We start from the raw sequence: 72,089 nt of genomic DNA, 5'->3' as shown, positions 1-72,089 counted from the left end.
ATTGTCACCCTTGACTAATAATTCAAGGCTTTAATAAGACACTCAGATAACCAGACAAAAATATACAAATATAGATATGCATACTCCACACAATACAAGTATGCATACATATAAACCATGGTATCTTAACCAATCAAACACAAACACGGTAATAACCATGTTCCTTAACTGAGTGGAGCCCTACCTATGCAAACAAGGCAAGCATTCATTAAACAATTATCCAGACACAGAGCATTCAAGCATAACCTAAATCACGTTCATTCTTAGGGTTCGAGCTCTATTCATAGTTATAATCAACAACTGGGCCAAGCCCTAATCACATATATAACGTATTGGGTGCAGTTTTCTTACCTAAGGTCGAGTGCAAAGTATATTAAGAACGACCCTCAACCACGATCCTGGTTCCAAGCCCCTAGCGATAACCTAGTCACAATCAATAGAGCATATCGTCAAAACTAGAAATTAAAGGCTTCTGGAGTGAGTCCTAGCCTCCGAGACGTCGAATTATACAAAATTGTGTAGCAGGATCGATCCCGAGCCCTTAGGTTTGAGTTATCACACTCAAAACCCTCCCGAGACTCAAAATACTTCAAGCGTCGTGGCTCAAAACAAAGGAGTCACGACCCACCCCAAGTTAGAGAGCCCTAGGCTCTCCTCTATTTTGACACATGCCGTGGCGCGCTCGTACTGGCGTCATGGCTCAAATGGAGGTTCAGCACCTCCTTCTCCTTCCTGTTCATGAGAGTCGCGACACCCCAAGAATAGGACCATGGCTTGCCATGAAAACTAAAAAATTTCCCCGTTTTCTTCAAGCAAAAACCCACCAAAAACCTATCAAAACATAGCTAATTCCCAAAAGTAATGTCCTCAATCGATTCAGCATTCCAATATCATCAAAACCCAAGCAAAAGCTTGGCCAAAACCCCATCAAATTCCCAACTCAGAATTGAGTTTCTAGTGCTAGAACTCATTACCTCTGTTGTCCCAATCGATGGTAATTCTTTCCCTAAGAAATCTTGAGACTAATAAGCTAGCCTCGATTCTCCTTAAACATCAAGTTCCCAAGGAATTTGAGAGAGAAAGTGTGTAACCTAGAGAGAGAGAGAGAGAGAGAGAGAGAGAGAGAGAGAGAGAGAGGGAGAATGTGCTTTTCTTCTATTTGGTGTTTGTGATGTTTACTTAGACTCTAAGTATCCTTAAGAAAATCCCGAGGCTCGGGGTACCAAAAACGTCCCCGAGGGCAAAATGGTCAAAATCCCTAAAATACCCTCCTAATTTTGCTAACTCTGAATATATCTTTGAATATTTATTCTTGTTACCCGATAACCGGGTAATGTACTAGATATCAAAAATACCCCTTGACTCACCCCGAGTTAGGAATTAGGTCCCGCTGTGACTTTCCTGCTAACTTGCTCCCTAGGATCGCCTCATGTCGAGTGGACCAAATATATCCACATAATAATGTGGTCTCACACATATATCACATATAGGTATGCACATATATTCCAAATATACCCATAACGGGTCAAAATACAAAAATTTCCCTTCTAATATGAAACGGACCCACGTGCATATTTAATGCACCTAAACATCCATATCTAGTCACATTATCATATAACTCACGTAATCATATAAGACACACATATATATCACATAAACACATAAATCATAATTAAATCACATATATGCAAATAATTTCCATAAATTGTCATCATGGCCCCCTAATCAATGCCCTAAGCCTTATTAGATAATTTGAGATGTTACATTAAGTGACTCTTTTTAAAAATGTCAAGTGCCACAAAATTATGTTTTGTGAGATTTTCCATTAAAAAAATTGTAACAAAATTATATTTATAGTATTTGAGAAATAAGTAGTTGAGAACCTAATTAATTATATTGTAAAACACTTATAAGATCGATAAGTATGATATGCCAAATGATTTTTTCTTGACTAGCAAAATTGAATAAGTAATCAACATATAGGAAAAAACAAATGAACTCTCTCTCTCATTATGGAGTCTCTATGTTGGATTCTCTCAACTTCCTACATCTCAGTCGACCTCCCATTATCCTCATTGTTTCATCTCCGTCAGTCTCCAGCTCCCTGTCGCCATCCATCTTTACTTAAGATCAGTTTCTTCAAAGTTTTTATATAATGTAACTACATTGGTCTTAATCTAGTTGGGTTTGAATTTCTGGGTTGTTACCTAGAGTTTGTTCCTAGAGATATAGCCTTCAAATACATCTCAATGTAAAAGAATATAGGGTTTAGGCAAGATTCAAATTTTTTTTCAGTTTTTAATAGGTTTTGATGGAATGCTTGTAGGTTGCAAATTCGATTCGATAGGTAGTCAATGAAGTTCAATGGCCATCAAGGATTCTCATGTAATTTATGTATATTTTTGTTCAGATCTTTCATGATTTATATTAAGTTTACTAACAAAACTAACAAAATATCATATAAATTTCTAATGATAAACAAAAATGCATAGATTAAAAACACAATAATCATACTTAGATTTTCATCACTAATCTGATTTTATAACAAAAAAATTATAAAAACTTAAAATTTCACTTATCAATATTGAAAATAAACAAAAGTCCATTCTCAGATTTTCTTTATTGACACATTTCAGATTTAAATCAAATAAATAAAACATAAAATATCATATTATCACCACATTTCAATTTACAAAGCAGAAAAAAAATACATACTTACATACATGAAATTTTCTTGCCAATTTGTGACTTCTCCAACTCCAAATCATAGATTTTTGTCACTAATACTCCCTAAATCAGATTTCTTACAAAAGAAAAATACAATACAAAAAAAAAACAAATGTATTTTTAAGAAAATATATACAATGAAAATAATAAAGCATACTTTTGGTGGTTGGAGTGCTCGGAGATGCGGCGACGCCGGAGTCGGACTGCTCGGAGCTAGCGGAGCTCGGAGGTGCAACAACGCCAGGGTCAGGGTGCTTGGATGAGACTAGTTCGTAGAGAGAGAGAGAGAGAGAGAGAGAGGGAGAAAGAGGGAGAGAGAGAATGAAACTAAAAAAAAAAAATCAGGAAGAATGGGGATGTCCGGCTGACTTATTATCATGTGATTTTTCCCGATGCGTTTCAAAGTACTGGTAAAAGTCATCCAAAAAACCCTAGTTTAAAACGACATCATTTCATTCAATGATACTTTTGTCGGCGCGTTTTAGACTTTTGCAGGTGCAGTCAAACACGCCACTAAAAGTAATAATATCGATCAATAAACTTGAGGAGGGAATTTTTCCGCTCAGAATTTACAAAAATTTCAAGCACTTTTGTCGACGCATTTCACAAAATATGCCGCTAAAAGTGTTTTTCCCGGCGCTTTTCATGAAATGCACCGCTAAAAGTCTATTAATGTAATTTGTTTGATTAGTGTAATTGTTAATCTTAAGTCACATCGGCCATAATGAAACCATTAATTAAGTTTGAAATACCCCATAATTAGCCAAGGTTGAAAGAAACTACTACCCCGGGGTGAGATCGACTATGATTCACACCGATAGCAAAACTTTGTCCACTAACAATCAACAAGAACAGTCTTGATTAGTGAAATTGTTAATCTTTGAACATCTCGCGGGCAATCAAACTGTTGATTAGGTTTGAAATACACCATAATTAGCCAAGGTTGCAAGAAGCTCATACCTTGGGGTAAGATCAACTATGATTCACACGCATAGCAGAACTTTGACCACTAACATTCAACAAGAAGAATCTTGATGAGTGAAAATGATTATTTAGGACCATCCCATGGGCAACTAGATTGTTGATTAGGTTTGAAATACCCCCATAATTTTTGCTTTGGTTCCAAGAAACTAATGCCCGGGGAGTGAGATCGACTATGATTCACATCGATAGCAGAACTTTGATCATCAACAACCAACTTGAATTGTTTTTATTAGTAAAATTGTGTATCTTGGAACATCCCAAGCATAAACAAACCGTTGATTAGATCTGAAATATCTCATAATTAGCCAAGGTCTTCAGAAACTACTACCTCGAGATAAGATAGGTGATGATTGACATCGAGTTTATAAATTTTTTAGGCACTTTTTCCAATGCATTTCGCGAAATGCATCGCTAAAGGTGTTTTTCCCGGCACATTTCCCGAAATGTGCCACTAAAAGTCACTTTTGCCAGCACTTTTCACGAAATGCGCGGCTAAAAGTCTAAACACATATCTCATCACGAAAGGTGAGATCTTCTGCCGGTGCATTACAAAAAAGTGTCAAAAAAAGTGACTTTTACTAGCAAGTTACCAAAAATCACCAACAAAAGTTGATTTTTGCCGACGTAAAACGGCACCGGAAATTATTCTGGCTTTTGCTGGTACACTTCATGAATAATGCTGAGAAAAGTCACTTTTGTCAGTGCTTTTTCAAAACGCGCCAACAAAAGTCATCTTTCTTGTAGTGCATCGACATATTCGATGCTCGTTGATGGCTATTGATTATTTTTATTGTTTAGGCTTGTTTGATGGTCATCAAATTAATTTGATGATTTATTTATAGATTTTGATGGCCATCAAAATTTATTGCGATTTCTTTCTTGGTTCAAATTCTGTTGATATTTCTTCCGTTTGTAAGTGTATTTTAGCAACTCATTGAAATGTCATCGATTTGGTATTGAAATGCATTGAAAAATCATCAAGAACGGTTGTATTTCATTGGAAAAAAAAAGATTGATGACCCAAAATTTAGATTTCAATTCAAGTAATATATATACCCATTAATCACTAATAAATGAATTACTCACCCATAATTTCAATTTTGTTGGATAAATAAAACTACTTATAATGGTTCTTCTTTCCAAGAACTAGCATTCTTTCTAGTTTAGAAGGTAAAATTTCTATTTGTAGACTTGAACGAATTCGAGAAATGTTATAATAAAATTTTTAAGTGTGAGAGATAGATTACATTATGAATGTTATTATTTGTCACCTTAAAGTGTCTTAAACCACATGAGGTAGTACCTTATGGTTGGTTAGCGATACTCTATACTATTTATTAAATTAAAATATGTGGGATCTGATATCGGATTACACCAATAGTGATATGTCACCTCCTTGTGGTGTTGGGCACCATTGGTACCCCTTGGAAATACTTTTAAATTACACGGAGAATATTTAGGGAAGAGTGAAGAGAGAATAAGTGTGAAAGGAATGAGAGGAATAGTTTTTTTTATTAATAACAATGTACTTTTGTCCATATTAGGGTTAGAGTTTGAGGGATAATTTTTCATATTTTATAAAAAGAATGCATAAAAATCTTATTAAGCATATTTTTTCAAACATTCCATTATATATATATCTATGTAAACTAAAAGGCTTAATTAAAATGATTAAGAAACAAAAATAGCTCTTTTTGGTAAGAAGGATGGAAATAGATATGAATAGATTGAGTATAAGGTATAAAAAAGTAGAAGGGAGTGAGATTTGATTATTCCTTAGAGTTGTTTGGTATAATAAGAATGAAAGAAAGAAGTAGCATTTTCTATTATTTAAAATAAATAACGAAGTTAAAAAATCTAGCCATTTTAATTATTTAAAAAAAAATTCTTATTATTTTGTCACCAATCCACCCATATATAGACTGAATGTATTTGGTGGGCCATATGGATTCACAATCCATGGTTATTTTCTTCCTTTGTTTACTAGGGATGGATTGCATCATTCCACATCCCTTAATCCATCCGTCCTTCAATCCACCATACCAAACAAACTTTGTGCGTGGCACTCATAATCCAGCTTGGTAAAATGAAAAATGTCTGTCTCGACCCGTTGGTGAATGGGCTGACAATGCAACCTTGGACTCTAACACTTCGAACAAATCAACATGCCATTGCTTTTATTTTTGTTTAGCAATCACCCATTCTAATTCTCATGTCACTCGCCCTAATTACAACTTAAGAGATGGCCAAATCACAAATTTCCACGTTGTATTCTCCCGTCACCACAACTCTCTCAAAAAATGTAATATAAATCTATTCACTGTTATATTATTCTATAAATAATATAATATTTTGATTGAATAAACTATGTGACAAATATTTTTTGTCAAATGTAACATATATTGTGGAGTTACAATTTGAGAAATGATGATCATACACTACTACAAAAACACCCTTTTAGGACAATTTTTTAGGGCACTCACCTAGATGCGAGCCAAAAAAGCAACTCCTAAACTTTTTAAGGCTCTCGTTGCGAGACCTTAAAGAATTTACTTTAGGACTTGCAACGCGGGCTCTAAAAACTAATGCGTGTCTAAAATTTTGAATTTTTTTAACAAAAGTTCCTCGACTTTTTAGGACACTCATTGAGAGTCCTTAAAGAATTTCATTTAGGACACACAAAGCAAGCCCCAAAAACTTATGTGTGTCCTAAAAGTTTGAATTTTTTTTTTAACAAAACTTCCTAGACTTTTTAGGACACACATTGAGAGTCCTTAAAGAATTTCTTTTAGGACACGCAAAGTGAGCCCTAAAAACTTATGTGTGTCCTAAAAGTTTAAATAATTTTTTTTAACTAAAGTTTTATTATATATTAAATCACAAAGAGAAAAAAATAACAACTCATTCTCTCTCTCTCTTACAAAACCCCACTGCCCAGCTAGGAAGGACAGCGCTCCGGCCACCCTCGCCTACACGTGCTGGCCTATGGCGTTCCCTGGCCCCCGAAACCCCCAGCCCCGCGAGCCCATGGCCTCATTCGTTGCGTAGCCTAGTCGATGCAGCCTTTAAAGTTCGGCGACCATGTGGGTTTCCAAAACGGTTTGGGCATTTTGCGACCACCTCGAGCAAGCCCGAGCCAAATGACCACCACCACTGCATTCCTTGTGCTTTGTGCTTCAAAACCCACTAAAGGATCTGACCAAACCACCACCGTGGGGTGGTGGCACCGCCATCATTGTCAGAGCTCCAGTGAGAGCTTTGGCTACCATTTTATTTTTTTAAAATTAAAAATAAAAATTTTTAGAACTCGCAATGCGAGCCCTAAAATCATTCTTCGTTGCGAGTCCAAAAAGAACTCAATTTTTAAGGCTCTCGAAAAACTTTTTTAGGGCTCGCTAAAAAGCCTTTTTTGTAATAATTAGTTTGTAACATATAGAGTGGAATTCCAATTCTTAAGAAATGATGATCAAGTTTTGTAACTCTCACAAATATTCACCAATTGATGTGTAATAGTAGTTACACATATTGGATTTGATTTCCATTAGCTATATATTTTATAGTTGTTGTGTGCATGTTATTGACTCCCAAATATGTGAATGGAGGATACAAAACATATGGGAAAAATTTGGAACGAAATGCAAAAACTATGACTAGCTAGTCACCTAGATGTGTTGCCAGCAAACAACAAGTCTTTGCATTTTTTAACATTGCAAATATTTCAGTAACTCCCAATTTCTCCTTTTAATTCAATAAACACCCAATTTAACTTTGGTAACAACCAAGGGGGTTGGTGGAGTTTAAAAATCAAGTGGTCGATGAGAACTCTATAAATAGACATCATTTTGCTCACTTGGATGGAATTAATGTGTAATGTGAAAAAAACACACTACATAGACTAGAACATTTGTGATGACATGCTCATTTTTTGAACATGATGTTGAGTATGAGAGAAGTCTTGATAAATTCTCAGAAACATTTCTAGAGAGTATTCCCAAGGTGTTCTTATGAGGGAGGAAATAGCTTTTAGGACAAAGGTTTTGAATCTTGTCTAAGTCTTGTATTGGTCTTGAGATCTTCATCTTATACCTCCTATTCTTATGTTGATTTACATAAGTTATGTAATCTATTTTCACATTTTCATTCACTTATGTAATAGCATTTGATAATATTATATATATTTTGTGTCATTTTGATTGTGTTGTTATATATTTCTAACATGATTAATGATTGATGCACATTCGAATTGTACATACTTTTTATATACTATGATATGTAATTAATCTCAATCACAAAATTAAAAGTTATGTGGTCCACACTTAAAAACATATATGGCTAAAATTAAATACACATCATTGTATGTAAAAAATTTGTACAATTTAAGTGTGTATCTAGAATTACTCTTCTAATATTCACTAGGGCTGACCTCATCAATGTATCTCATTAATTAAACAAGTATTGCTTTTGGGATACAAATTTCACCATTTCGCTTTACTCTATAGGGCTACTATATGCATGTGGTTTATGCTATTTTACACTTATTATTTGTATGAGAAAAATACCAATATACAAGTTTCTTCTTTTTTGAAATAAAAAAAAAGTATTTGATGTTCTTGATCTTCGCTTAGCTAATTAGTTAATTTAAAATTGATAACGCATTCTAATTTGCTTTCTCATTTGGTTGGAATTACTTTTGAAATTAAATGTCTCCCCTACATTTATAACATATTTTAGATTTGGCAAAATGATTTGATGTGAATTGTCCACCCAATAATTCAAAGAGTATTATTATTGTATGTATCTATTTGTGTGGAAACACAATGGAAAGGATCCCCTCATATATGTAGAACATGGACCCCACCAAATGCATAATTTCAAACAAGTAGGCTGCCACGAGGTTGACTATGTATATGTTTATTTTTGGGTTTTTACTCTTTGGCCATGATAAGAACTATTCACAGAATAATTATGCTATATATATATACATATAAAAAAAATCGTTTCAGTGCATATTAGATATAATATGCAATAAAAATGGATGTTTATATATAATCAGAAGTAGTATTTTTTTTTCGGTATTAAAAGAAAAGAAAAGATTCTTGATAACAGAAAGTCTACTAATTTCTGGAGAAAAATAATTACTAGATTTAATATTACTTGTCTAAGGTTTTGTTGGATAGCAATGAGTAGAATTATTATTAGATATTTGGACGAAAAATGAAGGGAAATGAGATTGGATAGGATGGAGTTATGTTGACGAAGAAATTCATGAAATTGATGAAAACGACATGTCCAAACAGAGATAATAATGGGCTTCTTGTGAAGTCGTTAATTTGTTGGCTTTGGCTGGCTAGTTGTACAGCTTTATTTTGCTAGACAGCCAGGGAATTGGGTAAATGATTGATTGAGATATATAAAATATATATAATAGATAAATGGGTTTGTCAAAAGAAATAATAATATTAGTCCAAAAGTAAGATAAAAACGACAGGTTTTATCGAATTCTATCTCCATGATTGATGAGGATATTTACTCCTCAAATATCCAAACCAAAAACAATTAAACACTTATTGTGTTTTGCTTTGGCCATAATTGATTCTATATATTTTGTAAAGATGTCCTTTTGCGGATAAAGATGTTATTTATGGATATTATAAATTAATGTACTAATACTACCGATCATGCAATTTATATTTTACAAATAATGATTTAAAGATATGCAAATATAGAACTTACAAATAATGATTTAAGATGGGCAAATATAGAACAAGTTCAATGTCATTGCCATTAACATATCTTGCAATTAGTTTTATTTTTAAAAAAGTATTAATTTTTTATAATTGACATATATATTTTAAATAAATAAACAATATTATATAAGAAAGAATAACATAAATATTTAAAAGAATTAACTAAGACATTATTTATGATAATAATAATAATAATAATAATAATAATAATAATAATAATATGATAACTTTTTAGATCACAAACTACTCTATTTAATGTACAATATATTTATGAAATTATTCAAATCACACATTAATAATTGGAGAAGAAACTTCTTTATTCTTCATAAAAGATAAATATTATTCTAATTTCTTATGTAGTTGTACAGTCATATTATTTTTACATACACGACACTCACATATAATGTATTTATAATGTTTATTGTTATTTAATATAAATATATATTTACATAAGTTAGATTAAGTAACATATTTTCTTTTTATATATAAATGATAAAAAGTTTAATAAAAATTAAGATTATGTATTATATATTATATGTTATAACATATATGTAATAACATTTCAATTTCAATTTATATAATTATAAAATAACTAGTTTTGTATTAAATATTATTATAATAATATTTTATAATATTTGAATTTATATTAATATAATTAATAATATTTATTCTACCAAAATTTTATAAAAATTAGGATTATATATTATTATTGTTATACCCAGATTTCGAGATAAGAAGTTATGACCTTGAAAACTGGGCTCGTCAGGTGTGAGCTCGAAACATATGCAGACATCATTTGATCCAACCGTCGGACCTCTTTGAAGTAAACAACGACCTCGAGGATGTGTAGCCTCGAATGTTCTCTGAGCTCGCAAAATCCATGGAATGACACTTGTATATATTTTTCCCTGATTGCCTTCAGCCGAGATGGCTCGAGTTCGGGAAGTGCAAGCTCTGATGTGACAGCATCTTCAGCATCTGCTTGTTCTGAGCATAAGCGAAGCTGGACGACGAGCTCGTGATCGATTGATAGCCTCGGCAACTTCAATGAAAATTGCTGATCTCGAAGATTTGATGGATCATCTGGGTTAATCAGTTACGTGTGAATATGTTTATTGTTGTACAATCCCAATATTTAAGGGATATCATTTAACCTGTTATCTGTTTCCGATCTTCATGGGACGTTTCCATGTATGTAGAAAATAATGCATTAAATAGCATTATTTTACTTGATTTACAAAATATCTTCCCGAGATATGTGGGAATGAATTCTGCAACCTTCTCTATAAATAGATAAGGAAGCACCATTTTTATAGGACCACTTTTTGATTTCTTGAGAGAAAACTCTGGGCAACTCTTCTCTGAAAAGTTTCCAGAAAACTCTCAAGTCTTAATAACACAGACTCGTGGATTAGGCAGAGTTAACTGTTGAACCACGTAAAAATCCCCTGGTTTTCCTCTTTATTCATTTACACTAATATTTTATTGTTTATTTGCTCTACTATTTATGTTGTCGAAAAACGGCGTCAACAGTTTGGTGCTTTCATTGAGAGCAATTAAACAGTACGTGCATTAGTCTGTTTAGTCAGGAAGCCTCTCAGATTAGCAATGGCTGGAAATGATCCCAATATTCCTGAGGAGGAGATTTTAGATAAAGCTGAGTACCCCTGACGCCCTGGAAAGCAGCCTATGGTGAATTCTAACCCTAGTGAGAGGAGTGGATCATCCGAATCTCGGGGACCACCTTCCCCTAGGGACGACGAGGACATGTACTACAGTCCTGAACGATATGCCCCAATAATGGAACTTGGAAATCGTCAACTGCGAAAGCAGTTGGCGGAAGCTAAGAAACGCAACGAAGAGCTAGCCAGGTCTCACCTCCGCAAGAGGCCCAGGATCCGCCTCTGCGGGACGTCCACATCCCACCGCGTAGGCCTCGGGGGCGGCCGCGCAAAATTGCTACCACCCAAAGAGCAGAGCAGCCTCCGCCACCAGCAGAATAGCCTGCTCCGCCGAGGCCCCGAAGAAGTAACTAGGTTTGAGGTCTTGCCAATCCAATTGCAGAGGTACCAGCCGGAGTAGGGAATAACCGAGCCCCCTCGGAGACTCGGACCCGAAATCCTGGTACCGCACAAAACGTTGCAGAACCTAATTGAGAAAACTCACGGCCTTCTAGGCCCCGTAATGCATGGCATCCACCATCGCCAATAAGGCATCCCTCACCAACTCGGAGAGACGCCCAACCGACCCATGGTGATAAGGAAAGGCTCGTTGGGCGAAGGCGTGGAAATGGGGAAACTGCTAGGGAGCATAGGGGTCCCCATCCCACGAGAAGCCAAATGTCTCGATCTCACACTATTGAGACGAGACAACCAGCAAGAAACCCATCTCGAAATAGTCATGCAATGAGCCATGTCAGTGAAGGCTCGGGTGACACCAGGTCTGTAAGTATATACGACCAGGAACGTAGAAACACTGGAAATCGAGGTGATCACCCAGATTTACGGTAGCATTTGAACCATAATTGGGGGCATGAAAATCCCCCAAATTCAGACCTGAGAGACCATATCAACGGGCACAAGCACCCGGCGCCGAGACGAGGAACTGGAGTTGTAATCAACGATGATCAGTTCCCGCTGCTTCAAGTCAGACCCCCTGTAGATCAAGTCCAGGAAATGATTGAGCAGTAGGAAAGAGCATTCAGGTTCTTACAAAATGAACGAGGTCGAGAACGGGACGAAGAGTTCGATGAAAAACTCGAGCCCTTCGCCCCGCATATTTCAAGCACCCCGTTTCCTCAAGGGTTAAGAATTCTTCATGTCCCACCCTTTGATGGGAATTCGGATCTGTACAACCATTTAAGTATGTTAAACACAATCATGCGAGCCAGTATTGTGGGCTACTCATGATTGTGTTTAAGCAGGTACTTTTCAAACACAATCATGCTGTTCCCAGCCTCACTCACGGGACCAGCGAAGAACTTGTTTGAAAAGTATTAGAGACATTCGATTGCTTCTTGGGAAAAATTATCAAGAAATTTCAAGTAGCAATTCAAGGCCATGGTCGGCATTAGGCCCGAGTCGTCTGCCTTGACCAATGTCCGATAGTAGCCAAATGAGACACTGAAAAGCTATCTCACAAGGTTTAACTTGGAAGTCGCTCGAGCCCGTGACGTCGATGACAATGGCCATTTAATGGCTGTCCAAGCTGGAGTAATGCCTGGAAGTCCTCTCTGGGAGGACATGCAAAGGAAGCCCGTAAGGTCCTTAACCGAGTTCAATCGATGAGCTCAGAGGTTTGTTAATGTAGAAGAGGCAAGGTCGACATTGAATATGACCTCTCAGCCCATAACTACAACAACAAACCCAAAATCTGCCTTGACCACGGCGGATCCTACGACCTCAAAACCTTCTGGGGACAACCGTTCTAAAAGAAAGAAAAATGAAGGGAATAATCTCGAGGCGGAAGGGGGAAAGAAGAAGAAAGGGGAAAGATATTTCTCCGAATACAAGGTGTATATCGAGCTCAATGAGTCTCGAGAGAATATCTACTTGGCTAATGAAAACCATGTCCCTTTCAGACGACCTGACCCCATGAGAAACCAAAAGGCTAAAAGAGATTCCAACAAGTACTGCAGATTCCATAGGGATATCGGACATACAACCTATAAATGCAGGCAATTAAAAGATGAGATCAAAGGTCTGATCTCGAGAGGATTTTTCAGGCAATATGTGAGAAATCAAAACCCCAATTAGGCTTCCACTAGCCAAATGGCAGCAGCTGCACCACCTGCCCAGAACAGCAACTCCCGAGCACGGGAAGATAAACGACCCCCTCTGATTTATTTCATAAACATCTCGGGGGGACCCCATATTGTAGGATCGGGCAGGAATTCCCAGAAAAGATATGTGAATGAGCTAAAAACTGGTGACGGGTCTCCCTACGAACCTGAATCTAGAGCTCTAAAACAGCAAAGGGTTGAATCTCAACCCATAACTTTTACTGAAGAAGACGCGTCCCATGTACAGTTCCCTCATAATGACCCGTTGATCATAACCCTTCAGCTCGCAAACAAGAGGGTACACAGAGTCTTTATTGATAACGGGAGCTTAGTAAATATCCTCTACAAGGTCACTTTAGAAAAGAAGGGCCTCGCGCTTCGTGACATAAAGGCATGTGCAACGACGTTGTATGACTTTTTAGGAGAATGGATTGTCTGTATGGGATCGATCAAACTCCTTGTGACCTTGGGAGACTTCCCAGTCTCGACAACCAAGATGATGGAGTTTGTAGTGATGGATCTTCCATCGGCCTACAACGTACTGCTCGGGAGACCTTCCCTAGTAGGGCTTGGGGCAGTTTCGTCCGTTAGGCACTTAGCCGTCAACTTCCCGACTTCTAGTAGCATCGGGATGCTGAAAGGAGACCAGCTCGCGGGAAGGGAATGCTATAGCATTTCCGTGAGAGGGAAGAAGCAGACAAGTGCACAAATACTTGTAGTAATTAACAATAAGGATGGGACAGTCTTCAAAATAGACGAAGAGGTCGATCCAAGAATAGAAGAAAGGGCTGACCTCGAGCCTCTAGAAGAGCTCGAAGAGGTTGATCCCCTGAAAACTATGAAGGTGGGGAAAAACCTTTTAGAAGAAACAAAGTACCAATTAATCTGCTTCTTGAGGAAGAACCAGGATGTCTTCGCATGGTCGCATTCGGACATTGTAGGGATAAGTCTGAATGTGATAAGCCATGCCCTTTACATTGATAAGAGCTTCCCCCTCGAAGCAACAAAAACAAAGACTCTTGGACGATGCCAGGAAGAAAGCCCTGAAAGAAGAGGTTGACAAGTTGAAGGAAAATCAATTTATACGAGACGCTTTCTACCCTGATTGGGTCGCCAACCCGGTACTAGTTCCAAAACCTAACAGTACATGGAAAACTTGTATTGATTACTCTGACCTCAATAAGGCATGTCCTAAGGACTGCTTTCTTTTACCTCGGATCGAGCAGCTCGTAGATGCCACAGCCGGGCACGGACTTATGTCATTCATGGTCGCTTATTCTGGATATAACCAGATTTATATGCATGCCCCAGACCAAGAGCATACGAGTTTTGTGACAGATAAAGGAATGTATTGTTACAATGCCATGCCTTTCGGGCTCAAAAATGATGGATCCACCTACCAAAGGCTCGTAAGTATGATGTTCTCTGAACAGATAAGTAATACACATGGAAGTGTATGTTGATTATATGTTGGTCAAATCTAAACATAACAATAACCATGTGGACGACCTCGAAGAATGCTTGGCCGTGCTACAAAAGTACAACATGAAGCTCAACCCCCAGAAATGCTCCTTTGGTGTATCGTTGGGGAAGTTCCTGGGCTTCATTGTGAACTCGCGAGGGATAGAGGTTAATCTTGAAAAGATCCAGGCATTAATCGACATGCCCTCACCTCGAAAGCATAAAAATGTCCAGAGTTTGACTGGACGGATGGCGGCATTAAGTAGGTTTATCTCGAAATCTACAGACCGCTGTCTCCCATTAACCTTTTCAGAGGGGGAAAAAATTCGAGTGGACAGAGGAATGTGAGCTGGCATTTCAGGAGCTCAAGAAACACCTCGTGGACGCTCCTATCTTGTCGAAACCTATCACAATAGAAATTTTGTACCTATATCTCACTACAACCGAGCACGCCATCATCACCGTGCTTGTCCGAGAAGACTAGAAGGCACAAAAGCCAGTATACTATGTCAGCAAAAGGTTACTAGGGGCAGAATCGAGATACCCCTTAATGGAGAAATTGGCTCTCAGCCTAATTCACTCATCTCGAAAGCTCACGCCCCATCCATGTGCTAACTAACCAACCACTACGACAAGTCTCGTCGAAGCCAGAAGCCTCGGGTCGATTATTGAAATGGGTTGTTGAGCTTGGAAAATTCGAGATCACTTATCATTCGAGGTCAACCATAAAAGGGCAGGCTCTAGCAGACTTCATAGTGGAAGGCATTGGAATGACTGACGACAAAGTTATAACCCCAGCCCGCGAGCTGTGGAAGCTTTATGTCGATGGGTCCTCCAACGAGAATGGATCGGGGGCAGGAATCATATTGATCACTCCAACTAGAAGTCGATTTCACTCCGCCTTAAGGTTTGGCTTCGAAGCATCTAACAACAAGGCTAAATATGAGGCTCTATTGGCCAGACTCCGAATAGCCAAGGAACTCAAAGCTAGACGATACATTGCTATAGTGACTCGCAATTGGTGGTCAACCACATTTTAGGGGAAATACCAGGCTCGCGGAACAAAGATGGCTGCATATTTAGAAAAAGCGAAAACAGCACTCGAGCATTTCGATTTCTATACAATAGAGCAGGTTCCCCAAGTGCAAAATTCAAATGCAGAGGCATTAGCCAAGCTCGCCACATCCGCCGAAGTCGATGCGCTGAATGTTGTGCCAATTGAGCACCTAACAACACCCAGTATTAGCAAGCCTGAACAGGAAGATGTCTGCATGATTAACTTCGAGTTGACCTAGATAACCCCAATAGTAGACTACCTTGAAACCGGCATTCTCCCCGCAGAACGGAACAAGTCTCATAAACTTATGTATCAGATTCCCAGATACACTATTGTGGAAGGAAGGCTATATCGGAGAGGATACTCTATGCCACTTCTCCAATGTGTGACTTCACCCGAGGCCAAGAAAATCCTAGAAGAGATTCATGAAGGATTTTGTGGGGACCACACTGGGGGGCATAGCCTATCAAAGAAAATCATACGACAAGGATAATTCTGGCCCACTATCAAAGCATACTCATTTGATTATGTCAAGAGATGCGATAAGTGCAAACGGTTCGCTACAATCCCGTGAGCTCTACCTTCTGAGCTAACTATGATGACCTCCCCATGGCCATTTGCGGTCTAGGGAATTGATCTCATAGGCTCGTTGCCAACTAGCAAAGGTGGAGTTAAGTACGCAGTAGTCGCGGTCGATTATTTTACAAAGTGGACCGAGGTCGAACCTCTGGCAACGATTACCTCAAAGAAAGTCTTGGACTTTGTGGTGAAAAACATAATCTGTCGATATGGAATGCCAAGGAAGATAATATCAGATAACGGTACTCAGTTCGACAGTGAACTGTTTACCAATTTTTGTGAGAAAAATGGGATAATAAAGAGCTTCTCCTCTGTGGCCCATCCCCAAGAAAATGGACAAGTTGAAGTTGTAAATAAGACTCTGAAAAGTTCTATGAAAAGAGATTGGAAGAAGCTAAGGGAAAATGACCCGAGGAGTTGCCCCAAGTCTTGTGGTCCTATTGAACCATAACTCGCACTTCAACAGGGCATACCCCTTGTTCTCAGGCATATGAATGCGAGGCCATGTTACCATTCGAGGTCGAAATACCCACTATTCGTAGCCATGCTTACGACCAAGCCTCAAACCAATCCCAGCTGGAAGCAAGTTTGGACCTGATCGAAGAAAGACGGGACAAAGTTCAACTAAAAAATGCAACATATCAGCAGCGAGCTACCCGATATTTCAATAAAAAGGTTCGAGACAGAAAATTTGGATTAGGAGACTTGGTGTTAAGGCGTGTGTTCCTAGCTACGCGAGACCCAGTCGCTGGCGTGCTCGGGCCTAATTGGGAAGGACCTTATCAAATCAAGTCAGTTATTCGACCTGGCGTCTACAAGTTGGCAAGATTAAACGGATAATTGGTACCACGAGCATGGAATGTCAAACATCTGCGACCTTACTATCAATAGTGTTGGAATGATGTTTCCTGTAACCATGCTTGTTTATCCTTACTAAGCTTCTGTTAATAAATTGTTCAATTCTGAATAAAGTTCATTTCCGTTTCAATGTGTTGTATTTTTGCAAACTCTCTTAATTTAATAACCTATGGTTACACTCATAGGATATTTAAGGGGGCATCAGTGGTATACATACCATAAGTTTAAAAAAATTGCTCAAAAATAAGCATACACAAAAACAAGCAAATATCTGGACCGTTAACCAAATTATGAAAAGTAAAGTGTTTGGATATAACCAAATGCGCGAGCTAAGATAATTTGGACATAACCAAATTATTAAAAGTAAAGTGTTTGGATATAACCAAATGCGCGAGCTAAGATAATTTGGACATAACCAGATTATTAAAAGTAAAGTGTTTGGATATAACCATAGACGCGAGCTAAGATAATTTGGACATACCCAGATTATTAAAAGTAAAGTGTTTGGATATAACCAAATGCACGAGCCAAGATAATTCGGACATAACCAGATTATTAAAAATATAGTGTTTGGATATAACCAAAGGCACGAATCAAGATAATTTGGATATAACCAAAATAATAAAAAGTGTCTGGATACGAATAGATACGCGAACCAGTGTGATCTAGATATAACTAGATCGAAAATATGTAAGTGTATGGATTACAAACCAAACACGACCTAAATAGATTTGGAACAAACCAGCTAAAACTAATCGACAGAAAGATAGGATATAAATAAACCCACATCAATTTAAGTCGAGATCGAAGCTGAAATATTTTGCAAAAAGATAGTTTCAACCTCATAACTTTGGGGAGCTACCCGAGGACGAAGAAAAGTAACTAGAAGAGCAGGATATAACTAAACTACCTACCTTACACGCCATATAAGTACTTTTGAGTGCATGGTGAAAGTAAGATCCGACCTTGACAAATAACAAGATCGGACACAGATATATCGAACAAACTACACGAGAATGCGTAGAAACTCGAGCTCAAAATCCAGCATGTGTTTGTATGAATAAACAGACATAAAGGCAAACTTTTAATATAAACTTCTTAAAATATTTCGATTTAAGAGATGTAAAGCAAAAATATTAAAGGGAAGTCAAATATGGTATCACAAATATCATAAGTAAGTAGCTCTTGTACGAGCTATAAATTTTTTTTGCCTTAAGGGCATAAAAAACAAAAACAAAAGCTATAAACTATCACAAAAGGCTCAAAGGGACGCAGCCCAGGATCGAGATTTAGGAGGTAGGAGCACCCTCCTTAGCCTTCTTAGCATCCTCCTCTGCCACCAGCCGAGCTTGCCATTTGGCTAAAAGCTCGTCCTCAAAAGAGCCTAGGAAGCTAGTGTCGAGATCAGCGTTGCTAGCCCAGATCCTATACATGGCCAGGTCAACCGCCCGATCCTTCCTCTCCTTGAACTCTTCAAGGAGACGAGCCTTTTCGCCCTCCATGATCTCGAAGGTGGCCTTTTTCTCCTCCTCGAGCTTGGCATTCATCTTCTCAAGCTCCTCAACCTTGGAGCTCTTCTCTTTGAGCTTATTTTTCACCTCCTCGAGCGTGGCATTCAGCTTCTGAAGCTCTTCAACCCTGGAGCTCATCTCTTTGACCTCAGGCTCTAGTTTTGACTTCGCGACTTCGTACTCATCTGCAAGCTTGAGCTGGAAATCCTTCGCCTACTAAGAATAACCATGCTTGCATGGACCTCGTTGTTAAGCTTGTAATTTAGTTGAGCAAACACGGTAAGAGACTAGCACACAAATGAATCAAGTTAGAACATACTCTAAGAAAAATTCCAAAAAATAGTCAAGTAAGAGAGCTTACCACGGATGCAAGCTCGACACTTTTTTCGTAAAGGACGTTGCAGTCTCGAGCATTGACCAAAAACTACCACTTAGGAGCCTCAAAATTACTGATGCTTTGGCCTACCCAAGATAGGACGTCCGAGCCGAGAGTGGCACCGTGAATCCCGGCAGCCTTGTCGATGCCATACTCATCGACATGAGTAGAAATAGATAGCAGGCGCTCCCTCGAGGTCGCCGATTTCTTTGGAACTGGGCCGAGTGTTGGAAGGATCTTGATAACGGGAGGCAAGGGAGGATCATCTGTTGTGGAAGAATTGACCTGGCAAGTAGGGTCCGCTACCGGGCTCGTAATAGTAGGAGCTGGAGGAGGAGTCGCCTTGGTCCTTTTAGGGACCTTAGCAGGCCAACCAAATTTTTGCGAGGCTCTCAGGCACTTGCTCTGCTTGGCCCCCTCACCCCTGGCGAGCACATTCTCGAGATTGGATTCCATAGTACTTGCACAATCAAATCACATTAGAAAACGATCTCAAGACGCTAAAATTAGCATAATGTAGACAGTTAAAGGAATTAAAGTCAAGTGACGAGGGACCTAACTAGAACTCTCCCCCGCACTTGTGCTCGGCGACCACATAATTCCCCTATCTTCGGAGGAGGCAGTGGGAGTCCTTTCCCTATATGTGGAAGTCAACCTCGAAAGGTCCCTATAATATTTTGTCCCATATTGGATGGCTATTCCATCCCAAACCTCATTCAGACTATACATTGTGTCATATTTCCCTCGCCAGCTATCAAACCTATGGACCTTATAATCTACCCAGGACCATACATAAAGGTTGTCCCTGTCATCTTTGCATAAGATCAGGGTGTCAGGTTTGTGTTTAAGTAGGGAAGGAGACCACAAGGTCGAGCTAAGAATGACCTTACCTCTGTCACTCTAGCTCAAAGCCTCGTCACTGGCATCGCTCCCCAAGCACGGACTCCTGGGACGGCGAGCTGGGGATCATGCCTTAGAACTTCGCCTCGGAGGAAGGTTACAGGTTAGGAGAGGTACAAACTCCCATTTAGTGTACTTCTTGTAGGATCTATCATCTGTGGATTGGTCCTTCTCCAGGAGACCACAGGCTTGAAGTCTATCTTCGTGAAGAAGGTAAGATAGGGAGTGCCTGCCATAAGGAAGCTGGAGCAAAGCCTCTTTATGCTCCTTCATTGTATCCGTGGGAGTGGGAGGGTGATAGTTGTCTGAGAAAATGGAATACACTATGAGTGGTTCGAGCTTAAAATCGAGCATGAGAGGAAAAGGATCGTATACATACGGATTCATTTGAACGAATAATATCTGGAGGGAGCTAAGTCGTCCGTCCAAAAGAACGCCAGTTTGAAGTTGGGAGGATGGTTCGGCAGGTCCTCGAAGATCTTCATCTCCCTGGGATAGCTTGAGAGGTAGTAGAAGCCATCTCCTCCCCGAGCTCGGAAGGGGTTGATTTTCAAGTAAAAAAGATGCAAAATCTCTTTTGGTGAAGGTCCTTCCCACTTTAGCTCGTGGTAAAGCGACCTCAGGGCTGATAAGACCCTGTATGAATTGGTCTAGAGTTGGAAGGGCGCGAGCCCGAAAAAATCCAAAAATTCCTTAAAAAAGGACTTCAAAGGCAATAAGGCCCCTGCCCTCATATGCTCGTGGCTCCAAGCCACAAGCTTCAACTTATTGTCGAGATTGCCATCGCCCAAGGCACGGCAGCTACGTTCTTTGGAAGTGGGAGCTCGACATCTCAGTGAGCCTGATAATCCCAGGCCATGGCGAGCTAGGATGTCAGAGATTTGTCCCAATGAAGAAACTGAGCTCCAATAGTGCTCGGCCTCGAAAAACTCTCCCCTCGAGGTGGGAATGGTATTCAGCTGTGAGGTGGATGGTTGATTTGCTGATTCTTCCATCAATGAAAATTTTAGTTCGCCCAGTTTAAATGCGACCGTCACTTTGAGAGTAGGGCCGAGAGGAATTGGTTTGGGCTCAGGGTTCGGGTCTGGATAGATTGCGACCCTAAGTTTCTTTCTTTTTCTCTCTTCGACTTCGTCGATCTGGCATCAAAAATGAGCTCGAGTATCCTTTTGCTCACACTTCAATTCGTGCTCTCGAATCAGCCGCTGGTTTCGAGTAAAGGGTGACTCCGAGCTTGGAGTTTTCGGTGAGTAAGGAATCGCAAGTATTGACCCCCACCGCTTTTCCAAATTCTACGACATATAGCAACAAAAGAAAAAGGGTGAAGGCCAGGCGTACAAGAAATTGAGGATAAAAATCGAGATGGTCTGAGCTCGAATGCTCGAGACCATCGAATAAGTTCAATCAAAAGAACGAGATCAGGTTCGGAAGAAACCTGAGCTATCAAAAGAAACGAGCCCCGAGCGTGTATTTGACACGGAGGGGGAAAGTGGATTTATTTTAAAGATCCTGGATTTTCAAGGAAAAAGTTGGTGGTTACAAAAAAAGTGATATTGTTGGGAAGCATGCAATTTGAAAACCCTAATCTTATACCCCGTTTCTTGGTCTACATGATATGATATTAGAAATCAAGATAACCTAGTAAAAGAGCCATATTTGCATCATTTATCCAAAATCTGGGTTTGGAAATCCGTAACATCAGATGAGCCTAAAAACTACACGATATTGACTAAAGCATTCTAGCACTAAACTAGTACCCAAAGTGCAACAACAACACGAACATGCATGCAAAAAATAGAGTACATATATGAACATATGAGAACAGGAACAGATACTTACACAATGCAGCTCGTGGATACAAAGAGATCGATGATCGAAGGATTGGTTGCAAGAACGATTTCACGGAGTCAAACAGGCCATCGTTATTTTGCTTCCTTGGCTTGGAGAACATGCAAGAGCCGAATGAGTTTTGAGTTCTGGTTTTTTGTTCTTCTCTTCTCTCTGAAAGCTCTGAATGTGAAAGTAAGGGAAGAAGATGGCACAAGCATATTTATAGGCCAAAAAAGAATATCAAGCAATGAATTAATATGGACCGTTGATCAAGTTTGGTATCTGATCGAACAAACGGGTACAGGCGTGGCAAAGGCGTCAAAAAGGTGGTAGATGAGAAGACGTGGGCATGGTGCAAACATACTCAAGTACTCTGATCATCCTATACCTGCCTAACGCATGTCCACACTCGAGTGCAATTGATGGTACCGTTTCCAAGAAAGGTAGTTCAAAAGTTTCCTTCTCATGGGATTCGAACTGATACTTTTGCGTTAAAAGAATATTCCATTAAATATTTAGAATATTGCGTTAAAGTTAACAAAAAAAATCATTAAAATCAATAAAAATTGTTAAATACACATTTTTTATATATAGAGATATGAGTAGGAGTATGTACAAATTAATATCATATATAATTATGAATCAATTTTTTTTATTATAAAAATTTCTTTCCAAATTATTAATTACTTGTTCACTTTTGTTACACCCAAATTTCAAGGATGAATAAATGAGCCTCAAAATGTAGGCTCGTAGAGCGTAAGCTCGAAAATAACAAGCATTGGCGAAACACTTGTATAAATTTACATAATTCCCGATCTGTTGTTATTAACGATCGAGCACAAGTTGTAGGCTCGAAAGAAAGGATCTTCTCTAAAGCATGAGTGCATTATTCGAGCCTTAGTTGCAAGATCGAAGGCATTGGTCTCCGAAGAATCAGTTCGACAAAACCGCTAGTTGAGGAGGAGGATGACTGGAATAACGAGCTCGAAGTCTTGATCGATCTCAAATGTACGTTGACCTTGGATTCGAGATCAATAATGTGTTTTGCACACGGAAACTGTTAGGAAATCCATATTCCGTAGGAATTTGTTGTTCACAAATATTAAATCCCAATTATCATGGATATTATGTAATTAATGTAATTAATTACATTTATTTCAAATTTGAATAATTGATTGTAACTTCCCTGAATCGGTGAAGTTTATTCTCATAACTAGGTCTATAAATAGCCTGGGATTTTTAATTTGTAGACACGCACAAAATTGTACTGAGAATACTATGCCAAATTCCTCTGAAAAATCTTTGAGAGAGTGTCAAGATCAGTAATATTAACTCGTGGACTAGGAAGATTTTAACTGCTGAACCATGTAAAAGTCCTTGTGTTATCTTCTACTATTTCTAAAATGTTGTTTAGTGCTCTTCAATATTAAGTTGATGAAAAACGACGTCAATATTTTGGTGCTTTCGTTGACAGTATTAAGCAAATATGAGTATTGTTTAATCATAAACTTCCTGCATTACATCAATGGCCACGATGAATAATCCAGGAGTTGGTAGGCGACCATTGCCTTAAATCCGTAAGGAACAAACTCCTCAAACTGAGAACTATCTGTGAAGGATTGGGAAACAACCTGCGATTGACCAAGGCCCGAATGAGGGGAGTGCATCATTTGAATCCAGGGGGCCGCCTTTTCCAACCCCCAGGCCCGACGAGGACCTCTATTATAATCCTGCGACGTACATACTCATTGTAGAACTGAAGAATCAACAATTGGGCCAACAATTAGCTGAAGGCACACGACATAATAAATAATTGGCCATGCAGGCCGCCGTGGCCTATGCACCTCCTCGAAGGGCCAGAGGGCATCATCACGGAAGTACAGCCACCAGAATGGGCGAACAAAGGGCCCAATAGACTCAGCCAAGGCCCAAGGCAGATAGTGACAATGATCGCCTTACGAGGAATACTTAAACAAAGACTAATAATCTGACGGTGAGTGTAACTACAAGAACGGGGAATAACCAAGCTCCCTTAGCAGCTTGAAACACTAACCCTGAGCTTGTCAGAAATAACCCGAAGACGATCTAAGCTAATTCTGGACCTTCCAAGCCCAACAATGGAAGGCCTCCAGCGTTGCCCATAAGGCATTCTCTTTCAACAATAAGGCACCCATCTCCAGTTCGAAAGGCACCCTAGACAGCTCCTAATAGGAACCAGACAGGGGAGCAGGCACCACAAAGACCATCTCGGAGTGGCACCCGAGACAGGAACCGCAGAGCTTGACCCAGACACGGGGGTGAGCGAAAGGCGACTCGAGGATGTAGGGCATCCCAACAAGCCGGAAGTCACATGTCCAGGTCACAAACAACCGGAGAGAGGGGGCCAGTGGAAGATCCACCTCACAACCATCAAGCCTCTCAACCAGAAAGAAATCTTAGTTTCAGGAGTGGAAGTTTGGACATCCGTAGGTCAGTGAGCGTATATAATACTGAACCCAGGAATACTAGGAATTATGAGATTAATCTTGATCTTCGAGCCCATCTAAATCAAAACCAGGGGCAGGCTAACCACTCGAACCCCGATTTGCGGGCACATCTGAACAACTGAAAAGAGCCCATGCAGCCAGCATATGGGAACCAGTATAACCTTATGCTGGGGTAGGGAGCTGGAGTTTTCGCAAAAAATAACCATCTACCCCATGCGCAAGCTCAACCTCCAATGGACTTAGTCCAGGAAATAATTAACAAGCTTGAAAGAGCATTCACGCTCCTTAAAGATGAAAGGAATAAGGACAAGGTCGACGACTCTGATGAGGAGTTCGAGCCTTTTGCTCCACATATATCAAATACACCATTCCCTTACGGGTTGAAGATACCTCATGTAGCTCCTTTTGACAGGAACTCAGACCCGTACAACCATCTGAGCACATTTAACACAATCATGTGTGTCAGCAATGTTGGTTATGAGCTCAAATGCATGCTATTTCCAACAACTCTTACGGGACCAGCAATAATTTGGTTTGGCAAGTTCTGAAGGCATTCAATCTCCTCTTGGGAACAATTAGCGAAAGAGCTTAAGAGACAATTCAAGGCCATGGTGGGCGTCAAGCCCAAACCCTCGACCTTGACAAATGTCAGACAGCAGCCGGTAGAGGCATTAAAAAGTTACCTGGCGAGGTTTAACATTGAGGTGGCTCGAGCTCGTAATGTTGATGATAGTGGACACCTTATGGCGGTATGAGCTGGAATATTTCCAGGAAGTCTCCTCTGGGATGATATGCAAAGGAAACTGATAAGAACAATAACCGAGTTCAACAACAGGGGTCAAATATTAGTCAATGTAGAAGAGGCAAGGTCAACATTAAAATTGACCCCTCAGCCTGTTATAACTACAACAATGAATGTTAACTTAGCCTCAACCTCGGCCCTCAACATCTCGACCCTCAGGAGACGACCATTAAAAGAGAAATAAAAATGAAGGGCATAACTCAGAAGCGGACGAAGGGAAAAAGAAGAAAGGAGACAAGTATTTCTCCATTTACACAGTTTACACCGAGCTTACTGAAACTATAACGTCCCAAAATTACCTAATAAGGCTTAGAGCCTTGATTAGGGGGCCAGGATGGCAATATATATAGTTATATGTTTATTTGTTATATTTAGTTGTAATTATGTTTATTATGTGATAATATAACTAGTTGTGCATGTTTAGGGGTATTACATATGCATGTGGGCCCGTTTCTTATTAAAAGGGCAATCTTGATAATTTGTCCTGTTGCGAGCATAATTGTATATTTATTTGCATATATGTTATATATGTGTGAGACCAAATTATTATGTGGGATTATTTGAGTTACTCGGGACAAGACGATCCTAGGGAGTAAGTTAGCGGGAAAGTCACAACGAGACCCCAATACCCGACTCAGGGCGAGTCAAGGGGTATTTCAGGTATTTGGCATTTAATTGGGTTATCAGGTAATGGAAATGAATAATTGGGGATATATTTGAAGATAATGACATTAGGAGGGAATACTGGGGAATTTGACCATTTTGCCCTCAGGGACATTTTTGGTACCCTGAGACTCACGATTAACATAAGTCACTGAAGCCTTAGGAAACACAAGACAAAAGACAAAAACACTTGTCACTGACCGACCCTTTCTCTTTCCTTCACTCTATTCCTCTCAAAAGCTTTCATAAGATAACCCTTGATGAATTAAGGAGAATTTCTAGCTGAAACTTGGACAATTGAAGCCTAAATTTGGGGATTAGTTCTGTTGCAGCTTGTGAGATTAATCTCCAGTTGAGGTAAGTGTTAGGGTTTTATGTCTTAATTGAAACTCCATTTCTTTGTAATCTCATTTATTATCAATAAAAGAATAGAAATAATTTTTTGACTTGGTCAATCACTTTGCTCACATGTTTTATTTTCATGATTATTTGTTTAATATAAAATCTATAAAATCCCGAGCATAGAGCTAATCATATTAATAGTGACGTAATCACAGTGGAATATAATTATGATTATATGTTCAAATATAAGTTAGTCCTAAGATTAGTCAATCACAGGATTTACATTGACTTGCCAATCTACGATATGATCTACTTACAAATTGTAGTATTATGTTCTTTCTAGAACATTATAAAAGTAGATAAGATCGGTTGTATTTGTTACATCGTACTGGACCGATATTGACAGTTGATAGGATAAGTAAACATACTGTTATCTATTCTAGACATATCATATATTTGACCATAGGTCAATTCAATCTCAATTCTGAGTGGTTAGTATTCTAACTGATTGTATTATTTGAGTTCTTTAACTTGTTCGTTACCAGCTTACCCTACAGACTAGCCCATACTTACATCTTGGGAACTCGGTAGTATAATTGAGTGGGAGTGTCAATCATAGATATGACCATCTATAGCTTCTGATAAAGAAGTGAAACGATGGTTCCCTTTTAGTTTGGTTGAAGGTGCTAAATGATAAAGATCTCATTTCAGTAATTAATATTCGTTTACTGAAATATCATTTACAAGGAACTAAGTGTTTAAAGGATAAAATACAATGAGGGGTAAAACAGTATTTTAGTCCCATCTCATTGAAGACCGTCTATAGAGGATTGAGTGACAAATATGGTAGTATCAATGGATAATTAATAACGTATCTATATGGCTTATAGAAAGTTATATGAATTCAAAAGTGCAATTCTGAGTCTTTAGTGGAGTCACAAGGAATTAATAAGTCAGTAAATTTATTTGTTAGATTTATGATAACTTATTATAGCTTGATTTCATAGGCCCATGGTCCCCACTGTTCCTTGGATAAAATCATCTAGATAGTCTCAATTATTTGTTTTGATTATCAATTGTAATTATCAAAGTTGACCAGGTCAATTTTGGATAGTTTCAGGGAGTTATGTAATTTAGAGAAGAAAATAGAAATTAGGGCAGATTTATTAATTAGGATAAATTGGTATCTAAATTAATAAATAAGTTTAAATCAATGTTCAACTTAGAAATAATTAATTTGATAAATTATTTAAATAATTATTTAATAAATTAAATCAATAGAAAATAATAAAAGCCTTGATTTTAAGTCCAACGAGCCTAAAGCCCATGATAATTTCAACCAAGGGCTTTTAATTGGCTATTATTTTATTGATTTTTTAATTAAATAAATGACCTAATTGAGTCTATAAAAGGAATGTTAAGTGAGAGTTGAAAACACAAGTCAAATTTTTGAAACACAAGTTTCTAATAGGTTTTAGATTCTCTCTAAACATAATTCATTTTCTAAGCCTTATTATTCTTTTCTCTTCTTCTCTCTTTATCTATCTCATGTGTTGAGAATTGCCCACTCTAGTCTAGGTGACCCTAAGGATACTTTGGAAGGCTGTGAAGAAAATTGAAGATCGCTTCAGTTTCTTTGTAATACTCTGCGAAAAAAAGGATACAAGGGTTAAAGAAACTGAAGGAATGACTCATTCATTCCACTGCGTATAATGTAAGTATTCTTAACATTACTTCTCTTTGTATTAAATTTTAGAAACATGTTCTAGGTTGTCTCATATTAACTTGTTTAATATTAGATCTACATGAAAATAAATAAAGTTCATGTATAATTTTCCTAACAATAGGCCTCGGAGCCTTTGGTAATCTTTATTTTCATGCATGAACATGTTAAAAATTGAATTATTTAATGTGTTTGAATAATTGGATGGATTTTCATGTTTTTATGAAGAATAATGATTTTATGTGATTATTAACAATTTTTAGGTTATTTTGTTGTGTTTTCTGTGCCATTAATTTTTATATATGCTTTATTTTGTGTAAAACATGGTAAAAATTAATTAAAAATCATTTTTTGTTCGAAAATTTTTGGCATGGTTGCCCATGTGTGCGTACACCCACGCGCGTGCCTTGCACGCAGCACCCTGTGCGCGCGAGCGTCACCTCCCAGTAGCCAGGTGATCAATTTTAATTTTTTTTTTAAATTAAAGAAAATATAAATTGTGAAAATTGATTATCTATAATCAAAGAAAAAAATATCATATTTGTTTTTGCATTTAAAAATATTTTTTAAAATAAGATATTTTTATTGGTTGAGATTTAAATAATTAAATATTTTTATAAAATAGACTAACAACTTAATTTAAAATATTTTAATATATTAAAATATTAAAATCAAGATATCAGATATTTAAGATATTTTCTTTTAAATACTTGTTATTTTTATTAAATCTTTATTTGAAAATATAAATATATGTTTATTCTATAGTTTTTAATATTTAAATTATTTTAAATTTGAAATTTGTTAGTTATATGTTTTCATCGATATTTGAATTTGTTTAATTGTTTTGAGATATTTTAGGATTGTTATAACTATTGTATTTTGCTTTTTATAAATGGTTAAAATTTTAGCTTATAGTTGCAACAACACAAGATATTTTTTAAAAAAAAACAGTTAAGATATTGATTTTAAAGTTTAAAATTGGTTAAATTTTGAAAAATATCATTTTTTTCAACCAATTAATAAAATATTTTTTAATAAATGAGATTTAAATTAACTTTGGTTAATTGTTGATAAATCCTATTTAAATTAACTATTATCAGTTGTTGATAAATTTCATTTAAAATGACTTATTTTTTGTAAGAAAAAAATATTTACTTCGAATTTTTGATAAATTCTAGATAATTAATTGTGATATTTTTGCAAATGAAATAAGTTTTGGTATTTTTGCATAAATTCATAGAAATGCTCATATAGTAATATGATTAGGCTCATCCAATTATACCATGTCTTTTTGCACTATGCGTGGTAGTTTTGCAATTGGGCTTAGATGCATATAGTAGCCTATATATTTGCTAGATATATAGACTTTGCCAAATAAAATATTCATAAAATGATAGGTTTTATTTGTGCCCATTAGAAAATGTAACATTTAAATTCATCTCTTGTGGGTGGTTCCACTTGTAAAGGCTCATTTGCTTTGCATGACTATAGTGGGCCTAATCAATTAATAACTATTAATAAAATGAAGGTTTAAATTTTTGTCTTTTGGACCTTGTATGGAAGTATGGGGGCCTTTGTAGTGGGAATGACATACTAAACCCAACCCTCCTCTATACAAGCCCAATTGTTAAGGCCCATTTACCTGAGTTGGACTTAATTGTATACCTTCATTATATTAGTTAAACCTAAATATTTATTAGCAACAAATTAATTCTAAATTAATTGAATTTGTTTCAATGTGACACTTTATAATTAATAGGGAATTATAGGACTTTGGTTTTAAAAATTTAATCTTTTCAATTTTTTGGAGAACCATAGTCATTAATTTTCTAAAAATCAATAATAAAAATACTATTTTGAATTTATAATGAGCTTATTTTAAGAATTATATTCGATCTCCACTGTTGGTTTAACAAAGTTAATAGCTTAATGGGGTCTCGAGATGCTTTGATTCGTCCACCTACGGAAGGTATTCATTAGTTATTTTGACAAGGTTAGATTTCGAAAGATAGATAATTATAGGTCAAATTCTACTAGACTAGTAGGACTAAATCTATGATTATCGAAACAGTGGGTCTAGCTCATAAAATAAGAGATTTTGTTTTCCTATTTTGATCGAATAGTAAGTTGTTAATGATGTTGTCCATTATTAAATAAGTTTACAACTTTTTTTAACTAGTGGTATTTTTGACTCTCGCCAACCGGGACAAGGATATCATAAATTAGTTAAAAACCTAAAGAAATAAAGATATGATTATTTTGGTATTTATTCTCATGTCTTACATATTTTTTTGTATATGTTGTGCTATTTCTTTAAATTTTTGTGAATCTGAGTTTTATTGAGCAAATGTGATTGATTTTTATTTTATTGATAATTTGTAGGTTTAAGCGTGTCTGTGTCTACTCCCATCCTTTCTCAACTTTCGATGGAGAAACTCACTGGAGAAAACTTCCTTAATTTGAACAGAATATCAACATAGAGTTGATTGGTGAACACTCTTAATTCGTCATGACTGAGGAATCCCTAGAACGAGCACCGTCTCCATATGTTCTTGATGGCACCGTAATTGCTTGGATAGCACTGTCTCCGCACGTTCGTGATGGCACCGTCCATGCTCGAATGGCATCGTGTTCGCACGTTCGTGAACAACTCAACTATTGTATGACGCAGCTCATGAACGAGCATTAGACTTTCGAGTCTATCTTGTAAGGGAGGAGAAAATAAGACTGCTGCTTTTGTTGTTGATCCTGCTAAGGCTGAAGCTGACCCAGCTTTGTCTTCAAAAGCTAGAAACAAGAGGAAAGGTGGACAAAACAACAACCCCAAGCCTGCAAAGGCTGCAAAGACGAGTGCCAAACCAAGTGCACAGACACCTAAGGGGAAGAACGAGAAAAACAAGAAAGGTAAAGATAAGTGTTTTCACTGCAAAGAGAATGGGCATTGGAAACGAGATTGCCCCAAGTTTCTAGCAGCGAAAAACAAAGGTAATGATTATAGTTCATTTATCTTGGAAATATGTGTTTTAGAGAATGATGAATTCATTTGGATTATTGATTCTGGACCTACTAACCATGTTTGTAACTCTTTACAGCTTCTTGAATCGTGGGAGGAAGTGGACGAAGGCGGCTTAAAGCTTAGAGTTGGGAATGGAGCGTTCGTTGCGGTCCAAGCTAGAGGAAGAGCTCGTCTGAAGTTTAGAAATAAATACTTAATTTTGAAAGATGTATTTTTTATTCCAGATTTTTGTAGAAATTTCATTTCAGTTTCCATGTTGCAATTAGAACGATTTGTTATGACTTTCACAAGTTCTAATATATCGATTTCCTTAAATGGATCACAATTGTGTATTGCATGTTTGGAAAATGGGCTTTATATTCTACGACCAAACGAACCCCTCGCTCTTAACAATGATTTATTCAAAGTAGCTAAACCTAGGATCACTAAATGTCAAAAGACCGATAACGATAATATATGACGTATTTATGGCACTTGAGACTAGGTCACATTGGCTATGATAGGATTCAAAGACTTACAAAGGACGGGCCTTTGAGGGAACTCACCTTAGGTGAATTACTTGTCTGTAAATCTTGTCCAGAAGGCAAACTGGCCAAGTATCCATTCTCTGTAAAGGGTGATAGGGCCAAAGAACTACTTGGACTTGTGCATTCAGATGTTTGTGGACCTTTGAATGTACAAGCCAAGGGTGGTTTTGAGTATTTAATAACTTTCATTGATGATTACTCTAGATACTTATGTCTTTACCTAATGCATAGGAAATCAGAAACATTTTCAAAGTTTCAAGAATTCTTAGAGATGGCTCAGAACAAAATAGGTAAAACGTTAAAGATCTTGTGATCTGATAGGGGTGGAGAATATTTGGATATGAAGTTCCAAGATCATTTCACTGAACTTGGGATTTTATCACAACTTACTGTCCCAGGTACTCCGCAGCAAATTGGTGTAGCGTAACGCCAGAATAGAACTTTATTGGAAATGGTTAGATGCATGCTTAGTTAGTCAACTCTACCAACTTCATTCTGGGGACATGCAATTGAAACCGCGAATGACATTTTCAATATCGTGCCATCTCAATTAATCCCCAAAACACCTTTAGAACTCTGGAATGGTCATGAACCTAGTTTACGCCATTATAGAATCTAGGGGTGTCCCGCCCACATCCTAAGGAAAAAGGAAGGAAAGCTAGAACTATGAACTGAAGTTTGCATGTTTGTTGGCTATCCTTAAGGTACTCGGGGTGGAATTTTCTATAGTCATTCCGAAAAGAAAGTGTTTACTTCTATGAATGCTACTTTTTTGGAAAAATTCAAATGGGCTTATAATCAAATGGGAAAATTCACTGACCTAAAGCCCATGATAATTTCGACCTAGGATTGTTAATTGGATATTATTTTATTGATTTTTTATTTAAATAAATGATCTGATTGAGTCTATTAAAGGAATGTTAAAGTGAGATTTGAAAGCACAAGTCAGATTTCTGAAACACAAGTTTCTGATGGGTTTTAGATTCTCTCTAAACAACAGACCTGACTATTCTGTGAGTTTTCGAACGTGTTTCCAAAAGATCTACCATGGTTACCTCCACACAGGGAGATTTAGTTTGTGATTGAATCGGTGCTAGGAATAGACCCAGTCTCTAGGGCACCTTATAGGATTGCACCAGCTGAGTTGAAGGAACTAAAGGTTCAACTACAGGAATTATTAGACTTGGGCTTTATCAGGCCCAGTTTCTCACCATGGGGCACCACTTCTCTTTCTGAAGAATAATGATGGTTCTTCGAGGGTGTGTATCGACTACAAAGAGATGAAAAAGTTGACTATCAAGAACAAAATTCCACTGCCGAGGATTGATGACTTGTTTGACTAGTTGCAGGGTAGAACAATTTTCTTTAAGATAGATCTTCGATCTGGTTATCACCAGCTGAGGATCAGGGAGGAGGATATACTGAAGACAACTTTTTGCACCAGGTACGGGCATTATGAGTTTTTGGTGATGTCATTTGGGTTGACTAATGCCCCGGCAAAATTTATGGATTTGATGAACATGGTGTTCAATGATTACCTGGACTAGTTTGTGATCGTCTTCATTGACGATATACTGATATACTCTCGAACAGAGACAGAACATGAGCACCACCTCAGTTTGGTACTATAGAGGTTGTATGAAAAGTTCAAAAAAATGCGAGTTTTGGTTGCCACAGGTGACTTTCTTAGGTCACATAGTCAGTAAGAATCGAATAAAAGTGGATCTAGAAAAGATTGAGGGGGTTAGAGAATTTCCAAGACCGAAGAACACTTCAAAGATCAGGAGTTTCTTGGGATTGGCAGGGTATTACAGACACTTTGTGGAAGGGTCTCCAGGATTGCGTCATCATTGACAGATTTAACACTCAAGAATCAGAAATTTGTATGGTCAGAAAAGTGTGAAGACAACTTTCAGAAGCTCAAGCAGAGTTTGATCATCGCTCTGATTTTGAGCCTTCCTACTGATCAAGACAAGTTTGTAGTTTACTGTGACTCTTCAAGGCAAGGTTTGGGTTGTGTACTTATGCAGACAGAAAAGGTGATTGCTTATGCATCATGTCAGTTGAAGGAATATGAGTAGAGGTATCCTAAACATGATTTAGAACTTTCGGCAGTAGTTTCGCACTGAAGGTGTGGCGACATTACTTTTATGGTGAAAAGTGTGAGATATACACTGACCATAAGAGTTTAAAATACTTCTTCACTCAGATAGATCTGAACATGAGGCTAAGACGTTGGTTAGAGTTGGTTAAGGATTATGATTGTGGGAAGGCCAACGTGGTGGCAGATGCCTTACGCCAGAAGGGTCCGGGACAGTTATATAATGTCAGGCAAATATCAAGGAAATTGGCAGATGACATGACTAGGGCAGGAATTGAGTTAGTGGTGGGACAGTTGGCCAACATCACTTTACAGTCTACTCTTTTGGAGAGAAGCAAGGAGAAGAAGTTAGATGGCCCACAAATGGGGTAGATTAGAGGAGACGTCCTAGCTAGAATAGCTAGGGACTATACGGTGTCAAGTATGGGATTATTGAGATACAAGGATCGAATTTGTATTCCGATGGACACTTGGATCAGACGAGAGATTCTGGATGAATCTCATACTACCTTTTTTCTCTACATCCGGGCACCACAAAGATGTACCAGGATCTGAAAGCTTTATACTGGTGGCATGGGATGAAGAGGGACGTGACTGAGTATGTGGCAAGGTGCCTGACCTGTCAGTAGGTCAAGGCTGAGCATCAGAGGACGACAGGGCTGTTATAGCCTCTGGATATCCTAGAGTGGAAGTGGGAGGATATCATGATGGATTTCTTGGTAGGGTTCCCCAAGACAGTGGGCCAGCATGATTCTATTTCGGTCATAGTGGATCAATATACGAAATCAGCTCATTTTATACCAGTGAAGATGAATTACACGATTTACTAGTATGTAGATCTCTATGTGAGTGAGATAGTTTCCCTTCATGGACCTCCGAGGTCTATCGTGTCTGATACGGATCCTATCTTTACTTCCATGTTTTGGGGAAGTTTGTAGCGGGCGATGGGTACACAACTGATGTTCAGCACAACTTATCATCCTCAGACCGATGGTCGGTCTGAGAGGACTATCCATATATTGGAGGACATGCTGAGAGCATGTGTATTGGATTTTGAAGGATCCTGTAGTAAATATTTGCCTTTGATAGAATTTTCTTATAACAACAGCTACCAGTCTACCATTGGGGTGGCATCTTATGAGATGTTTTGTGGTACGAAGTGCAGATTTCCCATTCACTTGGATGAGATGGGTGAGAGGAAATATTTAGGTCCTGAAGCAGTTCAGAGGACCACTGAAGCTATCAAGAAGATTAGAGCTCGAATGCTCACATCTCATAGTAGACAGAAGAGCTACTCAGACCCGAGGTGGAGGAACATAGAGTTCCAGGTGGGAGACTATGTCTTAGGGTTTCACCTCTTAGTGGGGTGAATAGATTCAGGAAGAAGGGCAAGCTGAGCCCTAGGTTTGTGGGACCGTTTGAGATCCTGGAAAGGATTAGCTAGGTGGCCTATAGGTTGGCCTTACCCCATGCACTGTCCAGTGTTCATAATGTATTCCATATTTCCATGCTGAGGAAGTATGTGTCTGATGGAACTCATGTACTAAATTATGGGGATCTAGAACTGGAGGTAGACTTGTCCTATGAAAAACAACAAGTTCATATTTTAGACAGGAAGGACAAGGTCCTGAGGAACAAGACTATACCTTTAGTTAAGGTATTATGTAGGAACAACATGGTTGAGGAAGCTACCTGGGATTTGGAGGCAGGTATGCAGAATCAGTATCCTGAGTTGTTCAGGTAAAATTTTGAGGACGAAATTTCTGTAAGGAGGGGATCGTTGTAACATCCCAAAATTATGTATTAAGGCTTAAGGCCTAAATTAGTGGGTCAGGGTGGCAATATATGGAGTTATATGTTTATTTGTTATATTTAGTTGTAATTATGTGGATTATGTGATAATATGACTAGTTGTGCATGTTTAGGGGTATTAAATATGCATGTGGGCCCGATTCTTATTAGAAGGGCAATCTTGATAATTTGGCCGTTTGCGGGCATAATTGTATATTTATGTGAAAATATGTGATTTAGGTGTGAGACCACATTATTATGTGGGTTTATTTGAGTTACTCAGCACGAGACGATCCTAGAGAGCAAGTTAGCGGGAAAGTCACAACGAGATCCCAATACCTGACTCGGGGCGAGACAAGGGGTATTTTTGCTATTTGGCATTTAATTGGGTTATCAGGTAATGAATGAATAATTAGGGATATATTTGAAGATAGTGAGTTTAGGAGGGAATGCCGAGGAATTTGACCATTTTTCCCTCGGGACGTTTTTGGTACCCCAAGCCTCGGGATTAGCTTAAGTCACTTAAGCCTTTGGAAACACAAGACAAAACACAAAAACACTTCTCACTGACCAACCCTTTCTCTCTCCTTCACTCTCTTCCTCTCAAAAGTTTTCTTAAGCTAACCTTTGATGAATTAAGGAGAATTTCTAGCTGAAAGTTTGAGAATTCAAGCCTAAACTTGGGGATTAGTTCTGTTGTAGCTTGTGAGATTAATCTCCAGTTGAGGTAAGCTTTGGATCATGTTTTTGCCATTGAAATTATGTGTTTGGTTGGCTGATTTAGAGAGTGTTCTTGAACCTTATAGCTTGAGAATTTTCTTGGTGTTTTGATGAGTTTTAAGATTGGATTTTTATTAGGTTTTCTTGTTAGGAAGATGTTAGAACTATTGTGGAGGTTGAATTATGGTTTTGAGGTGGAATTGGGATAGTTTGGGTTAAATTTGGTTGTTGAAAATTGAATAAAATCTTGGTTCGTGGGGCCAAGTCGCGACTCTATTCTTGAGGGGTCACAACTCAGCTAAACCCAGAGCCCAGGGAGGTCTCTGTTTGGGAGGCGCGCCGCAACCCTCAAGAGCAAGTCATGGCCTGTGTCCCTCTAACAGAGGGGGAGACTCTAGGGTAAGAGGGGATCCCGCGACCCTCAAGGTCAAATCGCAGCCCGCCTTGGCATTTTTGTCATTGGGTAGATTTTAAAAATAGGAACCTATTCCTTAGGGCTTGGGATCGATTCCACTATCCGGTTTAGTGGAACTCGAGGCCCCGGAGGCTAGGACTTGGTCCGAAAGCCTTTATTTAATCATTATTGATGGAATCCTATATGATGGTTTTGACTAGGTTATCGCTAGGGGTTTGGAATCGGAATCGTTCTTGAGGGTCGTTCTTATTTTACGCATACTCAAACCTAAGGTAAGAAAACTGCACCCAATATGTGTTATATGTGATTAGGGCTTGGCCTGACTATTATCAATTATCATGATTAGGGCTTGGGCCCCTGAGAACGTTTATGTTAAAACTATGGTTCCACATGCTGGGTGATCCTACATGCATGTTCTATACCTGCTCAAGTGTTTCGTCCTTGTTGTATGATTTTTGTGGTTAGGGCGTGAGTCCTCGTTAAATAAATATGATTAGTATCGTGAGTACATTACTTCAATAGTACTATGTCATTAACATACATTCACGCTTATTTTGTTGGGATATGCCTACTCATACCTTCTTCTGTATGAGAACTTAAATACCTGGATAGGGCATGACTTATTAGTCAAGGACGAGAAAAGCACGTTGTGCATTGGTCGAAAGGCTTAGGCCTAAATCAGCAACGTACTATTACGTTGGCCGAATCTATGGTCGTTGGAAAACCAAAGGTGTTGGGCTAGCTCTGTGGCTAGTTATTCAGAGCTAAGGGCATGGGCCCATGTGACTCTAGCCCCCAGGACCGTCTTGCACACCTATCACCTATGTCCAGGGGTGGCCTTGAGGTGCTCCGAGCGTCTCGCGCCAAGGACCCGAGAGCCCCACCTCCCGCCACGACCCTTACATACATCAAGTGTCTATCTCCCTACACCTCGATGTGGTATCTCTTACAAAGGCCTATCGAGACTCCAGCATTTAGAGGTAAAAGCCCAAGTATGATTCAAAAGGATCATGCTAGTACAATCTTGTACGAGGTACGGCCTTCAAGACCCCGTATGTCAAGTATGGACACTCATGCCAGTCGAGTAGTGGGAGTGCTGGGAGAAGGGACATGGCCTGTGTGTCTATGGCGAGATGTCAGAATCGACACCACCACCACCTACACCACTATGCCTATCACCACTCCTCTGACATTCGTACAAATCAAGTAGTGGAGACATCCTCATGGTACCTGGCCATGTACTGAAACTAACACCACTACCCCTGAGACCACTCTCCTGACAGTGTACTTGTGTACCACCTGGTCCCCTGGACCACCATGTATCCAGGGCCATTAGAGCCTACTATAAAATGAACCCCACTTCCACATGGAAGGGGGTTGGAAAAAAACACTGTAGCATTACACCATAAGATATAGAAATTCAATTCACCATTATTCTTTTGCAAGTGTTCTTTTAGTTTCCAATTAGATCTTTGAAGTTTTTATGTTGATAATCTCTACCTTTCTGTTTTTCTAACTTAACTTGGTTGACGAGTTCTCACCGTCAACAGTTTGGCGCCGTCTGTGGGAAGGATAGATTGCAAGTCACTATTCTTCCGTCGATTCCGATAAGGAAAAATGTCGCGACGTTCGAAACGGTTGAGAGAGCCGCGCGAGGTGGAAGTCCACCTTGACGGAGATCAGCTAAAAGCCTCCATGAGGGATCCTCCTCCACTTGAAAACATGGAGGCCCCAAGGGAGCCTGAGGCGCCCAGAGACGAAAGGGGGCCTCGTCCCTGGCAGTCCCACCTGAGGAGGATCGCCCAAGGTCTATGACTGCCCTGGCAAGAGGCGCCGATGAGTCCATGCCTCCAAAGTCGCCGCAGGTGCCAAACCCTGTCGACAGGATCCAGGCCCGTCGAAGCGCCGGGTTGACAGGCACCCTCGGGTCCACTCCGTCATCTCAAGCTCGAAGTCTCAATTCTATGAAGATGGGATACGAGAACTTCACCGCAAGAATCAGAGGCTAGAGACCACCTTGGAAAACATGCAAGAGGTGCTAAATGGGTTGTTGCAAGGGAGAACAAACGTGACACTCCCTAAGAGCAAAGAGAGAGACCAGAAGGAGGTAGAAACCACTGTCCCAGTAGATGACGGAAAGACGCGACTCTCCCGAACGAGGCAACGCGAACATCCTGGACCACCGAAATAGCCCCGGAAGCCGGAGCCAAAGACCAATGTTGCCCCTCATAACGATGTCGAGGTCACCTCAGATCTACGGGAAGAACTCAAAAAAAAGAGGGTGGGTAAAAGGACCACACCCCTTGCGGCGCCCCGGGGAGGCGCAGGGAGGGGGGATCCTAACCCATCCACGCTAAGAGATTACTTGAACAAGAGGAGGCGAGACCTAGACACACAAATGAGAAGCCTACGGAGCAAAATCGTCAGTGCCTCTGGAGGTCAAGCCTTTGAGGACGAGTTCGACCATGAGTCACCCTTCATCAAGGAGATCCAAGCCATCCAGCTCCCAGCCAACTTTAAGGAGCCCCATATGACCCCCTACGAAGGAAGCACATATCCAAAATACCATCTGGACGCATTTAACGTTATGATGAAACTGAGGGGAGTTAGTAGTGGAGCCAGATGTCATTGCTTTGCTGTCACATAGAAAGGACCTGCGTACAAATGGTTCAAAAGACTTAGACTGGGGTTCATCAGATCCTGGCAACAGTTTTCTGATGAATTCCTCCAGCAGCACCATTACGTACGGGACTACACGATGCCAGGCACCAGCCTCGCCAATGTGAAGTAGGGAGAAAATGAGAGTCTAAAGAGCTACATTCACAGGTTCAATATGGAGGCAGCTAAAGTAGGGAGCTTGACCCGCAGAGAGCTAAAAATGGCCATCACAGCTGGAGTGCGCCCGGGAAGCAAGTTATGGGATAACATGCTCAAGAGGGAGGTCATAGACTTGGATGATTTCTACGAGCGAGCACAAAAATATATTCGCGTGGAGGATGGTCACGAAAGCCTCAAAGCCAGACAAGGCCAGTCGCCCCCAAATCCTTCAATCCGAGAAAACCAAAGCAGTGCAAAGAAGAAGGGGGTCTATGAGGGAATGAGAGATGATCGACCCCGGAAGCATCAATGCTCTGATGAGCACATACAGGGCCCCTACACCTTTTACACTAACCTCACCCATGCGAGAGAGCATATTTTCGGTACGAACGAAAACCATGTCCCTTTCAAAAGGCCCCCACCGATGAAAAAAGACCGGTCTAAAAGAGACCCCAGCAAGTATTGCCAGTATCACAAGGATATCACCCACACCATCGCAGAATGCAACCATTTGAAGGTGGAAATCGAGGAGCTCATCCGTAGGGGACATTTGGGCATATATGTGTGCAAGGAGAACCAGAGGCCAGAAGAAGGAGCATCCCCGCTGCGGGCGCGAGAGGTGGCCCCAGAAGTATAGGGAGAGGTCAGGACCATCTTTGGAGGTCCAGGATTCGGAGGCGATTCAAGGATGGGATGAGACAAATATGCCAAGGAGGCCAGACAAAGTCCACCACCGTGCGTCTTAAGTTTTGAGCAATGCCCCTGGAAGAGTTTCAAGGGCGAGAATGACTCAATAACTTTCACTGAAGAAGACGCGCAGGGGGTACATTTCCCTCATAATGACCCCCTAGTGCTAACTGCCCAGCTTGCGAACATGCGAGTACATCGGGTCCTAGTGGATAATGAAAGCTCTATAGACATCTTGCATTGCCCCGCTTTGGAGAAGATGGAACTGAGCGTCCGACACCTAAAACCCTGCAATACCTCCCTTTACGGGTTCACAAGGGCCTCGATACAGCCCCTAGGTGCAATTGAATTAGCCCTCACCATGGGGGAACAACCTAGGAAAACCACCATAATGGCGAACTTTGTTGTGGTGGATTGCGCCTCAGCCTTCAATGCGGTATTAGGGAGACCCTCTCTGAGAGAATTGAAGGCGATGACTTCTGTGTATCACCTAGCTATGAAATTCCTAACCCCTGGGGAGTAGCATGCATGAAAGGGGAGCAGAAGGAAGCGAGGGAATGCTATAACATGTCCCTCCGCACGGCCACAAAACCATCGGTGCCGATGGCATGTGTATGAAGGCGCGATCCACATGAGTTGGACCCACAAGTTACGAAACACCTCATGAAATGCTACCAGTGAGGCTTCTGCACCCGGTGTAAAGAGGACCTATGTTTAGTTTGCTTCTTGTTAGGTAACCTCCCAATTAGATGTAACCCTTTTTTTTATATATATGTCGTTGTAAACCACATGCTACGAATGAAACTATTCGCAACTTCATGTGCTATTTTTCTCCTTTGTGTAAGCATCAATCAAAGTGCCTGCCGAAATAAACTTCACCAGACACTTGGGGGGGAATAGTGGCCCGTGAAGGCAAAGCATACAGCAAACAGGAGGATCCTAAAAAGGACCCTCTATCAGGAAGATCCTAAAAAGGACCCTCTAACAGGAGGATCCTAAAAAGGACCCTCTAACAGGAGAATCCTAAAAACGACCCTCTATCAGGAGGATCCTAAAAAGGACTCATCGTATTAGGAAGATCCTAAAATGGACCCTCTATCAGGAGGATACTAAAAAGGACCCCTTGCATCAGGGCCTTAAATAGATTCTTAAAAAAAAAAAGGAATGCAATGCATGGTGAACCCTAACAAATAGGGAGGAGACCTTGCAAGGCATCTCCTGAGGTTCACAAGGATTAGCTACCCTTACGAACATCAAGGAGGCCAAAATTTCTTAAAAAAAAACAAGCTCCCAAATAAAGGCAGATACTGTCTCAAAGGGAGAAGCCCCAGAAGGAGCACTCGCCAATAAGCCTAGAACAGCCACCAAGTCGTCTAGCCAAAAAGGGTCCTGAAAGAAACCCTTGTAAAAATTGTACTGTGAATAATGACGAGAAGGACGCTTCTCGCAAAAAATAATAAGCGCGCGCAAAAATATATAAAAGGATAGATAGAACCCAAGGGGTCAAAATATCCTTATAGAAATAGTCAAGGGGCACCAAAAAAGGACCCATTGAACCCTTTCATAGGGGCTCCAAAGGACCTCTAGCCTGATAAATAAAAGAGGGGAACCTACCAAACCCCATCATACAGGCTCAAAATTACCTCAAACACAGAGGAATAAGAGATGAACAACCGCATCTGTATATATATTAAAAAAGAGTCTTGGTAACATTGCACGGTTCAAAAAATAAATTATTACAAGCACAACAAGGCTCAAATGAGCTTACACCCACAGTGGGCTAACTGGCAAAGATTATGAAATAACGCTCTCAGGGCCTCCGGCCCCGAGCATTCCACCCAGCCGCCCGGGCAACGGCATGCTCGCCAAAGGAGGAGAAATCGAAGTTTGGATCCTTCCTCCATACACCATAGAGGGCGCGCTCTATAGACCTATACTCAATAGCTGCCCTGTCTGCCTCTAAGGAGGCAACCCTCTCCTGCGACGTAGCTACATCAGCCTTAGCAACCTCAAGTTCGGCCTCTAGGGAAGCGACCCTCTCCTGCGACGCAGCTACGATAGCCTTGGCACCCTTGAGTTTGTTGTCTAGGCTGGTGAACCTTTCCTACAGCATCATGGCCTTGACAACCTCCTTCTTCTTCCTTTTTGAAGAGGCAGAAATTTTCGCCCGAGCCTTTTTTAGCCTAGACTTGGTTTCATCAAGGTCTCTCTCGAGCTCCTGGACCCGGGCCGTAAGATGGTCCCTCTCGGTACTCGACGCAGAAAGATTGTGAGCGGAGTCGGCAAATCGCTGAGCCACAGTATAGGCCTGCACAAGAAAGATAACAACATCAATGATAAGTAACAAAAAAATAATAATAATAAGGCCGACACAAGATGCATGAACTCACCCAAACAGTAGTGCGTGTCAGAGTCTCCCCAAGGTCCGACAAGGCGAAACTCCCAAGACCATTCCAATCAGCTTCGGGGAGGTCTGAGGTGATTTGGACATACCGTCGCCCGTAAGAGGTCGCCATACGACTCACCCAGGGCACCCCTTCCAAGTCAAGGGTACCTGGTTGGGTAAGGATAGACAACGTGCTCGCCGAAATAGGAGGGGGCGCAAGAAAATTGGAAAAATGAGCCCTCGGTAGATCAGGAGGGGGTGCAGGAAGATTGGGAAAGTAAGCCCCCGATGGACCGGGGTCGAGGGGATCCTGAGGAAAAGCGTCAAAGTCCGCGGGGTCGGGGCAAACAAAATTCCCTAGTATGGCATGTTTCCCTTGGGATTGGGAAGCCATTTCCGGGTCGAAAGGGACAAAGGGAGGACATCCCCCGGGAGACGAGGATAGCTGGTAAGGTCGCCCGTGTCCAAGGGAGACTTCCTTCGGCACATCCTCAGCCTCACCTTCACCCAGGCAAGGCTTAGCCGAGGTAGCCTTCATCCTCTTTGACCAAGGAATCGTCGACAACAACTTGGAATCTGAAACCAGGGACAGCCTGTGAAGATTAAGATTTTCCACAGTTAATAGGTACGCAGCCTTTTTCATGGCGGGGTCAGCGTTGATAAGATCATTCACGGCATTTGGTTCCGACCCAACAACTTCGGGTATGGCAAACTGCTCTGCATGATCCACACCATTGTCGACACAAACATAAGTTATAAAACAATAAGTTTCAACAAAAAGAAAAAAGAGAAGAAAAGGTGGCTCGAGGTACTTACTTGGAGCGGAACAGAAGTGCTCGCGAATAGAAAGAGGGCCTTTCACGAAGAAAAAGTCCCACTTCCAGGACCCCGGGTTGGACACTGCACCCTCTATCAAAGGGACTTCATTATTGGCTTTTTGCAGGTAATAAAAGCCCTTGGATTTGGGAGAGGGCATGAGATTGTACAGGAAGTGCACCTCTAGCGCCGCAGGAGCACGTTTGGCAAGTTCCACAAACGCGATAAAGAGGCAGCTCAAGGTCAGCCAACTGTTGGCTGCCAGCTGAAGTGGAGCAAGGTCAAAGTAGTTGAGGACCGCAATGAAGAACGGGTGTAATGGGATGGTACCACCCGCCTTCGAGATATGCTCACTAAGGGCCACAAAGCCGGGACTAGGGCAGTCAGCCCGGCACTTGTCCGAAGGGGTGTATAAGGCGTACTCCGGAGGAACACGGTAGTGCTTTACAATTTCCATCAATTTATTTTCTGACACGTGGGACACCAGGGTGGATGCCAATAAAGGGGCATCGTCCTGTTCATTAATGGACACCTGTCGCCATTCTCCCTTCGGCATATCTGCAAAACCAAAAGAAAAAGGTGAGGAAGAGACAGAACACTTGACCCTCCATTTTCTCTTCCTAGCAAGAGTCTTCCACCGGGGCACTGGCTGCGGAAGCGCTAAGCTAGGGAAGATTGAAAATAAGGGCTGAAGAGAAGAAGAAGTGGCCCCATGACAGTCATCAAGCAAGGATGGGCTACAAGGCTCAGGCGGAAGATGTCCCTCCATAAACTCCAACTCCCCCTGCAAATCTAAAAGGGTCACCCTAAGGCTCGCTACATGGTCACTAAGGTCAGGAAGGGAAGGTGCTCCGTCTCCCCTCAACACCGAGTCAATTTCGCTCTCTACCACCCAAATTTTATGCCTAGGTTCAGCCATGTGCTCAAGATGATGAATACGGGCCTGCCTTAAGGTGTCATGGTCTTGCTAAGGGTTTTCCTCAGGGGACTTTGAGTCTGAAGACAAGTCAACACACTCAACCCCCGGAGGAATGCCGAACATACTGTCACTTGCGATGAGACCTCGTCCCGAAGCCAAAAAGGGTTCACGTATAAATGAGAGGATTGCTACAAAACACAAAGGAATGGGCTCAAAACTTCTAGGCACAAACACTCTAAATGACCCACTACGTGGTGTGAATAAAGGGGCATGCCTCAAGGCTAACTCACGACGGACTCAGACCAAAATACCCCATCCCGAGTGGTGCTAATGTGGACCCAATAAACATAAGGGAAAAAGAGAATATACCTCAAGCAGGAAAAATGAAACGCTGTCGTGGTCAAAAGGAGGTTGGGGGCCAAAAGTACCGTCACGGTCAAAAAGAACCAAATGGTCGAAAGTACGCGTCTGCAAAAATAAACAGAAAAGATGTGTTAGCCTCCAAATATATGAAGGGATATAGACATACCAAAAGTTAGCTCAAATATATATACAAAAAAAGGGAGAAAACTATAGCAAAAGTGAGGTTGTGGGGGATTGAACCCCTTACCTCTTGAAAGGAGCAAGGATCTAAATGCCACTAAGCTAAGGAGATGAAGTGTAGATAATGGGCTTGGCATGGGGGCCTATTTATAAGAATTAAAGAGAAGAGTCTACCAAAGCACCTAAAGGTCCTCTCCTAGACTGGGGGGCAAGTATGGATGCTCAAAATTCAACAGTTATAAAAAGGCCAAAAGCGCGTGATAAGCTCCCATAAATGCCTTATTACATGCCCGTGCCGCGAGGCCCTTGGGCAACCATCTTCTCGCAAGGAGCAAACCATATCGCACCAACTGCTTAAGGGCCCCGTCTCGCGCCCGCGCACCAACGGTCTCACACCCCGCGCGCTCCTGGCCTTGCAAGATGCGTGTCCTTAGGAGCCTTGCGGGAGACACCCTCGCCACAGCCACATCCTAAGGGGCCTCGCGAGAGGCGTGTCCTTAGGGGGCCTCGCCACAGCCGCATCCTAAGGGGCCTCGCGAAACGCGTATCCTTAAGGACCGCATGAGCGTCACGTGAGCGGCACCACCAAGGGCCTCGCGAGGGAGGCATCTCGCCTCGCACACCCAGGCATCTGGCGAGGCCACGATATTGAGCCCCCAGGACCGTCTCGCACACCTATCACCTATGTCCAGGGGTGGCCTTGAGGTGCTTCGGGCGTCTCGTGCCAAGGACCCGAGTGCCCCACATCGCACCACGACCCTTACATACATCAAGTGTCTCACTCCCTACACCTCAATGTGGTATCTCTTACGAAGGCCTATCGAGACTCCAGCATTTAGAGGTAAAAGCCCAAGTATGATTCAAAAGGATCATGCTAGTTCAATCTTGTACGGGGTACGACCTTTAAGACCCCGTATGTCAAGTACGGACACTCATGCCAGTCGAGTAGTGGGAGTGCTGGGAGAAGAGACATGGCCTGTGTGTCTATGGCGAGATGTCAAAGTCGACACCACCACCACCTGCACCACTATGCCTGTCACCACTCCTCTGACATTCGTACGAATCAAGTAGTGGAGACATCCTCATGGTACCTGGCCATTTACTGGAACCATCACCACTACCCCTACCACCTGGTCCCTTGGACCACCATGTATCCAGGGCCATTAGAGCCTACTATAAAATGAACCCCACTTCCACATGAAAAAGGGTTGGAAAAAAATACTGTAGCATTACACCATAAGATATAGAAATTCAGTTCACCATTATTCTTCTGCAAGTGTTCTTTTAGTTTCCAATTAGATCTTTGAAGTTTTTATGTTGATAATCTCTACCTTTCTGTTTTTCTAACTTAACTTGGTTGACGAGTTCTCACCGTCAATAGTCACATAACTAGGGCATAGGCCCCGGGGTTGGCTCTATGGTCAACTATTCAGGGCAGCGGCCCCAATATTGGTCCAATGACCATTTGTTTGTAACTGATTAATTTTATATGTAGGTTATTATAGCTGGACATGCTAGATAAGTATGTGGGATTCTGTATTGTTCTATCTATGCACATGTTTAGTTTTCTTACTGAGCATTGGCTCACGGGTGCTTTGTGGTGCAGGTAAGGGGAAGGGAAAACTTGACCAGCCATGAGTTGGAGAGCTTCGGTGGCGGCATGTACATATGTGGCTCCTCGACCACCACGGCCGGGGATATCTAAGAAGAACTAGGGTTGTAGCCCTATTTTTGCCGCTTAGGTCGGCTGAATGTAAATTTTGATGTATATACACCTTTTTAAAAGTTTAATTGTAATATTTTGGGATCTCGTGACTGTGTGAGTCTTTTCAACTAAAAGTCAATAGTTCTTTTGACAAAAAAATTTAATCCTAACCCTTGACATTAACCGTAGTTACACGCTTTAAACCAAATGACTTGGTTAGCAAGTCTGACACAATTTAAAATTACACAGTGTAACGGTCCTGGATTAATAGGATGTTACAGAAACTCGGGAGAACATTTTTGTCGCGAATGAAAATCAGGTTCTGTTTAGGCAACCTGACCCATTGCGAAATCAAAAGTCAAAAAGAGACACCAATAAGTATTGCAAATTCCACAGGGACATCGGGCATACCACCGATGAGTGCTGACAACTAAAAGGATGAGATCGAAGGTCTAATCTCGAGAGGGTATTTTGGACAACATATAAGAAATCAAAATCTGACTCAAGCGTCAGTTGGACAGAGGGTAGCTCCTACGCAACCTACCCAGCAGAATACCACCTCACGAGCAAGGGAGGATGATCGACCTCCCCCAATAGATGGGGAGGATGTGGTAACCATTTCCGGAGGACCACACCTTGCTAGATTGGGTAGAAATTCCCATAAAAGATATGTGAACAAGCTCAAAACAGGAGACGGATCTCCCTACGAACCTTAATCGCGAGCTCCAAAGCAACAAACGGTTGAAACTCAACACGTTACTTTTACATAAAAGGATGCATTGCACGTTTAGTTTCCCCACAATGACCCTCTGTTCATCACACTCCAGCTTGCAAACAAAAGCATGTGCAGGGTCCTGATAGATAACGGTATCTCAGCTAACATCCTTTATAAGGCCACTCTAGAAAATATGGGACTCGCGCTTCAAGATTTCAAAGCCTATGCAAGGAGGTTGTATGGATTTTAAGGAGAAGGTATAGACAGCACGGGATCCATTGAGCTCCCGGTAACCTTCGGACACTATCCAGTCTTGGTGACCAAGATGATGGAGTTCATAGTGGTGGACACCCTATCTGCCTACAATGTACTACTCAGGAGACTAGCTCTGATTGGGCTGGGGGCAATGTCATTCGTTAGGCATTTGGCAATCAAGTTACCAACGTCTAGTGGCATTGGAATACTGAAGGGAGACCAGCTTGCTGCATGGGAATGCTATAGCATTTCAATGAGAGGGAAGAACCAAACAAGTTCGCAGGCACTTGATGTTATACGGGAAATGAGTGGATCTATCTTCGAAATCAAAGAAGAATTCAACCCCAGAGTAGAGGAAGATAGGGCCGATCTCGGACTAATAGAGGAGCTTGAAGAAATAAAACTCGATGAGAAAGATGCCATGAGGGTGGTAAAAATAGGAAAGAACCTCTCCAAGGATACAGAATAACAATTAATTCACATCCTGGGAGAGAATCAAGATGTGTTTGCATGGTCACACACGGATATGGTTTGGATTAGCCCAAGCATTATAAGTCATGCACTAAACATAGATAAAAGCTTCCCTCCAAAGCAACAAAAAGAAGGCTCCTAGACGAAGATAGGAAGAAAGCCCTTAAAGAAGAAGTCAAAAGACTGAAGGAAAATCGATTTGTTTGAGATTCTTTCTACCTAGACTGGATAGCCAATAGTGTATTAGTTCTGAAGCCCAATGGCAAGTGTCGAACTTGCATTGATTATTCAGACATCAACAAGGCATGTCCAAATGATTTCTTTCCCTTGCCTCGAATCAATCAGCTCGTAGATGCCATTGCAGGACACGACATCATGTCATTCATGGATGCTTATTCTGGATATAACCAGATAACCATGCATGCGTCTAACCAAGAACATACGAGCTTCATGACTGATAAAGGTTTGTGTTGTTGGAAAACCTATCAGAGCACGCAACAAAATTGGCGTGATGGGCTCATTGTTGTCTTATATAAACAATTTATATGACCAAGAAAACAGTCCATATACATTAACATACAATACTATTAATCATGCAACAAATATATATATACAATATATTTATATAGAATATATAAACACAAAGATCAAGAACATAAACTTTTACCTCTTGAAGCCTATCAAGAGTCCTTGAGTCTTTTTGTATTTTTAACGATCTTCCTATCCAAAACTTTGATCATTCAAACCACAATCTTCCAGAGTGTTCTCTACACCTCAAGATGTGTGTGGGTACATAGAGAACTTGGTTTGTATTTTAGGAATCACAAGTATTTCTCAACACAGGAGAACTTTGATTATGGTCTGAAAATAACTAGAATAAAGAAGAAGAAGAAGGAAAAACTTTTTGTTTGACAAAAAGCTTTGAATGATTTGTGTTATGTGTATTTTGTCTGTTGTAGTATATTTTTCTTCTTCTTCTTCTATATCATATATATAGAGATTTATGTTACCTTATTATTCTTAGTAATAGTAGTGATATATTATAATAATGATGATAGGATTAGATTTTAGGTAAATGTCTAACTTACTATATTTGATAAAACCATTTTCAAATTGTTAAATAATTATATAAATAAAATAAAAACTATACTAGCACAATATCACTACAAGTAGTACACGCATGGCACAGTCCTTGGACTGTGTCAGGCGTGTACTGCTATTCCATTTTTAGAGATTTTGCATTTTTCTTTTATTTAATTAAAATATATCTCCCACAAAATAAGGTGTTTATCATTTTAAGGAAAATATGACAACCATATTTTAAAATTTAAATTCAAAATTCAAATTGATGATCATCATTATCATCATATTTTAAAACTCAATAAATCAAAAATTATTTTTTACTTACCAATTTTATTTTCTCCCACTCAAATAAAATAATTAATTTAAAAAATTAATTAATTAATTTATATATATGAAATTAAAAAATCTATATATTTAAATTAATAAATATATTTTCGAAATTAATATTTAGTTCTAAATTAATTATTCAACCTCAATTATCATATAATTGCATACTTGACACGAATAATAAAATTCTTCTCAAATTCCCAAATTATAGTTATTCCCTTGTATAAACTCTTAGTTGGATGTTCGATGTTCAAGAGTCCAGATGTCATAGAATTCCAAATTCCATTTCTTGATTCATGGTGTTTCAACCATTGTTTTCTGTAAAAGCTTTTTCATTTCATATACTAGTATGTGAATGAGGTATGGTTAGATTGTGTTACACACAATTTAAATATCTTTACATTTGTAATGGAGAAGTAACTAACTAACGTTGCCACTACAACTATGCTTTACAGAATTTGTGATATTCTTTGGTTTTATTATTGTTAATTATCAGTAACTCTCTTACTTGACTTGCAGTCACTATTTCTAGTACAATTTAACTAGAAAATATAGTGATTATAATAATCATGCTTCAGTAGAGTAGCATTTAAAGGGATACAAACTCTTTTGTAATCTTTTATGAATATTAAATTGTTTCACTAAATGAATTTATGAAAAAAAAAATTCAATTTTTATTCACATAACCACTTGTGAATCCCAACTTCTAAGTCTTCGATGTTGTACAATCAAACATGTACAGAGAATAACAAGTGTTAAAATTATAGAAATAATAAAGACGATATTGAGTACTCATTATCTATTTAATCTTATCTAATATGATTATATTCCATTTCCAAAATACTAATTTTGCTTAGCACTCTAGTTGTATGTGAGTCAGGTTTGAATTCCAAGTTCACAGACAAATTACTTGAATTCCAAATTCGAGTTCAGACTTCCTTTTGATCAAATTAAACAAGTCTCTAAGTGGCTTTACTTTGAATGATGCATAAAAAATTTCAAGAAATGTTCTTTGCATTTGATCGAAGTTAAGCATATCTTAAATAAATGTCAATCAATATTGACTTACTATTTATTATCTCTTTTAGCTTTGAACATTAATAGGTTCAGCATACATCTCTATGTATTAGCTAAAGGATTATGTGATTTTTGAGCCTTTATTAGAGAAAGGTCTTTTTGGTTAACTTAAATTAATAAACTATGTAAACAAGTAGAGAACTATTGAATGATTGCAATAAAAGACTGCCTTTTATAATCCCCAACCCAAGTGTTTACACTCTCACAATAACCTAGCAACTTGCAGCCTCTGAACTTAGCTTGATGAATGAATGAAAAATGCTTGGTGCTAGGTCCTATTTATAGAGTTCTAGGAATAAAAATCTTCTTTTTAGCTTTGAATAAAAATAATAAATTTAATTGAAAATATTTGAATATCCTTCAGCCAAAGGCTTAGGAATTGGTCAAATTTTTCAGAGAGATTTAAGGATTCAAAGCTTGATTTTTAAAATAATAAAAACAAATAGAATCCTAGCTTCTAACTCCCTAAATCTCGTAACTCTAAACTCCCCTTCAGTAAAATCAACATAGCTGGAGCTGTAGAACTCCGATTTGGACTCTTTTTATACCGTTAGAAAGCTAATTAAATTATCTACAACTTTCTAGAAATACTGTGTTTCGAAATTCATAACATAACTGGGTCACAAACAGGTCAGAAGTTACAGTACCATAAAGTTACGAAAAATCTATTTACATCCTAATCCACAAATAAATAAAATTATGACAAATATCATGCTCCTATCAGATTTTGGTGAAGACTAAGTCTTGTATTTCTCTTATTTTATCATTAAAATAATAATTTCTTAATAATTATACATATGACAAGTATTACTATCTTATTGGGTCTATCTAAACCTTATAATATAATAAATATCACCATCAATATCAGTCATATTAATCAAACCTTAGGTTAAAATTAATATTCTTAAACTATAGGTTAAACTTAGAAAATCTACAAGTGTTACTATGAGTGTCCAATTAAATCCCGGTCTGAACCAAAAATCCACAATCATAAAGATAATACTATTATTACTATTATACTACTATCTAACTTAGCTAAGTAAAGTTCTTGGACTCTACAGAGGTTGAATGGAAGATTGGTCCCGCGAGCTTGGAATGGTGAACATCTACGACCTTATTATCAATAATGTAGGAATGGTTTTTATTCATTTTAACCAGGCTTGTATTTAAGTTTTTATTTTCATCAATAAAGCACTGAATTTCATTCAAATGTTGTATTTTTATTGTTATACTTTTTTTCAAGCCCTCAAATTCAATAACCTAAGATCACAATAATAGGATATTAAGGGGGCATAAGTGGCATACAATCATATCATGAGCTCGAAAAAATTTAACATCATTAAAAATAAACTCTAAAAGCAATGTATGGATTGTTAACTTAACATGAAGAAAACAACAAGTGTATGGATCATTAACCAAAGATGACCTAAACAAGTCTGGAACAAACTAGCAAAACCTAATCGACATAATCAAAAGTTGGAATTTTAGATAAACCATCAAAAAGCATAAGTCAAGACAAGGGCTTGAACTTTTTTTTCAACCTCGAAACCATAATTAAGGATGAGGAAAAGTTATTGGAAAAACAAAATATAACTAAACTAACGAGATTATGTGCCATTAAGTATTTTTCTTTTTTAGAAATACATGGTAAAAGTAAAATTCGACCTTGACTATGGTGAAGTCCAATATGGGCATTTCAAGTAAACTATGCATGAATGCGTCAAAATCTTCGTACTTAAACCCAACGAGTATTTGTATAATTAAACAAGTACAAAATTTTATCCACAATGAATAAATATTTCGAGCAAGAGATACAAGCATGTGGAAAAACAAAAAGCATCCAAGGTAGACAATATGCTTAAATATTTCGAGCAAAGAATATAAGCATGCATAATAAAAACTACTATTAACTTATAAATAATAAATATAAGTACATGTCTCAATTGTCTTTGCCCAAAGGGCATAAAAATAAGTACAAAAAAAATAATAATAAGGGACGCAACCCTTTTTAAAGCAGGTTTCAATTTTGACCAGCGAGAACAAACTCGACATCGAAGTTAGTGACCGCGACCTCCTCCTCGGCCAACCGAGCCTTCCACATGGAGATGAACTCTTCCTCCTTGTCCTCAAGGAACGAGGTGTCCAAGTCAGGGTTCAAAGAGAACATCAGGTACATGGCTCGGTCGGTTGCCTAATATTTTTTGGCCTTGAACTCCTCGAGCATGCATTTCTTTTCATCCTTGAGAATCTCAAAGGTGGAGTTCTTCTCTTCCTTCTAACGTTTGGCCTCTACTTTAGCAGCGCTTAGCTCCACCTACAGGTAGTCCATCTCGGCCTTAGCAGCATCAAAGTCAACTGTCTTGGTGTCGAGGTTCGGCTTAAGGTTATGAGCACTGGCCTCAGTAGATGCGAGCTTGTCTTGGGAAAGTTTGAGGGCTTCCTCAACACGGATTTGAGCCTAGTTTGTTTCATAAACCATGGCCTTGGCTGACGCCATCTTCGAGGATATAAGGGAGCTTTGGCGTAGGATACCAAGGAACGTCTGAAACACAAGGGGGCATATCAGTTAGAAAATTAATATGAAACCCAGAAAGTAAGAGTCAAGGGAAATAGACTTACCGAAACCCTTGCTCCATAGTCTGGTCAATGAGATGTGTTGGATTTTCCCCCTTCAAAATTGCCACATGGCAGCATCGAGGTTGTTGCACGACTGGCCAGCCCGATACAGAAATTCTGAGCATAGGTCAGCTCCTACGGCCCCAGCCACGCCTACCAAGGGGTATCCCGCACATGGGTCGAGGCAAGAAAGTGGCAAACCACAGTTTGGACCGGGGCAATTGTGGGCTTAGGAGCAGATGGAAGTGCGACCTTCTTGCCCTTATCTCTAGCTAGGACTAGGTGGGGAGGAGATGGCATGTTGGTTGGAGGCTCAACAATAGTTGCCTTCAAGGACACAAGAGCAGCGCCCCCAACCACGGCTGAAGGATCAGGGGCCTAGGTCATGGGCTCAAGAGAAGCAGCCTTCGAGGGAGAGGAACCCTCGGCAATCTTGGCAGCCTTTGCAGGAAGAGCACCCTCCATCGATGTGACGCACCCTCACTTGGTGCCACGAGCCTTGCGAGGTTTCCCCAAGAGGTTATCAAAATTTGAGTCCATGTCACCTGAAAAATGGAAAATAATATGTTAGCATATTGTTAAGACCACCAACGTAAACATGACTAAGTATCAGGAAACTTACTGGAAGACTCATTTGAGCTCGAGCTCGGAGACTAGGAAATTCCCCTATCTTCTGACGAGGCTACTAGAGTCCCCTCGCTGAAAGTAGGGGACATCCTCGAAAGGTCCTTATAGACATTTGTCCCATACTGCACAACTACCCCATCTCAAACATTGTTTAAGCTATACATTGTTTGGTATGGCCCTAACTTCCAATCAAACCTACAGACTCTAAGGTCTACCCTCGACCATGCCAGGAAGTTATTTCTGGGGTCCTTAAAGAGAACAATCATGTCGGGTTCATATTTGAGAGGAGAGGGAGACTACCTCCTGATGAGCTCGCTGAGGCCTCGTCCTGTGCCTGATTACCCGAAACCGAGGGTTTGATTGGGCAAGATCTGGGAATACGCGAGCTCGGGCTTGCGTGTTTACTTCTCGCAGGAAGCTTGGTAGTGGGCACGGGCACGCCTTCCCTGTAAGGAACGGTTCCTTGTGCGCATCGAAAATTGCTGTAATGGTATACAACAAAAATTTTCATATCAACAATCTTTATATGAGGATCCTTTAATATGCAATATGTTAATCAATATAAAATATGAACATCAAGATAATACGAAAACGATTTTCCTCTTGTAGCCTATCAAGAATCCTTAAATCGGTTTGTATATATTTCAATCTTCCTATCCTTGCTTGAGTACTCACACCTAAATCTTCCAAGATGTTCTCTACACCTCAAGATGTGAGTGGGCACATAAAGACGAAGGATAAATTTTGTGAATCAAAAGTATTCTCAACACATGAGACTTTTGATAATAGGCTTGAGACAATAGGTTTTCTTTTTGTGAAAAAAGATGATAGCTTTTTCTTCTCTATTTCAAACTTGTCAAAAAATTTGTTGTTTCTATTTTCTATCAAATAGAATATATATACATTATTACCATAATAATCATAATGAGGAAAAATCAATTACCTCTTATAATAATAATGATGATAGATAAAAATCTAACATACCATTTTGAAACCCCTTTTAAAATGTTTATTTAATTAATTAAAAAATAAAATTGAAAGTCGAATATCAAATTCATCTGATGTGCCACGCGCATAGAGTAGTCCAAGCCCTATGCGTGTGGCCTATCCCTGAAAAATGAGACTTTGATTTTTCATGTGTTTTTATTTTTAATCAATCAATAATTAGATATTCAAATAAGATATCATTTTTTTTAAGGAAAAATATAACAACTTAAATTTCAAAATTCAAAATTCAATTTTCTATCATAAACTTATTATTAATTAAATGAATATAGTAATCAAAACCATTTTTGACTATCCGTAATTTATTTAGTCACACTTAAATAAAATAAATTTATTTTATTTCTGCACAATTTTGAAATTGCACAAATACAATAACTAATTGTGCAACTTCAATTATCACATAATTGCACATTTATCCCGAAGAATAAATATTATCTCAAATAGCCCATTCACAATTTAACCTCTGTATCAACTCTTACCTTGATTAGTGTTCACAGAGCCGCCCCGAGGACCTATGGACCAGTAATTCCAAGCTTCAATAAATAAAAGATCATTAATCAAAACTCTTTGATTCAATAATCATATTTATTAATCTCATGATTATACCACTATAAATATGAGACTGAACTCTTCATAATTAAAGACATATATTTACTAAGTACTTTATTGTAACCATAAAGTGTCCATTGATATAATCATTACATACAAATTAATACTCTATTGATGATTCACAATTAAATTGGAATAAAATTATCGTTTTTACCCTTTTAATTATATCTTGATTCCTAATGTACCATTGACTTTACTAGTGAAGGTTAATTCATAATTTGATTATGAATTTGACGTCAATAACCTTTTCAGTTCCAAAAGCCAACCCAAAAGGGAATTATCATTCAATCTATAAGAAGGTATAGATTCCATATATGTTAAACTATGTCTCCAACCATATACATCATTGAGTTCCCAAAACAATTGTTCTTGGCCTGATCATTCTGACAAATCGTAACGCATGAATCAAAGGATCAAGTAACATATATAGGAGTTCATAGTAACTTCAAAATTAAGATAAATTTTTATATGATCATCAGCTGATGTGTTTTATAATACTACGAAACGGTATTAAAGAAGTATTATTAAAACACATCTGGTCCAGTTCTACATACTCTCAGCATGCAAAGGACCTCCACTAAAGTGTCCTACTACACTAGTAACCTGAATCTAGGTCACATGTATTCATAATTCTAGTGGACCGTCCTAGTAGTAATTAATCTAAAGAATCCATAACTTTATTTTACTGCGAACTATTTAAGTTCATTAACTCAATCTTGATCCTCTCATGCCAATATGAGATTGAGACCATATAGATGAACTTGAGAATTTTATGATATTTACTTAATATTATTGTAATAATATAGTACATAAGCTACATATATACAATAATTTAATTAATTTATTTATTTCATTGAAGCCATTGTCTACTACAATTGCTTACAGGGCATAATTCCCAACAATCTCCCACTTGCCCTAATAGATAAAGTCTTTGTGAACGGATATGCAAGATTATCCTCGGAGGCAATCTTCAAGACAACAACATCTCCCCTGTTGACTATCTCTCAGATGAAGTTTTTCCCCCTCTTGTTACTTCTGGGTTCCTTTTAATTAGCTACTGCTCCACTGTTATCATAGTACTGAACAAGTGGCTAATCCATGCCCGGAACAACTTCCAGATCAATATAGCACTTCTTGAGCCACAAAGCCTCTTTAGCTGCTTCACAAGACGTTATGTATTTGGCTTCCAAGGTGGAGTCTGCAATACTGGATTGTTTAATACTTCTCCAAACTACAGCACCTCCTCCAAGTGTGAAAAGTGATCCAGATGTCGACTTTCGACTATCTTTGTCTTATTGAAAATCAAAATCAGTATATCCAGTGGGGTTTAGGTCTCCATATGAATACACAAGAATGTAATATCTAGTATGCCTAAGATGCTTTAGAATATTCTTTACTGTTGTCCAATGACTCAATCCAGGATTAGATTGATAATGGATGACTATTCCTGTTGCATAACAGATGTCAGTTCTAGTGCATAACATTGCATACTTTAGACTGCTTACTGCAGAGGCATAGAGATACTGTCTCGTGTCCTCCTCTTCTTGAGGTGTTTGTGGACATTGTTCTTTAGACAATTTAACTCCTGACTGGGTAGGCATAGTTCCCTTCTTAGAGTTTTGCATGCCAAAGCGTTCTAGCAATTTATCAATATAAGTTGCTTAAGACAGTTCCCAAATTTTTTTCTTTCGATCTCAACAGATATGAATTCCCAAAACATATTTGGCTTCTCCCAAATCTTTCATTTGGAATTACTCAACAAACCATTTTTTTTACTTTTGATAATGTTTCTATGTCATTCCCAATGAGTAGAATATCATCAACGTAAAGAATGAGGAATACCACAATCTTATCTTTGATTTGTTTATAAACACAAGGTTCATCAACGTTTTGTTCGAAACCAAACGTTTTGACTATTTATCAAATCTAAGATTCCAAGATCTCGAAGCTTGTACTTAAGAAGCTTATAAACTTTTTGCTCTTAACCTTTAACTTTGAACCCTTCTAGTTGAGACATGTAAATGGTTTCGTCAAGATAGCCATTCAAAAAAGTTGTTTTAACATCCATTTGCTAAATCTCATAATCCATGCATGCAGCTATGGATAATCAACTCCTTCTTTCTATGTGTAGCCCTTTGCTGCTAGCCTTGCTTTCAAAGTCTCTACTTTCCCATCTGCTCCTCTTTTCTTCTTGAATATCCAATTGCAACCAATCGGTTTAACATTTTTAGGTGGATCTTCAGGAGTCCAGACAGAATTGGAATACATCGATTCCATTTCAAGGTCCATGGCATTTAGCCATTTTTCTTTGTCAAAATCTTCCATTGCATCTCTATATGTCAATGGATCATCTTTGTTTGTGTTAGACACAAGCATCTTAACTTCATATTCATAGCGTACTGGTTGTTTACCAACCCTCCCACTACGATGAAGCTCTCTATTGTTCTGATTAGAACTGGAGAAATACTCTGGTCGTTTATCTCTTGCCATTGCTGGTGATTGGTCTTGTTTACTTGAGATCATTTCCTCAATTACGACTTTACTTTGAGGTTTGTGGTTATCTATATATTCATGCTCCAGAAAATTAGCATTTGTAGATACAAACATTTTGTTATCTTTAGGATTATAAAATATACCACCTTTTGTTTCTTTGGAATATCCCACAAACATGCACACTTCACTGTGTGATTCCAACTTCCTAGTTTTTCCTTTAATCACATGTGTAGGACAACCCAATATACGGAAATGGCGTAAACTAGGTTTAGCACCATTCCATAATTCCAATGGTGTTTTCTTAATTGACTTAGATGGAACAACATTGAGTATGTATAGAGCACATTTTATTGCATCACCACAGAACGTCAAAGGAAATAATGAGTAACTCATCATCGATCTAAACATATCTAATAAGGTTATGTTCCATCTTTCTAAAACACCATTTTGTTGTTGCATTCCAGGTGCAGTGAGTTGGGATTGAATTCCATGCTCACGCAAATGGTCCTCAAATTCATAATCTAAGTACTCTCCACCTCGATCTAATCAAAGTACTTTGAGTGATTTAGCTAAGTGTTTTTCAGCTTCTACTCGAAATTCCCTAAACTTATCATAGGTTTCAAATTTCCTTTGCATTAAGTAAAGGTAACCATATCTTGAATAATCGTCAATGAAAGTGACGAAATATTCATAACCTCCTCTAGCTTGGACATTTAGTGGACCACAAATGTCTGTATGTACAAGTTGAAGTGGTTCTGTGACTCTTGAACCTTTAGCAGAGAAAGGTCTTTTGGTCATTTTTCCTTCTAGGCAGGATTCACAAACTTGGAGAAAACCAATGGATAGTTCTCTTAAAGGACAATCCACTGTTAGTCAATTAATTCTGTCTAGACCAATATGTCCCAATCTCAAATGCCACAGATATGTTTCACTATCGGAATCAGTCTTTTGTCTTTTAATAGATCTAGGATTTGTAGTTTTAAATAATTCAGAATTATAAACATGCTCTACGTTGGGCTCTAATGTAAAATCCACCTTTAGACTTTGCAGAACAAATGACAAAACCATATTTCAAAATAACAATTGAATTATTATTAAAAGAAACATTAAAACCTTGTTCATGCAAGTTTAATAAGGAAATTAAATTTCTAGTAAACCCAGGAACAAAATAAACATTGTCCAACACAATAAATTTATTCTTCTCAAAATCTAGGGGAGCTTTTCCAACTTCAGTTGCCAAGATCTCCTGAAAACTTCCAACTTTCATGGTCACCTCTCCATGAGCTAGCTTACTTGAAGTACTAAGAATCTACGAAGAAAAAAAAACATGGTTAGTGGCTCTAGAATCAACTATCCAGGATTATAAATCACTTTCTGTTAGGAAAACTTATACAGGATCTTTATTTATTTTCATGTAGATCTAATATTAAACAAGTTAATATGAGACACCCTAGGACATGTTTCTAAAATTGACTTTGAAGAGAAATAATGATAAGAATACTTACATTATACGCAGTGAAACAATAGAGTCCTTCCTTCAATTTCTCTAACCCTTGTATCCTTTCTGTCGCTTAGTATTACCAATCAACTGAACCGATCTTCAATTTTCTCCACAACATTTCAAAGTACCCTTAGAATCACCTAGACTAGAGTGGGAAATTCTCAACACATGAGATAGATACAAAGAGAATAAGAATAGAAGAGAAAAATTAAGGCTTGGAAAAGGACTTATGTTTAGAGAGAATCTAAAACCTAACAGAAACTTGTGTTGTAGAAATCTGAACTTCTGTTTTTGACTTATGTTTTCAACTCTCTTAAAATTCCTTTTATAGACTCAATTAGATCATTTATTTAGTTAAAAAATTAATAAAATAATATCCAATTAACAGCCCTAGGTTGAAATTATCATGGGCTTTAGGCCCGTCAAATTTTAAATTTAATTATAAGCCCATTGGACTTAAAATCATGGCCTGTATTATTTTCTATTGATTTAATTAATTATATAAGTATTCAAATCCTTTATCAAATTAATTATTTATAATTTGAACCTTGATTTAAACTTATTTTTTAATTTAGATACTAATTTATCTTAATTAATAAATCTACCCTAATTTCTCTTTTCTTCTCTAAATTACATAACTCTATAAAACTATCCGAAATTGACCTGGTCAACTTTGATAATTCTAATTGATAACTAAATCAATTAATTGACACTATCTAGAAGATTTTATCCAAGGTACAGTGGGGACCATGGGCCTATGAAATCAAGCTCCAATAAGTTATCATAAATCTAACAAATAAATTTACTAAATTATTAATTCCTCGTGACTCCATTAAACACTCAGAATTGCACTCTTGAATTCATAGAACGCACAATAAGCAATATAGATACGTTATTAATTATCCATTGTTACAAACATAATTGTATTTCAATCCACTATAGACGATCTACAATGAGAATGGACTAAAATACCATTTTACCCCTCATTGTATTTTTTCCTTAAAACACTTAATTCCATATAAATGATATTTCAGTAAACTAATATTAATTACTAAAATGAGATCTCTATTATTTAGCACCTTGAACCAAACTAAAAGGAAACAATCATTTCACTTCTTTATCAGAAGCTATAGATGTTCATATCTATGATTAACATTCCCACTCAATTATACTACCGAGTTCCCATAATGTAAGTACGGGCTAGTCCGTAGGGTAAGCTGGTAATGAACAAGTCAAAGAACTCAAGTAATACAATCAGTTAGAATACTAACCACTCAGAATTGAGATTGAATTGACCTATGGTCAACTATATGATATGACTAGAATATATAATAATGGTATGTTTACTTATCCTATCTACTAGAAATATCGGTCCATTTTGATGTAACAAATACATCTGATCTTATCTACTTTGCTAATGTTCTGGAAAGAACATAACACTGTGATGTGTAAGTAGATCATATCGTAGATTGGTAAGTTAGTGTAAATCCTGTGCACTAACTAATCTTAGGACTAACTTATATTTGAACATATAATCATATTTATATTCAACTGTGATTACATCATTATAAATATAATCAGCTATATGGTCGGGATTTAATAGAAGTTTATATGAAACAAATAATCATGAAAATAAAACATGTGAGCAATGTGATTGACCAAGTCAAAAAATAATTTCTATTCTTTTATTGATAATAAATAAGATTACAAAGAAATTGGGTTTTAATTAGGGCATGAAACCCCAACAAACTCCCACTAGCACTAATTGAAACTAATGCCTTAATTCTACTCATCCCATTTCCTTGATATGCTTATCAAATGTAGCTTCTGGTAGTGTCTTTGTGAATGGATCCGCAAGATTGTCTTCAGATACAATCTTCATAACCTTCACATCTCCCCTGGCCACATATTCTCAGATAATGTGATACTTCCTTTCTATATGCTTACTCCTCTTGTGACTACGAGGTTCTTTCTAGTTGGCTATCGCTCCTGTATTGTCACAAAACAACACAAGCGGTTTATCCATTTCTAGAATAACACCAACATCTAAATAGAACTTATTTAACCAGACTATTTCCTTAGCTGCTTCTGACGCGGCTATGTACTCAGCCTCCATGGTGGAATCTGAGATTGCAGACTGCTTTACGCTTATCCATATCACAGCTCCAACCCCAAGAGTAAACACCATTCAAGAAGTAGATTTCCTGTCATCGACATCAGTCTGAAAATCTGAATCGGTTTAGCCTACAGGGTTCAGAACACCACCCTTGTAGACTAACATATAATCCCTAGTCTGCCTCAAATACTTCAGGATATGCTTAACTTCTATCCAATGTTCTGGTCCTGGGTTTGACTGATACCTGCTCACTACTCCCACTGCATAGCAGATTTCTGGTCTAGTACATAACATAGCATACATCAGACTTCCAACAGAAGATGCATAAGGAACTTTTCTCATTGCTTCTTCCTCTTTAGGAGTCTGGGGAGACTGCTTCTTTGAAAAGTGAATTCCATGGCGGGACGGTAAACGTCCTTTCTTGGAATTTGTCATTGAGAAACGTTCAAGCACTTTATCTATGTAAGTTGCTTGAGATAGAGCTAAGAGTTTGTTCTTTCTATCCCTGATGATCTGGATACCTAGAACATAACTTCCTTAACCCAAATCCTTCCTCTGGAATTCAGTGCTCAGCCAACCCAAAGACATTTATTTTTCTGTGAATAAATAAATACAATGGTTCATTATTATTTTTATATTTAGATTGTTAAATTATTGTTTGAATAATTTTGTAAATATCATAAAAATTCCATATTCATTATTGAGGATGTGATCTTGTATTAGTACGAGAGAATTAAGATCACATGAATGAATAAAAATAGTCAACAACAACAAATTAAAGTTATGGAATTCTTTAATTGGAGTTGTAAGTACGGTTTACTGAGTATCATAATGATACAAATAATCTAGATTCAGATTATTGATGTAGAAAGACATCTCGGTAAAGGTGCTTTATATAATATGATTATATATGACATGGACCGATATGAATTAAAGTCTTTATCCAAAAACCATTAAACAATAAAGACTTGTAATTCATATCATAACTGATGATCATTTATAGATCAACCTAAATCCTGAGTGTTCAAGAACTCCTGTTCATGTTTATTAAATCTTTTGATTCATTCGTTAAGGTCTCTTCAAAGAATGAGGCTAATGACTTTTGTTTTGGAGATTTTAATATCATGGATGGCTGGGAACATGTATCAACAATACGAAATCTAATCTTTCCTAACGGATCGTACATTAGTTCCCTTAAGGGTTAATTCTGGAACTGAATGATTTTGAGCTCAAATCTATAATTAGATTATAGATTAATTATTCACTAGTGAATTAATGATACTTAAGGAATAAGAAGTAAATTAGAAAGGTAAAATGGTAATTCTTCCATTCTAATTTATGAACTAATTAATTAGAGGGTTGAACTATTGTAAGATGGTTATATCAATGGATGACTTAAGAAAAGATTTCTGTAAAAGTATATATATAACGTAAAGAGTGCAATTCTGAATTTATAGTGGAGTAATATCAGAATTAATAAATTAACTATTATAATTAAAGATTTTATTTATTGGAGCTTAATGTTATAGGTCCATGGTCCCCGAAATGGCTCAAACAATCACTGACAAATGTAAATACAAAAATGGACAAAAAGGACTTATGTGATAAGTAAAATATTTTTCTATGTATCAAACATAATTATTGTTTAATTATGTGTAATTAATTAATTATTTGATTTAACAAAAATATAATTAATTTATTTTTTGGGATTTTTGGTATTTAAATAATAATAAAAATTGGAAAAAATCACATGCCATCACTGGCATGTGGTACACGTGTAGCACAGTGCACAGTCACTGTGCTACACGCATAAGAGACTGTGTTCAGTTTCTTGGTTCCACAATTTTAGTTATTTAAATATTAAATAAATAATGAGAAATTTTAATATGATTAAAATATTATTATTTAAACAAAAATCTGATAACTGATCAATTATTTTAAATTGTTTAAAATAACAAATATTTTAATATATTCGATATATTAAATATAGGATATCAGTTTTACAGAACGTAACTTTTCAGGGATAGAAAAATATCTAGAAATCTCTCTTAGAGAAAGAGAAGAGTGACACAAACAAAAGTCACTATTCTTCACAAAACCTAGGTCCAAACTTTATCAGATCTCATGTGTTGAGAACATCTGATAAATAGTTTTTTTCCTATTGTTTGTATTGTTGGGGTTTTATGCCCTAATTAAAACCCAAATTCTTTGTAATCTCATTTTATTATCAATAAAAGAATAGAAATCATTTTTTGACTTGGTCAATCACTTTGCTCACATGTTTTATTTTCATGATTATTTGTTTAATATAAACTTCTATTAAATCCCGAGAATTAGCTAATCTTATTTATAGTGATGTAATCACAGTGGAATATAAATATGATTATATGTTCAAATATAAGTTAGTCCTAAGATTAGTCAGTGCACTGGATTTACACTGACTTGCCAATCTACGATATGATCTACTTACACATTACAGTGTTATGTTCTTTCCAGAATATTAGCAAAGTATATAAGATCGGATGTATTTGTTACATCGGACTGGACCGATATTGACAGTTGATAAGATAAGTAAACATACCGTTATTATCTATTCTAGTCATATCATATAGTTGACCATAGGTCAATTCAATCTCAATTCTGCGTGGTTAGTATTCTAACTGATTGTATTATTTGAGTTCTTTGACATGTTCGTTACCAGCTTACCCTACGGACTAGCCCATACTTACATCTTGGGAACTTGGTAGTATAATTGAGTGGGAGTGTTAATCATAAATATGAACATCTATAGCTTCTGATGAAGAAGTGAAACGATGGTTTCCTTTTAGTTTGGTTCATGGTGTTAAATGATAGAGATCTCATTTCAGTAATTAAATTAGTTTACTGAAATATCATTTACAAGGAACTAAGTGTTTTAAGGATAAAATACAATGAGGGGTAAAACGGTATTTTAGTCCTATCTCATTGTAGACCGTCTATAGAGGATAGAGTGACAATTATGGTTGTAACAATGGATAATTAATAGTGTATCTATATTTGTTATAGAGCGTTCTATGAATTCAAGAGTGCAATTCCAAGTCTATAGTGGAGTCACGAGGAATTAATAAGTTAGTAAATTTATTTGTTAGATTTATGATAACTTATTGGAGCTTGATTTCATAGGCCCATGGTCCCCGTTGTACCTTGGATAAAATCATCTAGATAGTCTCAATTAATTGATTTAATTATCAATTAGAATTATCAAAGTTGACCAGGTCAATTTTGGATAGTTTCACAGAGTTGTGTAATTTTGAGAAGAAAAGAGAAATTATGGCAGATTTATTAATTAAGATAAATTGGTATCTAAATTAATAAATAAATTTAAATCAAGGTTCAAATTATAAATAATTAATTTGATAAAGGATTTAAATAATTATTTAATTAATTAAATCAATAGAAAATAATACAGGCCTTGATTTTAAGTCCAATGGCCTTTAATCAAATGGGAAATTTCACGGGCCTATAGCCCATGATAATTTCGACCTAGGGCTTCAAAATGGCTGTTATTTTATTGATTTTTTAATTAAATTAAATGGCCTAATTGAGTCTATAAAAGGAGTGCTTAGAGAGAAGATTTTAGAGACGACAGATAAGTCACAAGTCAGATTTTCTGATAGTTTTATATTCTCTCTAAACAAAAGTCCTTTTCTAAGCCACTTTGTTATTTTCTCTTCTTCTCTCTATATCTATCTCATGTGTTGAGAATTGCCCACACTACTCTAGGTGGTTGTAAGGATACATTGGAAGATCGTGAAGAAAATAGAAGATCGGTTCAGTTTCTTGATAATACACTGCGACAGAAAGGATACAAGAGTTAGAGAAACTGAAGGAAGGACTCTTAATTCCGCTGCGTATACTGTAAGTATTATATTATTTGTTTCTCTTTGAATTCAATTTTAGAAACATGTTTTAGGCTATCTCGTATTAGTTTGTTTAATATTAGATATACATGAAAATAAATAAAGATCATGTATAAGCTAATCCAACATGTATAGCGAGCCCACACTCGTTCTTTATGTGCTGAGAACATTTTGGAAGATCTTGGCGTGAGATCTCAAGGATTTAGCCATACAAAAAGATAGCAGCAAGAAAGGACCTGAGGTAATTTTTCTATTATTGTCTTTGATTCAATATATATATGCATGTGAAGAAGTAGATCTAGAAATCTTTTGGGATTATACTGACAATTTAATTGTAGTTCCGCTGCGTGTAATCTCTTATTTTATCAATAAAAACCAACATTCTTCACTTCTGATAATTTCTTAACATTGTTTCCAATGAGTAAGATATCATCTACATAAAGAACCAAGAATACCACTACTTGATTTGCCTTCACTTGGTAAGCACAAGGACCATCAATATTTTGTTCAAAGGTTACAGGAACGAGAAGCTTGCTTAAGTCCATAAATGGACCTATTCAACTTACAAACTTTTCCTTCTTATCCAGCTACTTTAAAACCTTCTGGCTCATCCATATAAATGACTTCGTCAAGCTTTCCATTAAGAAAAGTTGTCTTGACATCCATTTTCCAGATCTCATAGTCGAGAGCGGCTACTGTGGATAGGAGGATGCGAATGGACTTGAGCATGGCTACCGGACTATAAGTTTCCTCATAGTCCACGCCTTCTCTTTCGGTATAACTCTTTGCCATTAATCGAGCTTTATAAGTCTCGATATTTCCATCAACAACCTCGTTTCTTCTTGTAGATCCACTTGCACCCAATGGCCCTAAAGTCACTAGGTGCTTCCACAAGATCCCACATAGAATTTGAGTACATGGACTCCATTTCCTGTTTCATGGCTTTGAGCCATAGTTCCTTTTCAGGGATAGCCATTGCTTGTTTGAACGACAATAGATCATCATCACTAGTCTCACCAACAACCATATTGTTTTCACCATCCAAACCATAGCGAACTGGGTTCCTAGAAACCATCCCACTACGACGAGGCTCTGTGAATATTTGCTCAGGAACAGTGGTACTTTCTTCACTTGCGTCAGTTGGACATGAAGAGTGGGAATTTCATCATCAACTCATGTTGATGATGATGGAACATTGGTTGGAGTCAATTCTTTAACCATCTCCTCTAAATCTACATTGTTGCGTGGTTTGAAGTTTTGGACAGAGTCATTTTCATAAAAAGTAGCATTCGTAGAAGTAAACACTTTCTTTTCTAAATGACTATAGAAAAGTCTACCCCGAGTACCTTTAGGATAGACTACAAACATGCAAACTTCAGTTCGCAATTCTAGCTTTCCCTCCTTTTTCCTCAGGACGTGGGCGGGACACCCCCAGATTATATAATGGCGCAAACTAGGTACACTACCATTCCAGCATTCTAAAAGTGTTTTGGGGATTAATTTAGATGACATGACATTGAGAATTTCGTTCACGGTTTCAATTGCATGTCCCCAGAACGAAGTTGGTAGAGTTGAGTAACTAAGCATGCATCTAACCATTTCCAATAAAGTTTTGTTCCGGTGTTCCGCTACACCATTTTGAGTAACTAAGCATGCATCTAACCATTTCCAATAAAGTCCTGTTTCGGCGTTCCGCTACACCATTTTGTTGCGGAGTACCTGGGGCAGTAAGTTGTGATAAAAACCCAAGTTCAATTAAATGATCTTGGAACTGCATATCCTAATATTCTCCATCCCTATCAGATCGCAAGATCTTTAACGATTTACCTAATTGGTTCTGAGCCATCGTTAGGAATTTCTAAAACTTTGAAAATGTTTATGATTTCCTATGCATTAGGAAAAAAACATGAGTATCTAGAGTAATCATCAATGAACGTGATGAAATACTCAAAAGCACCCTTGACTTGTACATTCAAAGGTCCACAAACATTTGAATGCACAAGGACAAGTGGTTCTTTGGCCCTATAATCCTTTGCAGAGAATGGACGCTTGGTCAGTTTTCCATCTAGACTAGATTCACAGACAGGTAATTCACCTAAGGTGAGTTCCCTCAGAGGCCCATCCTTTGTAAGTCTTTCAATCCTATTATAGCCAATGTGACCTAGTCTCAAGTGCCATAAATATGTCATATTATCATTATCAGTCTTTTGACGTTTATTGGTCCTAGGTTTAGCTACTTTGAATAAATCATTGTTAAGAGCGAGGGGTTCGTAAGGTCGCAGAATATAAAGCCTGTTTTCCAAACATGCAATACACAATTGTGATCCATTGAAGGAAATAGATATATTAGAACTTGTGAAAGTCATAACAAATTGTTCTGATTGCAACATGGAAACTAAAATTAAATTTCTACTAAAATCTAGAATTAAAAACATCATTTAAAATTAAGAATTTATTTCTAAACTTCAGACAAGCTCTTCCTCTAGCTTGGATCGCAATGAACACTTCGTTCCAAACTCTAAGCTTTAAGCCACCTCCATCCACTTCCTCCCACGATTCAAGAAGTTGTAAAGAGCTGCAAACATGGTTCGTATATCCAGAATCAATAATCCAAACGAATTTATCATTCTCTGAAACACATGGTTCTAAGATAAATGAACTATAATCATTACTTTTGTTTTTCGTTGCTAGAAACTTGGGGCAATCTCGTTTCCAATGCCCTTCTCTTTGCAGTGAAAGCACTTATCTTTACCTTTCTTGTTTTTCTTGTTTATCCCCTTAGGCGCCTGTGCACTAGATTGTGCACTCATCTTTGCAGCCTTTGCAGGCTTGGGGTTGTTGTTTCATCCATCTTTCCTCTTGTTTCCAGCTTTTGAAGACGAAGCTAGGTTAGCTTCAGCCTTAGCTAGATCAGCAGCAATAGCAATAGTCTTGTTTTCTCCTCCCTTACTAGGTCCACCCATGATAGGCTAAAAAATTTGAAGCTCGTTCATAAGCTGTGTCAAACCATAGTTGAGTTGATCACAAACGTGCAGACACGGTGCCATCCAAGTATTTACAGTGCCATCACGAACGTGCGGAGACGGTGCTATTTGAGCATTTACGGTGCCATCATGAACGTGTGGAGACGGTGCTCATTCTGGGGATTCCTCAGTCATGACAAACTCGGAGTTGTCACCAATCAACACAATGTTTATGTTTTGCTTCCATTTAAGGAACTTTTCTCCAGTGAGTTTCTCCATCGAAAGTTGAGAAAGAATGGGAGTAGACACAACCATACTTAAAATCTACTTATTATCAATAAAATAGAAATCAATCACATTTTCTCAATGAAACTTCTATCCACTCTAATTTCAAGAAATATGACAACATATACCTAAAATATGTACGATATGAGAAAAAAATACCAAAATATTCATACCTCTATTTCTTTAGGTTCTTAACTATTCTATGATATCATTGTCCCAGTTGGCAAGAGTAAAAAATACCACTAGTTAAATAAAGTTGTAAACTTATTTAATAATGGACACCATTACTAACAACCTACTATTCGATCAAAATAAGAAAACAAAATCTCTTATTTTATGAGCTAGACCCATGGTTTCGATAATCATAGATCTAGTCCTAGTAGTCACCATAGGGGTGAGTCTAGTAGAATTTGATCTATAATTATCTATCTTTCGAAATCTAACCTTGTCAAAATAACTAATGAACACCTTCCGTAGGGGGACGAATCAAAGCGTCTCGAGGCCCCATTAAGCTATTGACCTTGTTAAGCTATAAAATTAAAAATAGTATTTTTATTATTTAATTTTAGAAAATTAATGACTATGGTTCTCCAAAAAATTGAAAAGATTAAATGTTTTTTTTTTAAACCAAAGTCCTATAATTTCCTATTGATTCTAAAGTGTCACATTGAAACAAATTCAATTAATTTGTTGCTAATTAATATTTAGGTTTAACTAATATAATGAACCTATACAATTAAGTCAAACTCAGGTAAATGAGCCTTAACAATTGGGCTTGTATGGAGGAGGGCTGGGTCCAGTATGTCGTTCCCACTACAAAGGCCCTCATACTTCCATACAAGCTCCAAAAGACAGGAAAATTTGTTTTATTAATTGTTATTAATTGATTAGGCCCACTATAGGCATGTAAAGCAAATGGGCCTTCACAAGTGGAATCACCCACAAGAGAGGAATTTAAACTTTACATTTTCTAATGGGCCCAAATAAAACCTATTATTTTATGAATATTTTATTTGGCAAAAATCCATATATCTAGCAAACATATGGGCCACTGTATATATGAATCTAAGCCCAATTGTAAAAATACCACATATAGTGCAAATAGACATATTGTAATTGGATGTGCCTAATCATGTTACTATTTGAAAAAGTCTATGAATTTATGCAAAAATACCATAATTTATTTCATTTGCAAAAATACCACACTTAATTATCTAGAATTTTAAAAAAATTCAAATTAATTAAATTTTTACAAAAAAATAAGTCAATTTAAATGAAATTTATCAACAATTAACAAAAGATAATTTAAATTTCATTTATCAACAGTCAACTTGGTTTAGGTTAGTTTAAAAATATTAATTTAATTTAAATAGGATTTATCAACAATTAATCAATGATAATTTAAACCCCATTTATTAAAAAATATTTTGTTAATTGGTTTGAAAAACGTGATATGTTTGAAAATCTAACCAGTTATAAATTTTTAAAACAAATATTATCTCCTGCTTTTGAAAAAAATATCTTAAAGAGTTAAACAAATTCAAATATCTATTAAAAAATCTAATTAACAAATTTTCAAATTTAAAATTATTTAAATATTAAAATCTATATGTTGACCCTCAAATTGGTTGACGACAAGAAGTCAAGTAAAACGATAGAAATGAGATGAAATCAAGACAAAAGATAAATGACACCAAAGATTTATAGTGGCTCAGCCCCAGAGAATGGTAATAACCTACATCCACTTAGTGTTCTTATTGATGTAGAATCCTAATCACTGTGATCAATGAACTAGGGTTCATGAGTTTCACAAGCTTCAGGATGAAAACAAGTATGGTGGATAAAAACACTATATTTCTCTCTTAGAATTTTGAAGTTACAGAAAAAAAAAGTCCCCTCTCTTGAGCCCCGTGATTCTTATTTATAGTCTCAAGGAGTTCTACATGGGACGATGGGCCTTAATTACATTTAATATAGGCGTGTCTAAATAATAATGGAAATTGCAATAATTACATAAATGTAACATTACATATTTGAAGGAAATATATGAAATGCTGCGACCAGACTGGTCGCCCATGAAATATACTACCTGCTGAGTGAATTCTCTTCTCGTTGATGGTCGAACAGATCATACTCACTTAAATGGTCACGTGTATCCCACATATATGTTAATTCTGCCACATCATCAGGTAGTCCTTTTTTTGGGTAAACATTTGCACCCCATGTTTATTTTACTGCGACTAGCATATAATAAAATTAATCGACCAACCTTCCATCTGGCCTATCACATGTGTCAGTGCCTTTTTGAAAAAATAGCTAATCATGGCCGTTGCAGTTTCCCAAAAGCGTTGTGATGGCTAACACGATTCCCCACGTATCGAAAACTCACCCCCATCATTATCTTTTTAATTGTGCCACGATTAGTATAAATAACCCACTCTTCTTATTTTTTACCTTTTACCAAACTTCTCTTTCTCAAGAACTTGGGAGAAAAAACTAGAAAAGCCCATAAAACTTCGGTGATCCAAACCATGTTCGTCCACCCACAAGCACCAACGTTCGTGACTCTTTTGCAATCTGCAACTCAAGTAAGTATCGTGATCTCCTCGTCTCTGCTATAGCATGCAACATATATTTCTTGAGTTTTCTGGTATTCGAGTTTGAGTTTTTGCATTTTCTTGAGAAAAAATGCTTTCGGGGGTATTCGGGTTCATAGGTAGTAACATGATAGGATAAGAGTTTTAATTAGTAAAAACACTAAATGTGGCTTAGAAATTGGCATGGGAAGTAGGAATACTGTTTTAGAGCCCAAAATCAAAGTAAAATTTTGATTTTTATGCTTTCGGAAAAATCTGGGTTTTTCCTGCCTGTCTTCGGAGTCGAAAAGTTTTCCTGAAAGCCTTTTCACTTCCACTTTTTAATTTGTTTTGCCAAACTGTTCGCATATTTTTAGTGTTTACATTAGAATGTTGCTTGTCTTATAAAAGCCTAACTTTTATACACGAGCAACACTATCCGTACGTTTCCACTCCTTCTATCTGTTGGTCGTAGATTCTCATCTCCCTTTTTCTATTCTCAAATATTGATGCATGATCCTTGGAGAGGTGAGAGGCCAATTGACGACGATCTTCTTCCGCTACTGTTCGAGGATCAAGAACAACTGTCACTACCATTTTCAAAAGTACCACTTTCACAACAACACCCAGCGACTAGCCCTCCGATCAGTCAACCAAACATGGGTCGCATGAAATATACTGCTCATAGAAAAAAGAAAACAACCAACCCTTCTTCTAACCAGCCTATCCCTCGTACTGAGGACCCTTTTACTAACCCTCAGCCTATAAACACTACACCACCAAAAATCCAACCTAAAGCCCGACCTCGCGATGGCCTTAGGCCAGACGTCGATGGTACATTGCGCCTCCTAGCATCATATCGGCGAGGATGGTGAACAACTATCTCAAGAAGTACAGTCTTCCTAGGATAACCCTAGTCAAACCTTCGCCCGACCAGAGGGCAAACAAACATGCCTAAAGGTGCCTTCAGCACCTGGTTGAGGTACCACATCGAGGCAGGGGTAATCTTGCCTCTGCACGAATTTTACCAAAGGGTGGAAAATTATTTTGAGTTCGCCCCCTTTCAAATTACTCCCAACAGATATAGAGTACTATCAGCACTCTATATCCTTTACAATCATAAAAAATGACCCCGTGCCTACACCACATGAGATCAACTAACCACAACAACACAGGGTTCTTTCATTTCTACCACCAAGAG

This window comes from Humulus lupulus, chromosome 3, assembly GCF_963169125.1.
Source record: "Humulus lupulus chromosome 3, drHumLupu1.1, whole genome shotgun sequence".
In the NCBI taxonomy this organism is placed as follows: Eukaryota; Viridiplantae; Streptophyta; class Magnoliopsida; order Rosales; family Cannabaceae; genus Humulus; species Humulus lupulus.
The sequence above is the reverse complement of the archived record's forward strand: the minus strand, read 5'-3'. Positions refer to the sequence as shown.